Here is a 71,522-nt window from a genome sequence, read left to right as displayed (position 1 = left end):
GGGGGATGAAAGGGGGGCGGAGCTGGTTACGAGGCCGACTACAACGCCGACGACGACGCGAAAACCAGGAACGGACGCCAAAGAGCTGCGCTCAAAAATATAGAGGCCACGGGCGCTCAGTTAGGTGATCTTTTGCTCACCCGCAGACTGTAGCTATTGATGGTCAGAGAGGGTCAGGTTCCCATGCGTCAGGATGCGACGCAAAGCCACCGTGAATATTAATGTGAAATGAGTACACAAAGCTGTTATCCTTCTTTTTCGATCCCGGCCGCGTCGCTCGAATTTCGATGGAGGCGGAATTCTAGAGGCCCGTGTACTGTGCGATGTCACTGCACTTTAAAGAATCCCAGGAGGTCGAAATTTGCGGAACCCTTCACTGCGGCATGCCTCATAGCCTGAGTCGCTTGAGGACGTTAAACCCCTTGTAACCAAACCTATCGTTCTTTTCATCATCGTTAACAAAGAACTGGGATAAATATTTGTGTTGCACTTGTGTCCCCTTCCTGCATGTGTCTGTTTACGACCGGCTCAGGACTGCCTTGCCATTCCCAATGTTGTGTAAATAAGGCCGCATAGTAAGGAATGTTTACTGCAGCGTTGCTTCCAATCATTGGCACTAAACGTCCATCAGAGATGTCGGCAATAACCAACGCCTCCACTCGTTGTAAGGTCGGTTAAGCTGATGGTGATCTCAGCACCAGTCTCATTGCGGTCCAGGCACTGAATATCAACGAAACAGATGCCTTCTAACACACAAGCGGCAGTGGCAAAGGCAACCTGGAAAATATTTCCATTCGCAGCAGACGCGCACGAGCCTTGTTCACGAAATGTGAAGAAAATTTGGACGCCAAGAAGTTTTGCCAGCAGAAGATTCTGTGAGCTGCTGCGTCAGGACGACGTCTCCTGCTATAAAAACTTTAAAAAATTTATATATCATAAAGAAATGAGCTGACGGTAGTAAAATGAGTCCCATACGCAAAACTTTCATCAAGATGCCGCTTTTCAGGAAATGCCGCACTTCTTCTCTAGTCAAAGAAAAAACAAACAAGAAAGAAGAAAGCAGGAAGTGGACGTTGGGAGCGTGCTTTCGCTTGCAGCTATGGAAGCACAAGTGGTTTTGCTGGCGTTGGCAGAAAGCAATGGCAGCACGCAACCGGTCTGCAGCCTGCTTCGGGCAGAACGACTGTGGATAGCATAGTCATAAAAAAAAGACACCGTTTGCTTTCACTTTATGCTGCAGGCGAAAAAAGTCCGCTTTTGAACTCCTGGTTGCTTGGGGCACGGGGAGGGAGTTAAGTTTCGGGCAGCAAGTGGGATGCAGTGGAGCGAGGTATTTATTCTTCGAGTTCCTGGTAGCGGTTATTGCAACAAAATAACACTTCGGTTTTGCTGTCGTCGTCATAATAAGTGATGTTTTTCGCCACCATGACCAGGTCTGCTTCAGCCCTCGCATATAGAACTTGGTGCGCATTCAGAATTGCATATTCTGCGGTTGCTTTTCACCCTTCTCAGTACATCCGCCTGTACTCTCTCAGAAGTATTCCCTGCATAACAAGTCTAAGACGGAGGAAGATACAAGGACGATACGCTGTTTTCCGCGCACGTCGACTGTCGTTTGCTGTCGATGCGGTTTAAGACGTCGCTTGTAAGCCGCAGCCCATACAAAATTTTTGCCTGCTGGCTTTCTCTGCAGCATTTGGCGCATAAAAATAAACATGAATCTTATTGCAAGAGCATTCTCGGTTTTTTGCGCAAAAAGACACGACACAAAAGAAACGAGGTAGACAGGACAAGCGCTTACTAACAACTCAGGTGTTTATTGACGGAACATTTGCTTAAATACAGCAGCTGCTCTTATCAAACAAGAAGAGGGAAAGAAGAGACTTCGCATACATATATATCAGATCAGCACAGATCCCATCATCGCATGAGTGAATGCATGTTTCGACCTCTAATTCTGCGCAAGATAACTGATTTCTTTTTTTGAGAGCACAATTGAAGGATTGCTGACACACGAGTTACCCGATTTTTCTACCTCATTAGCCTCAATTATCTCTCTTCCAAGTTGTGTCTTGCACCGGCGCAGTGCTGACGTTTTTTCGAGCGCGGGAGTGCAGTTGCGGCAATTCCAAATATGGTCAATCATTTTGCTACCTGACGTGTTCTTGACATCTCTTGCGTGCTCCCTCAGCCTTTCATTAAGGCACCTGCCAGTTTGGCCAATGTACTGCTTACCACAGGCAAGTGGTATCGAGTACACAACGCTCTTTTTACAGGCCACGAATCGCAATATTGCAAGAATTCGCATTGAGAATGCGAAAAGAGCCGAATCAGTATACGACATAATGCATACGGAATGCATGACGTCCACAGTGCTGCACGCTCCTTCTCTTGTGTGCGCTCTGGTTTTACGTCAGAATCATTAGTAAAATATCCGACTCATGAAATATGATAGCCACGTATAATTAACCGCCATACCAATAGGTACGGGTACTTCTGTGGCGACTCCAAAAATCCATCTTTCGAAGCTGATGTTTCGATGTGGTCTTGGTTCATAGAACGCAGCCGGCAATCACACAGATTCGGACAAAAATATTCCTCTTTTGATTACGTGTCACAAAGGGATTAATTATCAAGGCAACGCTCAATTTTCTAACCCGGAAAAAATTACTCACAGGCATCCATCGAAGCGCAGCCATACCGCTACAATGTAAAGCTATACAGCTTCCACAAAAATTCCGTCGTTAAGGGTAAATTGTTCCTGGTCTGGGGTTCAAAAGAGGGACCACCACTTCGCCGAGTCTACCAACTGAGCTAACCTGGACGGGTAGGATATGATAGGGCAAAAGTGAATTCAGCAATAACCCGAAGTGGGACGTTGCTGGTGAAATGTTTAGAGGAATCCCCCAAGGTGGAGTAGAATTTGTAATAAGGGACTAATTGCTCGTTGAATAACACTAAAAATTTGGCGAACATTGTTCGTACTTCGAGTTATTGATCAGTTCACTCTCGCACTACCATATGCCAGCGGTCCCGGTTAGCTCAGTTGGTTGAGCATCTGCTCCTGTGGAGTGGTGGTCCCGGGATTATCTGCCGCCGAGTTTAGATGCCACCAGGTTTAACTCGAATGAACGCATCTACACGCAACTGCGTCTTCGAAACTCGATATTGTGCTAACAGACAACTAGCGAGAGCAGTCATGATCTGGTCCTTCGTAGAAGGCCGGGCCCTTTGTCGCTGCCACCACCGTGTTGTTCAGTTATTTGCTGGCGCAGTCCTCCGAATGAAGTGTTCTTTTCTGTGGCACCTCGGGTTACTCGTCTACTGTGCCATCGTCCATCGTCACTACCACTTGACAATGCATATTATTCGGGTAAGGGTAACTTCTACGCTCATCTCCAAGCTATCGACCCAATAGATATCAAGGGGTCCATATCCACACATCATGGACAAGCCATTATACGTCTACCACAGGCATGAAATTTGTGAATATTTGCCAGCCGCACGCGTGCGGCGGCTCAGTAAAGTACACAAAATGCTTGCGAGCTGGGTCGGCAGAAGCCTGGCACGTGAAGAGTGTAGAAGTGCCCGCCGTACCCAGATGCGTACACTTGCGATGCAAGACTCCGAACACAACCTGAGTGCTCCAGTCGTAAATCCAACGGGGACTTGCCATGGACACCCAACTTCACACCCTTTCGTTGGGCCACCACATCCAAGACACCAAACACGACACCCTGAAATCCATCCCTAGGAAAAAAACACGCTGGCAATAGTGTCCAGTAGTAGGCGTGTCCTGAAATTCACTCCTTATTATAGGCCTGGAAGCGATGAGCGGGATTCCTGTGTGTTATAGAGCAAGTATTATGGACACTTGTGCGCTCGCCGTCAAAAGTAAATGGAAAGCAACTTTGTCAAAAAATTTTAATTTCTTTAAGTGTAAAGCCTAATAGTCCAAGTTTGTTGGTGCACAGTGCAATCCGCACAATCGCATTTATACTGCACATATGTGTTCAAGGATGCATGAATTCAGGGTGCAATGAGTAAATTTTGTCGTTAATATTGGCTTACATTTACTTCTGACGGCACCTGAACATAGGGCTTTACTTCAGAAACATTCTGGGCCTGAAGCTGCCTCCTACGGGAGCTCTCCGTGGGTGCATCTCCGCGCACGTGCACAGTCTTATCAACTTGAGCGACCCCAAGGACTGGTGTAGGCATCGTGTAACGGCGCTGGCTGTAAAATTTAATTGCGATTACGAAATTCGTGATACGCAAAGTCAACGCGACGTTGTGTGCAATAATGCCCACGGGAAGATGGTTTATGGTTTACGGATGTTTAACGGAGGAAAGAGGGTAGAATTGCGCTTCATGTTTGAATGCAAGTGTGTAATACATGCAACGATTATTTAGTCCCCGTTGTTTTTTCCGAGTTGACTTCTCATTAACAGATTCGCGTTAATAGGAATAGAATGATGCGCAGTGTTTACGTCGAGCGTAGAATTACCCGAGAAGAAAAAGACAGGAAATTATATCTTGCCGATTGATCAGCGATGAAAAAGCAGAAGACGGGTGAAAGCACGGGTGAGTTTCGGCCACAGTTTCGGGGCTTCCAAGACGCTAAGCTTCGGTCCTTGCGACACCTTTGAGAGCGCTGCTCCTGTCTAAGACTCTTTATCCCCAAGCGGTTTGGTAAGCGCAGACTTCTGTTACGCGCGGCCTGTTCAAATGTGCGCCATGGAAGTTCCTGAAAATGACTTCATCGTCAATAACAAAACCGCGAGGACTTCCTTTGTATGGTTAGTCCAAAATTTTTCCTACTGCTGGGGGCGACTCGGGCAAGAAATACCGTAAAAACCCGCGTATAATACGAGGTTTTTTCCCATAATTAGCGTCCTAAATTTCCGCCTCGTACTATTTGCGGATCCGAACAAAAATTTTCGAAGTTGCTCGATGTTTTGGTTTCGTTTTTGCGGCGTGGCTATGGCTTCGCTTCGCTATTGGCGCGTGGCTACGGCTTGGCTTCGTTACTCTCGACAAACGACGTCACGACGTCGTTTCTTTGTTGATCCGTTGGGTGCGCCGGGGGGTCACGGTGTGCCGTGCGCCTGTTGACAACACACGTGCTAGCATGTAAGGCACGCTTCGTGAAGTGGATATTGTTTTAGAGAGCACGATGTCACGGTCTCGAAAACAGTACTCGGCTACTTTCAAGCGATTTTGGCTGCGGAGAACATCGGCAACGGTGCGGCCGGGAGGCAGTTTGGTGTCGTCGAAGGAAGCATTCGTGGATGGCCACAACAGAAAGAAGCCCTTTTCGCGTGCAGCGGAATGCGACAAAGCTTTCGCGGCCGTTTGATGGTTGTGTAAACAAACCGTTCAAGGACGCAGTCAGGCGGTGCTACGCAGAGTGGATGCGCTCAGGTGAGCCTGCAGTGACGCCAACCGGGCGGCTGAAGCGGGCTTAAGAAGTGCGGCATCTCGAACGCCCTCGATGGCACGGAAGATGAGTACATTTGGGATGATTTGTCGGACAAAGAAATGTTCGAAGAAAGCGCTACTGAAGAACAAAGTAATTGAAGTGAAGTGCGGGATGCGATTTGAATAAATGTCTTCTATGAGCTTGTGTTACTCGTATTATACGCGGGTGAAACTTTTTTTCCCATTTCGCGTCTCTAAATCTTAGCCCCGTATTATATTCGGGTTCGTATTATACGCGGGTTTTTACGGTAGTCAGCTCCAAATTTCACTCGCATGGTTCGTGGTACCTTGCCTTCCGCACAGAAGATGATAACAACAACGTTGATGATAACACCAACGAGGGCAAATTCTTGTCGTTTTTCCTCCACTACGAGAGCAGGAAAAAATTGACTGCCGAAGCAGAGCTGTGCGTCGTCGATGTGAAGAACACTGATGCCGTCAAGATCACCACCGCTGTCATAACGTTTACCGAAGGGTCAGCTAGCTGCGGGTTCTTGGGTACCATAAGCAGAAGCGCTTTGGAAAGTCAAGCGGAGCAGCTTATGCCTGGAGATTCGCTTACAGTACGCTGTGATCTGACGCTCGTCGACTACACCAACGAGCGCACAGATCGGCTCAGGACCAGCGTGAGTGTGACTGACTGCCGTCTCTCGGAAGACCTGGGCTGGCTTCTGGACAGTGGCAGCAGTGCCGACGTCACTGTGATTGTGGGCGACGGCAGATATCGGGTGCACAAGGCGATACTGGCGTCCCGGTCCCCTGTTTTCCGAGCCATGTTCGAGCATGACATGCTCGAGAACCTGCAAGGTCAAGTCTTCGTGTCAGACATCGAGAACGAAGTGTTTGGGGAAATGCTCCGCTTCATCTACACCGGACGCTCACCGAAACTCGAAGATATGGCTGACGCCCTCATGGTAGCGGCCGACAAGTACGGCTTGCAGACTCTTCGGGACATGTGTGAAGACGTTCTCACCCGCAACCTCAGCGTCGAAAATGCGGTGTTCAGTCTAATCGTCGGCGACAAGATCAGCGCTACCATTCTGCGCCAGAGCTCCTTGAATTTTATTTGTGCCAACCTGTCGGAAGTGATGAAAACGGCCGGATGGTGCACACTGGTGGATGACCATATAGATCTGGCGTTGGATGTCGTGATCGCTGCACTTCCAGAATCTTGCCAAGACACCATTGAGCCGCCCCTCAAACGGAGGAGGGTGTAGTAGAGAGGCTCAGATAAATCTGTCGGAGGCTCAGAGCGCTCCGCATTGTCTGAGACACAGGATCCCTGCGGACAAGCAAACGTGTGGTTCTGGGCATTTCAAAACTTTTCTCGTCATGTGATCTGCACTGCCATGGAATGCCTAAACTTGAACCCTGCAGTGTGGTTTTGTGTCCTAGCCGGCGCCAAGGACTGCAAAGTGCAGTTTTCTTTGGAACGCATATAGCTCTAAGCCTGTCACAGTATTAAGTAATGTGGTCCTTTCCTTGTGAACAAAATTCATAGAGCATTTCAAAAAGTGTGGTGGAAGAAAATAAAAGTTGAAAAACGAACAGGTCTCTCCCACCAGCGGCTGTTGCAAATTTGTGTCGGCGACGAACGACTCACGGCTGTGGCAAAAAAAATATATTTACATTAAGTTGCTTCATGTCAGGTCTCACTTCCGCTTTCATGCAACTGAATCAAAGCAGCTGGTAACGGCGCATTTGTTTTTTTTATTCGAGCTTTTCCTTAACTAAAGTAGTTTGTGTACATTAGGAATGATGCAATGAAGGAACTAAATTATTAGCACAGAAACGACTGGTAACTTCAGGTGCGCCATGCTAGGTTGGCGATTCTATATGAGCGCTGAATAAACTACGTAAGCCTCATCTTAACCAGATAGGAACAAATAGTAACATTGTAAAGGTGTGTATGCTCCTACAAACACATTTTCATTCTTCTCATTTACGCAAGACCGTGCGTTGAGATTCTGTATCGTGCTGTTAGTTTTACAGGTAGATTTTTCCCGTGAAGTCCTGAATCTACTCATTGTAAACCTCGTCACAGAGAGATGTTCATAATATAACCAACCCCTTCCCCAGTTTTCAAACACAAAAATATCGTTTCCTACCTGGTCTGTCCAGCATATGTAAGAATGAAATGCCGTGCAGGTAAGGCATAGCGCATCAAGGTTGGCTTAAAAGTGCACGATTGAAACCGCACAGTGTAATGTCTATGTCGTTATGGGGCTGAACATGCCCCTCCATCGCCTGCTTCTGTTTTTCACGCTAAGCAACCGTGTGCTCCCCCTGGCTGTTTTCACGCCTTCATCATCCTCCGCGTTTCCAGTGACTATTCTGAGCTAAGTGGAAAGTTCGTTTCCTTCGTTGCTTTTGGTGCTTTGCGTAACGCTCCGCTGTTGCGTTTTTTTTTTCGTGCAGTACCATTAAATGCAATGAATGCAAAAACTGTCCGGCGACGTCGGTACTATCTGTGTGAAGCGCCTACATGAGAGGAGGTGTTTAGTGCAATTTGCCTCTCTCTATCTGCCACTTAGCAACCTTCCCCCTCCCCCTGGTCCTCTTTTCTTCTCTCATATACACTCGTAGGGGATGGGAGGGAGACGATTGATGAACAATGACTCTGCACAACTCAAAATGACATATGGCTCAGGCAACAAAAGGCCTACGTAAAAAATATACTGCCTCCCGGAGATTTATCTGTGCAAAAAGAAAGTTTGCGGCCGATATTCTCTCTCGCTTTGCTCAGGAAGAGTAACATCGGTTTCACAAGCAGCACCAGCGGCTTTGAGACAGCCGCCTGCCAGTGGAGTGTTCGATTCCTTAGCCGCTGAGCCACTGCGTCCGTAGTGGTATGGGAACTCATCGAGATCTAACAACGGTACACATTTTGGGCAATTCCGTTTTCGGAATTCGGCTAAATCGAAATTGAGGTATATATGGGACTGAAATCCATTGGAGTCAGAGTTGAACAGAGTCAGAATTCGAACAGAATGAGAACCAGAATAGATTTTCGGAATTCGGCTAAATCGAAATTGAGATATATTTGGGACAGAAATGCATTGGAGCCAGAGTTGACTAGAGTCAGAATTCGAACAGAATGAGAACCATAATAGATTGGCGAGTGAATGAAGCGTGGCAGTTCCTCCGCATCAGTCCAATTGACCGTCCCCATTTTTTTAGCATATGGTAGTACGCTTGATACCTCTGGAATCCTATACTAATTTTCTTTCACTGCTATTTAGCGCCCATTGCAAACGTATGCGGCGCAGAACGAAGGGATGAAAGAGAAGCATATGACAGAGGCAACCAGTTAGAAATGCAGCGCTAGCGAGAAAGTGAGAACAAATGTGGATATGGCTTGCCTTCTAAGGAACCGCGGAACTAATCATTTCTTTCAACTACCACTGTTTCTAACCCTGCTCCTCTATACAGTAGAATGTTTTTTGTTTTTTTTTCCTGGCGGATTGCATTTCGGAACAAAGTATCGGAATGTTTCCTTTGACTTATGCTTCATCTTCGGCTCTACTTTCGTTCTCATGTTCGGCCTCACTTTTGCAGCGCGTTCCGGGCGATGTAACGCCGAGTTTGTCGTGAATAACAGAGAAAAGCACTTGAGTCCGTAGGTACTATAGCAGTCACGCAGGTCTTACGTACCCAGGCTGTGGAAAAGGCATACGTAACAGCGCTACAAAATATCTATACGGATGGTACAGAGCGAACACTGCCCTCTAGTGAACGAATTATAAAGTACAGATCAGGAACGTTGTCCAGAAGCGTGGCTATACTGCCCTGTTAGCGTGCTTAAGAGGGCTCAGAAATTCGAGGTAATGATGACAACGTTAGCAGCTCTGATATGGTGTCATTATCCTGTTAAAGACATTAATGGAACAATTAATGATCGGTGTGGTATCAAAGGTAAAGATAAATTGCGACACAAAACCCGCTCCTTCCTGCCTTTTAATGGCAGCAAGTCATGTTGGTCCCGAGCGATACATTTATTCTAGAAACCCGTGTGCTACATTACAACCAGATGCCGTGAAAGCCTTCTGTGAGCTTCTTCCAGGTTCGACAATGGCTATTTCTTCACGAGCCAGCGTGGCCAATAGGTTTTCTAAGCCCTTCACCTCTTCCGTCAAGGAAAGGCCGTATTCGTGGTTTAAAAATTTCCACTCCGTTCCTCATTTCATTGCGAAAGCAATACTACTCGCACTTTCAAGCCTTCGCGTGACCCGGCCGCAGTTACGTTTGACCTTCAGCGGAGTGAATATGGGCGACCAACTCGCTCCTTCAGAGAGCCCGGCTGCAGTTACGCCGCGCCGCGCACCTGTGGTGCTACTGCCGCTGTGACGTCATACCAGCTGTAGATTATGGAAATGGGGGTGCATAATACTTGGATTAAACTCGCCGAGGCGGTGCGAATCGCCCAGCTCGAAAGACTGAGTACAACGAATACGGGCCGGACCATCTTAGAGTGGGTCGGCCGAAAAGTAGATAGGGGCATATGCGACAAGGTCGCCCTACCGCCACAATGTCGCGAGAATATCATCGTTCCCCCCCTCCCCCGCAACATGCACCCAGAACATCACCGGGAAAGACGGGAGAAGGGGGCGGAGGCGCTGGTTAAAAGGGCCGGAAATTTCAGGGCAAATGAGGTTGCCTACGTGGACGCAGCGAGTGGCAGGTCGGGGGCGGCGGTCGCCTCAGTAGTCGACGGCCGAGGTGCACCAGTCGCTGCCGCCTCCATTAGGAGTAGAAACATAGATACGGCCGAAGAGGTCGCAATGGCGCTTGCTTGCGCCGGAACCAAGGCTAGTTTGATTCTTAGTGACAGCAAAACAGCAATCTGCAACATCGGAAAGGGCAGGGTCTCGCCAGAAACGGCTCGAATTCTGTCCGCAGCCAAAATTGATCGCAAGATCACCTTAATTTGGCTCCCAGCACACACATCCGTCCCCGGTAACGAGGTGGCCCACATGTTAGCCCGAGATCTCTACTTCCGGGTAACTGTAGAGCAGCCCGACCCCCAGGGGATGGACGAACGTTTGCAAACGTACGCGGAAATCGCCGTGCACTACAGGTTAGGCAGGCGTCTAATGCCACCACCAGATCCACACTTAACCAATACAGAGGCCATCGCCTGGCGACGATTACAGGCCGGAAATTTCGTTAACCCTGTCTGGTTATTTCAAACCACGTTAGACGATAAAAAAGGTGACAAATGTAAGACCTGCGGAGCGAAGGGGACCCTCGCTCATATAATTTGGCAATGCACTGGATCCCCGGGTGCTGAGGACAATATTAAGAGTAGAGAAGCCTGGGAGGCCCTTCTGCGAAGCGAGGTCTCCGCCGACCAGAAACTAGCTGTCCGCCTGGCGGCTGAAGCCGCGAAGAGACAATGCATCTTCGCCAGTCTTTAGTCGCGGAGGTCCCGTCCCCCGTCCCCTAGGCCTGCGTGCCAGGGACGGGGAGTAGGGGTGTTGTGAAGGTAAAGGATGCGCAATCAAATGACGAACCACGAAGAAAGACACAGGGACACACACAAGCGCACTAACAACTGTTTATTTCTTCCTTGAAACGCTTACTTATACATCTGGCCACGCATGCTCAAAAGCAATCTCTAACCACAATAGTCATGCCAACGGCTGTTAACGCAGACGCGAACGCAAAAAGTTGATTTCGGCAACGTACAGAGCCACGGACGTGTCACTGATACAATCTACCGCGTTTTCCTTTATGTGGAAAGCTTCCAAAGCCAGCCGCGCTTGTTCATTTTTACTTTTTCCCAGTATGATTGCGCATCCTTTACCTTCACAACATCGTGTACCAACTAGGCCCTACCCAAGTTTTGTCGGGGAGTAGGGGGCCTCCTATATCGGTGGAAATAAAAGTTGTTATCAATCAATCGATTATGGGCGACCGACTCGCTCCTTCAGCTTCCTCCCTTCCCATACGGTGTGGTTCGGGTGTCCACCGAGATAACAAAGACTTACTGCGCCATTTCCTCTCCTAAAAAAGCGTTGGGTTCCAAGGGCAAGGGATCGCGCCAAACGTGTGGTGGCGTTCCTGCGTTCCTTTACGGTGCGTTTATGCTTCGTGTTATGCCCGTAAACATTTCATGCTTTGCTCTCAGTTACCGGAGAGGCAGAGATTTTTTTATCGCGAAAGCAATACTGCGCTAGGTTTTGAGCCTTCAGCGTCGTCCCGGCGGATCCACGCTTGACCTTAAGCTTGACTTCTGTTGTGGCGTTCATTGATGGGCTCTGACATAAACAGCGTTGTAGACTGCGTTGACATGGAAGAAATTAAAGGCGCCTTACCAACTCTGTCGTGGGTCCCTGGGCATGCCTCGATCCCCGGTAATGAGCGCGTTCATGCGCTGGCCCGAGAACTCTCCTCCCGGACCCCGGAGGATCAGGCACCCAACCCTGCGCAAGAAGCCCCTTCGGTCCTCTCTACATATCACCAAATTACCACATTTTACAAATTCAGCCGCATGACACTGCCACCACCCCACAGTACCTTGTCGCCCTTATCCAGCGCCACATGGCGGCAATTACAGACAGGCTGCTTTATTTCACCCCACCGCCTCTCATGCTTTCATCCCACCTTTCCTCCTGATTGTAACACCTGTGGCGTGCCCAAATCCACACTTTTCCATTACCTTTGGGAATGTCCTTCCTCAAAGGCAGTATCCCCCATCCCCAATCCCACTCATTCTTCCTGGGAGGCTGCTTTACGGACCGCTCAGCCTGCCGGCCAGAAATGGCTAGTGGATCGGGCTTTACGTGAAGCACTAGCCCGTGGACTCCTGGACCAGTAGGGGACCACCCTGGAAGATTTTTTTTTTGTGTAATAAAGTTGTTTCCATCCATCCATCCAACTCTGTGGCTTGTGGACACCTCAATAACACTTTAAGCTAATTGCGGCCTTCATTGATGCGCTCTGACATAGGCAGCGTTGTAGACTGCGTTGATTTGGAGGAAAGGAAAGGCGCCGTACCAACACCGTGGTTTAGTGAACACCTCAATAACACTTTAAGCTAATTCCGGCGTTCCGTGCAGCTCTTAGGCTTTCGATTTTCACTACTGTAATCGCTAAACATGCTCGTAATTTGCTTTCGCAACCTTCCGGGCTTAACCAAGCTACGCCTCTGCCGATTTTTTCAGCCAGCGTCCGCTTCTGCGGACGAGGTTGTTGCGACGCGCGTCTCTTCTTTCTCTCTTTCCTGTTTTAACTGTCCTCTATCTGCACGTGGCAGCGGTGGTGGCTCGATCCAGTCAGCAGGCCCATGCACTTTCCTTTTCATTTATCTGCACGTGGCAGCGGTGGTGGCTCGGCCCGAGCCACTCGGCAGGCCCGTGCACTTTCCTTTTCATCCTTCTCAGTCGCGACGTCAACTTTCACTCACAAGGCACAAGTGAACGCGAAGGGGACCACGAGACCGTTAAAAGGAGAAGATTCACGTGATCACGATCATCATCATCATCATTTGCTCTGATGTCGTGACGCTGCGTCGAATCAGACGGGTCTGCGACATCATTGCGAGAAGACCCTGATGTCTTGGGACCGTGACACAGCCGAGTGGCCCAGGTCAGCGTTCCTCGTAACGCACAGAGTGGGACTCCTTGAAGGCGCCGGCAACTGTCAGAACGAGCTTTGAGAGCTACGAGCAGCCACGTCGACCGGCAGCAGCTTTCCACAACAACCGCACCGGCGTTGGATGTAAGTACACGTCGTCGTACACGATGAGGACTACAGTGCCCGTTCAGAGCTCGTAGAACCGCGAGGGCAGGAAGGTAGATACATAGCTCTATAAGATACCTCAATTGAACTCTGGTAGAATATTTTGCCTGGTAACTGGTATTTTGGGTACCATCGAAAACGCTACCACAGTTATTTGTTTCGCTCAGCAGTTATACCGTTCTCTATGCAATGCATGCCGCTGCAGCAGCACTCGACGCACGTCGCAGTTTGCTTCCTCGACGCATGCTGTAGGTTCAAAGGGTTTGTAACTACATGACGGGAGCGGTAGCCGGTCGTTACGTTTGCGGCTTACTCTTGGCCACAAGGATTGTCTCTGAGCTATTATTACATAAGAGCGTCCGCGGATACTGAGTAGCGCAACGGGTTCCTCCGTTGTGTGTGCTCAAGGCGGTGGCGACTCAAGTTCTCACTATCCTGTCCGCCTACTGTCGCAACCTAATGCCCTAGCATCCGCAACTAGGCCTAGTACTGAGAACCATTTAATTTGCTAGTCTCACTTGAAAAAAGTTTAACTTGGCGTTTTCACACCGAAGAGGAGAGGAATTCAGTCATTAGGACGCTCGGTTACTGAGCCCAAGTACCCGGGTTCGACCCCGGCCGCGGCCACCGCGTTTCGATGGATGCGAAAGGCAACAGGCGTTCCTGTACTGTGCGATGTCAGTCCGAGATCCTCAGGTGGTCGAAATTATTCCGGAGCGTTCGACTTCGGCAACTCTCTTTTAAGGCGAAAGCCTTTAATGCCTTATGCTGTCGTTAGCAATCCGTGTCGGCAGCCGTGTCTGCACCCGTGTCGGCAGCCGTGTCGACAGATGTGTCCGCGTTTTGACGGGTGTCCACCGAGATGACTGAGAATTACAGCGCCATTTCTTTTCCTCAAAAAGCGTTGCGTTCAAAGGGCAAGACATCGCGCCGAACGGATGGTGGCGTTCCGTGGACTTCCTGGCAGCGCTACAACACGCTGTCGCCTTCCACTGCTAAAGGCGAAGCTCAAGCACCATTAATTAGCAGTCAATTAGTGCAGAGTGATTAATCAGTAATTAGGCAGTCATTAGTAATTTGTCATTACTTCGTCATCAATTACGTGTGACGTCGTCTAGTGGTGACGTCACCAGCGTCACATAGGCAAAGTGGTGCGGAAAATCCTTTCGCCTCTACGCACTACAAACAGTCAAAGTGCCCCCTAATTTTTTTTCACCCTCTTGCCGCCGCGATAGCTCAGTGGTTATGGTGCTCGGCTGCTCACCCGAAAGACGCCGGTTCGATCGCGACCGCGCTGGTTGAAATTATTTGGAGGCGAAATTCTAGAGGCCCGTGTACTGTGCGATGTCAGTGCACGTTAAACAACTCCAGGTGGTCGAAATTTCCGGAGCGCTCCACTACGGCGCGTCTCATAGCCTTAGTCGCTTTGGGACGTTAAACCCCATAAACCAAACCAAATCTTTTTTCACCCGCTCCTTTATCTCTTTCCTTACGCCGCGATGTGAGACACATACCGCGCCATTTCCTTTCCTCAAGAACCAATTTTCGATTGAAAACTTGTTTTGAGGAAAGGAGATGGCGCAGTAACTGTCTCACTTATCTCAGTGGCACCCGAACCGCTCCGTAAGAATAGGATAAAGAAGAAAGTAAAAATATTAGAATTCGTTTTTGGTTTTCGCGGAAAGCAAATGGCGCAGTAATTTTCGCAACCTCGGTGGATGCCGGAACTGCGCCGTAAGGAAATGGAGGAAGGTGGCAGTGAAAGAAAACAGAGATAGGCGCCGTAGTGGAGGGCTTTGGAATGATTTGGACCCCCTGGGGATCTTTAACGTGCACTGACATCGCACAGCACACGGGCGAGACGCGTCCGCCGCGGCAGGGTTCGAACTTTAGAACGTCGGCTCGGCAGCAGAGCACCCTGAGCACTGAGCCACATCGGTGGGGAAAGTAAAGCTACGTCATGGCACTCATCGCTACGAGACGCGTCTTGACGACGCAAGGCGAGTAGGCCTTGCGCTGACGTGATTGGTTGCCATTGTTCGAGTTCCTTATTAGCTCTTCAGGCAGAGACCCTTCTCGGAAGACGTAGGTTGAGCAGGCCTTGTGGTGGCGTGATTGGTTGCCGCCGTTCGAGTTCGCTAAGAAATACATGAAGCTTTTCCTTTACACTTTTTCGAAGAAGAAATTCGCATCCACGTGAAAGATGGAATGAAGCGCCCCCAGCGCCGCGCCCGGAAATAACTATTCCACGGACTTAGTGATAACTATTCGATGGAGGCAAAATCCCAGAGCCTAGTCTACTGTGCGATGTCAGTGCACGTTAAAAAACCTCAGGTGGTAGCAATTTCCGGAGCCCTTCACTTCGGCGTCCCTCGTAGCCTGAAGTCGCTTTGGGACGTTAAACCCCCATAAATCATAACTATTACTTCGGGTGGTTCGCGTTTTGAGGGTATTTTACAGCAACGCTATTGTGATTTTTTTTTTCCGAAGAGACTTCTAGCCGTGCCCCACATGTTTCATGGGCATGTGTGTGTGTGGGTGTGTGTGTGTGTGTGTGTGCGTGTGTGTGTGCGCGTGTGCGTGTGTGTGTGCGCGTGTGCGTGTGCGTGCGTGCGTGTGTGTGTGTGTGTGTGTGTGTGTGTGCGTGCGTGCGTGCGTGCGTGCGTGCGTGCGTGCGTGCGTGCGTGCGTGCGTGCGTGCGTGCGTGCGCGCGCGCGCGCGCGCGGGGGAAGGGGGGTGGCCTTTCGTTAGTCCAACAGGCACACTGGTCAGTGGAGAAAAAAGGCTCTGCCCCTACCGTAACCGAGAGTATAGTAAGGATGAAATGTTTACGGGCATAACACGAAGCCTGCGCGGACACGACGAGACGCAGGCCTGACAAGAATGTATATGCAGCGCGTTCGAAACTGTCTAAAGTGCGTAGAGGCGAAAGCGTTTTCCGCACGACTTTGCCTATGTGACACTGGTGACATCACCACTGGATTACGTCACACATAATTGATGACGAAGTAATGGCAAATTACTGATTAGTGAATAATAACTGATTAAGGACTAAACACCAATTAACTGCTAATTAATGACGATTAAGCTTCGCCTTTGGGAGTGGAACGCGCCAGCGTGTTGTAGCGCTGCCAGGCAGTCCACGGAACGCCACCACCCGTTCGGCGCGATGCCTTGTCCTTTGAACGCGGCGCTTTTTGAGGAAAGGAAATTACGCAGTGATTCTCTGTCATCTCGGTGGGCACCCGAATGGCACCTAACAAGAAGGGACGAACGCCACCACCCGTTCGGCGCGGAGCTACCGGCGCTTGTATACCGGTCCTATAGGCAACGGGCAGTCGTCAGGAGCCGCCACGATCGCTGAACAACCAGCGCCATCTAGCGGGCAGGCGGGGAACATATCGCAGGATTGCTCCGCCGTAGCAGACGGCATGGCAGCCTTGCGCGAGGCTGGTAGAATGGCGGTGGAAAGCGTGCCGATAGTTATATCGGCGGCATTTCGCGATTTGGACGATTTGAATTCCTTCTTCCGAGGAGCGAACTTGAAAAAGGACAAGCTTTTGCTTGAAGCCGGTTACGTGCACAACGTGAAAGAGCTCGTGCTTTCAAGCGGCTCCGAAATAAGGGGGAAATGCATGGCGCAGACCCCTGCTACACGGGCGTTTCGAATGCCTTCCAACCGAATGTCATTCGACTCGACTGCCGAACTAACGCTGCTACACGAAGTTTTTCAACAGCATTCGGTTCAGATGACATTCGAGTCGACGGAGCTCCGCGGAGACATTCCAGATTTCTACCTTCGAAACGCGAACACAGCCCGAAGCGACCAATAGCCGTCGCTGCCGCCGTCGCTTCGCCCCGCCCACAGCCGCGCGACTGCTTTCGGCTCTGTGGCTGTTCATTTCGATACCGGCTACTCGCTTTTTTCTGCTGTTTGTTTAGCAAATAGTTCATGTTCCGTCTAAGTGAGTGCTTGCAGATAATAGTACACCAACGAACATTTACCGCGTGTGCATGAAATTTCCCCAGGAGTGCGCCGATGAGGACGACTGTACTCATGCTGCTGTTTACATTGCTGCGTATGAACAGCTTGTACTGGTTTGCAAGACATAAAACGAAATATGCGCTTTAGTTCTATTAAATAATCTCCTCTCTTCTGTACCGGTTGTACCCGTGCCTGTTTACGCAGTGCGACAATCTGTGGGAAGCGCCGACACGATCGCTCGCCTGAGAAACACTTGACAGCCGGGTTGTTGACATCGCGTAGGACCGGCGCTTCTCGCTAATTTTCCCGGCTTCCTCCGACATGCCCCGTACTTTATTTTAAACTACTTTATCCAGAAGCATGTTTGGTGACCGTTCGAGTTAACTGAATTGGCTTAACTTGATACCCACAAGCTAGCGACGGCGACGACTGCTGCTGGCCGTAAAGCACTGCTCGGCAGCCCGAGTCACACCGCCGCTTCCCGTTCATCGTATGCGCGTCCTGCGATGTAAGCAATAGTTGTCAAAACTACACTCGTTGACCATTTGCATTCGCTAAAACTTGTGAATTCGTTCTTCACAATCACCGATCTAACCCTGCAGGCTCGCCAGTCGTCGCTGAAGGGAACGGAGTCGTCGTCGACTGAAATTAATTTGGCAAGTGGTTGTCGCTAGTGAGTGTCCATGTGTGCACATGTGAAATATAGGCGCTCGTTTCGCTTATTTCCAATCCGCATAATGTATAAGCGCGCATGTATTCGCACCGTCACCTCATCAGCGCGTTTTCGCTCAGCCGCCGAACACCCGAGCGCATGAAAGCTGACCGTCCGCTGATCGGACTCGTCGGTGTCGTTTAGGCAAAAAACTTGTGCCACTACAATAATATTATAATAAACTAGATAGTTCACTATAATCACATGCTGCTGTTCACCGTGATAGTGCCGTTGTCGGACTAGCGTGACCGTAGTCGTCGTTGTACACTGAAAACGAGCTGAGAATTTCGAATGCGTTTGGAAAGTGCCGTGTAGCACCGCGGGAGTCCATCGAGTTCGAATTTCATTCTAAGTCTCGACTGCCATTCGACTCAGATGTCATTCGAAAGTACCCGTGTAGAACAGGTATAATCAACGCGCCGCCGAAGAGCGTGGAGATCGAGGTAAGCTACTTCTGTTCATCGCTTGTATTTTTCTGGCTCGCATCTCTCATTGTTATTTCAGATTGACAACAGCAGGAGAATCATTCGTATTTGACCCCGGCATTCTTCGCAAAAAGAGTACGCAGCCCAGCCGCGGCGATCAGGTAGCATGCGGAGCTGACTGCCAATGCGTGCGACGGCGAGCGTATCCTGTCTCCGCTGCGCTGCTCGCCGCGAGAGGCGCCTCCGTCGGCGCCGGAGTTACGTTCGCCCGTTGCCTATAGGAGGGCTTAGAGAGTCTCGTTAAATCTCGTACGGTGCCCGGATGTTCTCGTTAAAGTGCCCGGATGAGTGGAATTCAGTGCCCGCATGTTGGCTCTCGGTCTCGGCGTGACGTCACCACACTGCCGACAACGGGAGCTAAGAGCATTTCATGCTTCAAAAATGAGAAAGTTGTTTTTGAAAATTGGAGTCAATATTAAACATGCAAACGCCTTCCAAACGCCGGAATCTCGCCTTCGGTGACGGCGGTAGCCGCGATGCTGCTGCGATGCCGAAGAAACGCTGCCATGTGGTTCAGCCTTTAGTACGAACCAGAGGCGTCACCTGGCGTTCATCCTTGAAGGGAATTGTGTCCTGAGTGTGATTGATTTACTACCGCCCGCGGTGGAGAGGCATGTATTCACAAAATGAATGGTGGGACAGTTCAAAGCCTGCTAAACAACCTGGAGGCTAAGTTATTTCGAGAATAGACGTGCAAGTTAGACAGTACTTTGTTACTGGCGTCGCTGGACTAATACAGTCAGCTCTCACGTCGGCACAGAGCCCGAAGCTCTTCGCCGCTGCACGGGCCTCCTGGACAGCCGGAGCTGGTCCTGTAGTGAAGCATATTTTAGCACTTTGTCCCAATCTTCCTTGTCCTTGGCGTAGGCTAGCCGAGTGTCCTTCAGGACCCCTACTCTGGGAAGTAAAGTTTTACCACCACTAATATAGTCAAACGCCTTCCAAGCACAATTTCGCCTCGGGTGACGGCAATAGTCGAGAGGCCAACACGACGCCGAAGAAACGATGCCTTTAGTTCAGCCTTAAAAAAAAATATCGCGCGTTTATTCGGAAATTCGCAGATCTTTTGGAAATAGGGACTTGTGGACTTCGCGTCCTCTTCCAAATGACGTTACCTGCCCCTGTCACTCTCATCAGCCGACTTGAGGTCGTTTTCAGTGAATTTCCTATGTAAGAACTCTAAGACAACATGTGCTCAGTCCAGTGAATTAATTTCTTTTCTAAATAACGAAGTATGTTTCTGATTTGCTGTTTAAAACCTCTCACTTACTCCTGCTCGTTGTTTCTTTGTGAGTTTGCTGTTCAATATTTTGCAAATAATTTTTGCTGCTAGTAAGATTTCACACTTCTATTTCTGCTGTAGTGATCTGTTTGTGCGGCAGTAACGGACCATATTTTCTTGTCGCTGTATCCCAACTCGTATTAAAACCGATATTTGGGTTCTCGAGCTCATTGTTCGCTTATTTTTATACGCGAGTCTTAAAAAACCCACTCGTCCAACTCCCTACATACCGCTGTGGATTTGTTTGCTTAAGCCCAAGCTCAACTAATCGAATACTTTCCATGGCGGATGCGTTTCTATTAAGGCAAACTCGGGCCTAAATAACGCTCGAAATGATTCCGGAGCCATCCAGTACGATGTGCCTCGATGCCCGAAGTGCAGTTTTGGGACGTCATTCCGAACATATATCACCTCTTTCCTGACCCTCCTCCTGCCCTTTCCTCTTCAGTAATTATTTTGGCTATTCCACTTAGCCTGGTCAAGTAGGTAGCCACCGGCCTCAGCTGCTTCTTGGAGGCCCTAATAAGCGCCTCGCGGTACCAAAGCCCTGGTTACATAACATGATGTTCATGCCGGACCACGCCATCTCGTAGATAACCGATGAGCACCGCATCTGCGCTTCTCTGATTAGAAAGCTGATTATCTAGATGGCAGCCGCAGCACTGAGCCGCGTGAAATCTGAATTGGAAGCGCCGTGCGGTTACGCAATCTAAGTGCTGTACTGCCCGCGCACGCCGGACAACGCCACGTCCAGTGAACAAGGCGACTGGTCTGGAGACTTCCGTTGAAAAGTGTATAGCTTGCCGAGCATTGATAATAATCGAGGCAATGTGTAGGTTGACGTGCATTTCTGACTGGGCCATGATGGGCCGCGCGTTCTGAAGCTGTGCGTAACGATGCAGACATCGACACCACTCGGCTGCTCCTGATGTCGATGGCTATGGGATCGTGTGGAATGCCTGCATCGCGTGCTGGCGTCCCGGCGGCAGCGAGTCCTGTAATATTTGTCACACTACGTTGACCAGGGGATTTATTTTTGACGTCCAACTCTCTCTTTATTCCACTGCTACACACTATTCATTAGTGATTTGTTTAGCTTGCATGCTGCGATTGTCTACTATTGTGTGTATGTGGTTCCAACGCTCACTAAGGCGGGGCGCTTTTTTTGTGCACTCTGTCCGCGTTATTGTATTCTTGTGCTATAGAAGACACATATCTTGCAGAATATGTGCGAAGACCGAGAGTGTGCTTTTTGGCGCTGCTGCATTTAAGAACAAGAATTTAAGAAGAATGAAAAGTTTTCCTCGTAAAAATTTTACAGAAGAAAGCACGAGCCTAATCGTAATTTGGCTGACCTATTTCGCAACCCATCCTGAGAAGGCGGAGGCCTTCTTCAGTGTTACGTGCAGGCTTACTCGAGCCTAGAAGTTCCACTCGCTTCTAGCTTTTAAGCAGCGGGTGGTTTTGAATTGCGAGAAAAGTGGCTGAAATGACCGCGACGCTCCGTTGACCGACCCCATCTCTTATGTTACTGAATTAATTCAACGGAAGCTTTTGCTCATTAGCACAAAAATTTTGTCCGATAATCTACATGACTCCGGTCTAATACAAAACGAGACATTTGAACAACCGCGATAAGAAATGTCTGAACGAAGAATTCAGTAAAATATAAGCAGGGAAGTGAGACAGCGAAATCCTCCGGTATCGGGTCGAATAGAAAGCAAACCATTTGGGTAACCGCTGAACGAAGTCCCTGGTCCCACCATGTAACTTCCCGCAGATACTACATTTTGTTATCTGAGAACATTCGTTTTAACTTTTTTGATGAAACGGAGAGTTGCATTGATTTCCAGCCACTCGCTTTCTTTTTAGTGGTTCCAGGTAAAAAATTGACCTTTCTTCGATCTTGAAATTAAGTTTCAGTCGCTGGCGCCTTGTTTCAGTACATTTGCTGTTTTTCAGAGCTTTCTTCTTTTCACAAAATTTATTCTTGGAGTATGTCATATGATAACCTATAGACGCGCTCATGGCAGTTCAGTTTTTGGGCCTCGGTGAACTCGCGTTCCTTATCAGTTACTAGCGCTACACTACTAACTCGGACACGCGTAAAATTTCGCGCTTTGAAACTACCACCCAGATAGTTTCATAGGTTCCTGCGTTAATCTTACCATTCATTACCATAAGTTGTCCTTACTAGGCGAAAAAGTCTGGGGGGACTTTGACTTTTTAAAGTGCGTAGAGGCGAAAGTGTTTTCCGCACCTTTTTGACTGCCTCTGGGGCACTGGTGAAGTCACCACGGGATGACGTCACACAATACTAATTATTAAGTAATGACCCATTATTAATCAATGGCAGCTTAATGATTAATGACTACATGCTAATTAACTGCTAATTAATGACACTTAAGCTTCGCGTTTAGGAGTGGAACGTGACAGCGTGTTGTAGCGCTACTAGGGAGTCCACGGACGCCACCATCCGTTCGGCACGATGCCTTCCTTGCCCTTTGAACGCAACGCTTCTTGAGGAAAGCAAATAGCGCAGCAATTCTGTCATTTCGGCAGACACCTCAGCCGCACCGTACAGGAAGGGAGAAAGTGGGAGTGAAAGAAGAGACCGAAAGAGTGGCCGCAATGAAGGAAATGAGAATTGTATTCGACGAAAGGAAATTGCGCAGTAACTGTCTCACATATCTCGGTGGACACCCGTCATTTGTTTGTAGAGGAAGGGGGGAAGTGGGAGTGAAAGAAGAAAGAGAAAGAGGGGCCGTAATGAAGAAAAGGAATACGGTATTTGAGGAAAGGCTATTGTGCAGTAACACACATATTTCGGTGGGCACCCATCAAAAGCCTGACACCTCTGCTGACAAGCTTCTGCTGACAGCCTTCTATCGACAATAATGAGGCATTAAAGGCTTTCACCTTAAACATTGTTAACACCGTACGCAATAGTATATTGTGGTGGCGGAAACCCGGTTTTCTTCCCTGCAGATGGGCAGCACATGACAGCAGCAGCTCTGGATGCATACTGGGTCGTCTGCAACGCAAGCGTCGCGTGCATTGAGTGCCGGTCAAAAGGCACCCCAAGTGTAAGTCTTTCCTGGGGGAGACCTGGAGTATCTTAGTTAAAAATGTGCATTTAAAAAATTCTGGAGAAGACAAGAATTCATATGCTTCAACACTCACAACCACTTTAACGGAGCTAAATTTCTATAACCTTTCAATGGTACTCTTTTTACTTATAAGCACTTAGCCTCGTGAAAATGTGTGGATGGGGGCTACCATTACACAAACGTCCTGCGGCCTAGCTCTTTCTTTTGGTGCGGTTTCAGAGCTCTTGGTTCTTACATGGCGGAAAATGCTTTCGTACAGAGGGTTTGTAGCGAAGGCTGACGATGTTTCCTACAATTGCGGTTTGATGTATTCGTTGTTATCTTAAGCACAGTTTTACATAAGAAGATATTTGGTGAAGTATATTAACAGGATGGTGTGGCGTTGTGGCGCCATCCAAACCTGCCCCACCAGATTGTGAGCAAAATGCCCACAGTGGCAGGCGGCACTTATCTAAAGATTGCCCGCTCGGGATGAGCAACGTGGGCAGCACACGGCCCACCGCTGGGAGCACCTGCCATCGGAGGGTAGTGGCGCATCGCTTAACACTCCACCACTGCACTAGGAGGGGTGTGCGGACTGTAAGGAGTCGATCAAAGTATGGAATGGCCGTCTACATGCGCGAGAATTAACCCAGTACGCTATTCGCTATTGAGTCATGCCCATAAGGCGGAGCATAAGTGTACCCTTCTAATTTTTTTCTGCCGTTTTGGCGCTGCACTTTGCAGGAGCCGGTCTCGAGCCAGGTCCCCGGATGATGAGCAGCCGTGGCCAGCTACACCGACCGTAGTAAGTCCGCCTCAGGGGTGCCGGAAGTCAGGCCAAAAACTTCAGGCAGGCAGTTTGTTGATCTAAAGTGCGGTGAGGCGGAAGCATTACGCGCAGTGTGGCAGCTTGTGTCACTGATGTGTGGTTAAGGAGGTGATTAAGTACACAATTGTTTGTGAATCTCAAATGCTGGCGACACTGGAGGGCTTTTGGGATGCATCTGTCTGATTCGGCGCCTTTCTGCAAGCACTCTCCAGCGTCCTGTACAACGCCGCGGTGGCTCAGTGGCTATGGTGCTCGGCTGCTGGCCCGAAAGACGTGGGTTCGATCCCGGCCGCGGCGGCTGAATTTCTTTGGAGGAGAAATTCGAGGCCCGTGTACTGTGCGATGTCAGTGCACGTTAAAGAACCCCAGGTGGTCGAAATTTCCGGAGCCCTCCACTACGGCGTCTCTCATAGCCTTAGTCGCTTTGGGACGTTAAACCCCATAAACCAACCAACCAACCAAGGAAAACTACATATGCGTTGGCAGGCAGTAGCGTAGACATTAGCACGCTCTGACCGTTCCCATTCACTGATAAACTTTAGAACCACATCAATTTTATCGGTTGTGACTTCAGGAATTAGAATGAATCAAAAGAATTATCATTTCTTCCTCGTCTATAAATTTGACTACCCCTGCTGCAAAAACATCGGCACCGGAATAAAGAGTAAGAAAGAAGAGTAGGAAAAAACTTCTTACCGCTTACCTTACAGAGCGCCTGTGCTCAAAACTGATATCGTGCTCAGGTTTCTCTCTCCGAGCAACCCAGTGAGCTTGGCCGCGTGACCTTGCGAAGTCGTAATAACCTCCCACTTAAATATGAGGAAACGGACGCCCGTTGAGCTGTAAGTTAAAATAATGATTCATCAAAAAAGGCTGCTGCAGAAGAGCAACCCGGGTCTCGTAAGGCTCAATGGTGGCCGGACGACTGCGCCAGGAGAGGTGTGCGGACTCCCTGAGTTCGATGAAAGTAGAGAATTAATTACCTTGTGCATACATGAGAATTAACCCATTAAGCTATTGCGTCATGCCCTTAAGACGGAGCATAAGTGTTTCCTCTAATTTTTATATGCCGTTTGCGCGCTGCACTTTGCAGGAGCTGGTCTCGGGCCAGGTCCCCAGATGACGGGCAGTCGTGGCCAGCTACACAGGCCGAAGTATGTGGCCGAAAAGCAACATCTGACCAGCAGAAGTGAGAAACACTTTTATCAGAAAATATGTTTGAACATCATTGCAAGGCTTATTGGGGCCTAGTTGTGATGCCGCCACCGTCGGCTGTTCCTTAAAAGTTTCGGAGCGGATAGACAATATCTCGAGTCGATCTGTGAAACAAATCTTCGTGGCCATTCCCATTGACTGATAAACTAGGATCACGTGATCCTTTCGGTTGTGACTTCACGAATTAGAATCAAAAGCTTTAAAATTATTTACCTCTGATAAAATTTGCTTTTTCTGAGAAAGTAAAATTGCGTACAGCTTACCCTACAGCGCCTGTCCTCACAGCTGATTCCATGTGAGCAGCAATTATGGATATTTTCATTGCCTGAATAGAGGTTGCCTAATAAACAGTACTCGTATGGAGGCGTGTTCAGTGTGGCGCGTCGCGAAGGCTATGCGTCCTGCCTTAACCGGAGATGATACGGAGTGTATGACGACCGGCGATCCGCCTAGCCTACCGCTATCATTGTGAGGTTAGCGAATGTGAATCTAGAACGTTACATGAAACCGCTTGAGCACGACGGACCGACCGACTCATGGGACACGTATATCGCGTAGCAGAAATCCGGTCAACGGGCGGCAGCCCCTGGAACAAACATGGTGTATTGTTTGCTCCCCACCAGGACGATTTCACAGAGCACTTCGATGGACTGCCATGTCGAACGGAGTGACCACGCATGTAGGGACAGAGCACAATAACTGAATTTCCTGTGCGGCTTACGATTAGCCGCACAGGAAATTCAGAAAGGCCCCAGAAAGGCCCCATAAAAGAAAACGAGGTTTTTTTAATAGCTGTGAATGGGAACAAAATGATGGTCAATTTAGTGTGGTTAGACGAAATGCTAATCAGGTGCACTAGCACTTCGGTTTAAACTTCGATTTTGTTTTCAGTTAGAGGCTTGGGTTTGAAGGTCATTCAGCCTTGAAATAAAGTGCGCAGGTTCCACTCAACCCTGTGGGCACGTTGCCAGCTGCCACTGTGAAGCAGACTTTAAACAAACTTGACTGAGAGCCTCTAAAAGGCATGCAGGTTTCGCTGCAACTTTCTGCTTTCACGAGTGAAATGCATGATATTGGTTATTTTTGGTGACCATGGGTTGGTATCATGGCATGGTAGGCATGGTTTGGAAATTTTAACTTATTACGCAGTTTCCTTATCGTCGACGGCATGAATTTAGATCTAGCAGCGGGGCCAATATTTATCGTTCCTAAATTCCCGTTTCTAGCGAGTGCAGTCGTGTGTCCTTAATATGGACGCTCTGGCTCAAGACCCAAACTGTACTAGGAGCGAATGGTGCTGTACCGTGACCGAGGCGACTAGGCTGGAGACTCCCTTCGAAAAGTGGATAGCTTGACAAGCATTGATAATAATCGAGGCAGTGTGTAGGTTGACGTGCATTCGTGACTGGGTCATGATGGGCCGCGCGTTCTGAAACTGTGCGTAACGATGCAGACATCAGCAGCTCACGGCTGCTCCTGATGTCGATGGCCATGGGATCATGTGGAATACCTGCATCGCATGCTGGCGTCCCGGCGGCAGCGAGTCCTGTAATATTTGTCACACTACGTTGACCAGGTGAGTTATTTTTGACGTCAAACTCTCTCTTTATACCACTGCTACGCACTATTCATTAGTGATTTGCTTAGCTTCAATGCCGCGATTGTCTACTATTGTGTCTATGTGGTTCCAACGTCCACTAAAGCAATATGGCGGGGCACTTTTTGCGTCCACCCTCTGTCAACTTTATTTTTATACTTGTGCTATCAAAAACACATCGTGGAGAGAAGGAGCGGAAACACAGGATGCGCTTTTTGGCGGTGGTGTATTGAAGAACAGAATTTAAGAATAATGAAGTGTTTACTCGCATAAAATTGAGAGAACAAAGCACGAGACTAAGCGTAATGGGGCCGAGCTATTTGGCGACCCATCCTAAGAAGACGGAGGAGTTCTTCAGGTTAGGGCAAACTCAGTCCAGCATACAAGGGCAACTCGCTTCTAGCTTTGAAGCAGCGGATGGAACTGAAATGTAAGAAAAGTGGCTGAAATAACAGCACGGCTCCATTGATTTACACTATATCTTGCATTACTGGGTCAGACAGCAATATCTTTAGCTGTTTATTCAAGGAGAATTTGTACAGAATATTTGGACAGATAACACAAGGTTAGTGTCCGGTCCAATACAAAACGAGACATTTGGGCAGCCGCATTACCAAATGTCGAAACTAATATTTCAACAAAATCTCAGCAGGTAAGTAAGACAGCGAAATCATCCGGTGACTGGTCGGTTACAAAACAAGGCATTTGGGCAACCACTTAATGGAGGTGTGAATCATCGTTTGAACAAAATGTACATATAATTAATTCAAAATGCAAATAGCTGAACCGCATTCTTAGTTGATTTTACCGGAAAAAGAACTTCAAAGAGAGCTTGAAATCTCTTAGAATTTCTATTTCCCATGTTTTTGTGACCTTCGTCGGGATGAATTCCATTAACTAATCTCTCGCATTATGTATTGTTATGGAACAGAAGGTTAAAATCGTTGCCAACAGCATGCCTTGTGTTGTGAAAAGGCAAAATGATTATGATCGGCAGGACAGGAGAGTTAGTTGTTAATAGGCTATTTACTCGCAGATTCACTATATAAACGCGCTGACCAGAAAATGTTGCTGCTCGAAGTTGCTCAAACAAACATGTTTTTCCACGGACGATTCAGTGAAGAAGTTATGATCCATAAAGGTCGTTTTCGTCGACGTTGCAGAAGTGTTTGGTATTTGCCCGTGGCCCCATAACTAACGGAATAACTTATGCGGCAATGAATAAATGAACAATGCAAGCTGTGTGATTTTTTTTAGGAAAGTCGTTTCTTGTGTAGGCGGCAACGGCATAGTTTCGTGTCCTTCATTTGACCCTAAAATTCGTCATGAATGAATGTTTATATTGAAAAAACCACTAAAACTTTCTGACAAGGGGTGTAGAACAAATTGCATGTCTCCTTTTGCGGTGGAGAGAGCCTTAAAATGCTTTAGACATCACTGCGCTTAGCTTGAAAGGGGTTGCAGGACTCTGGGCAGGCTGGCAGGCACTCAGCAACGCAGGAGATACAGTGGCTAACATGGAAGTGGCACTGGAATGCACCTCTCGCAAAACTAGTCCCTGGTCCCACCTTGTCACTTCCCGCAGATACTGTATTTTATTTGCTGAGAACATTCGTTTTATCTTTTTTTGATGTAACTGAGAGTTGCATTGATTTCCAGCCGTTCGCTTTTTTTTGGGTGGTTCAATGTAAAGAATTGGTTTTTCTTCGATCTTGAAATGAAGTTTCAATTACTCGCGCCTTGTTTCGGTACATTTGCTGTTTTTCAGCGCTTAGTTCTCCTCACAGAATTTATTCTTGGAGTATGCCATATGATACCGTATAGACGCGCTCATAGCAGTTCCGTTAATGGGCCTCGGCGAACTCACGTTCCTCTGGTATCAGTTACTGGCGCTACACTACGAACTCGGACAAGCCTAAAATTTCGCGTTTGAAACTACCACCCAGATAGTTTCATAGTTTGCTGCGTTAATTGTAACCCTTCATTACCAAAAGTTGTCCTTACTAGGCAAAAATTCAGGGGGCACTTTGACTGTCTAAAGTGCGTAGAGGCGAAAGCGTTTTCCGCACCACTTTGACTGCCCCCTGTGGCACCGGTGACGTCACCACTGGATGAGGTCACACATAATTAGGTACTTATTAGTAAGTAATGAATAACTACTAATTAGTGACTGATCACGTCTTAATGACTAAATACTAATTAACTGCTAATTAATTACGCTTAAGCATCGCCTTTAGGAGTGGAACGCGACAGCGTGTTGTAGCGCTGCCAGGGAGTCCATGGAACGCCACCACCCGTTCCGCGCAGTGCCTTGCGCTTTTTGAGTAAAGGAAAGTGCGCAGTAATTCTCTGCCATCTCGGTGGACACCTCAACCGGTGGGAGTGACCTGAACGATGGACACCTGAACCTGAGTGGGAGTGAAAGGAGAGAAAGAGTGGCCCACAATGAAGGTATTGAAAATAGTATTTGAGGAAAGGAAATCACGCGGTAACTGTCTCACATATATAGGTTGACACCAGGTTAGTGGCATGGTAGTGGCGCATCGCTTAATCACTGCATCACTGCTCTAGGAGGCGTGTGCAGGCTGCCAGGGGTGTATTAAAGTAGACAATACCCGTGGGCAAGCATGAGAATTAACCCACGAGTATTAACCCATTACGCTATTCGCTATTGAGTCATGACCTTAACGCGGAGCTTAAGTGTCCTCTTCCAATTTTTTTTTTTTTGCCGTTTGCGCGCTGCACTTTGCAGGAGCCGGTCTCGGGCCAGCTACTTGGATGATGGGCAGTCCTGCCCAAATACACCGGCCGAAGTACGTCTGCCTCACGGGTACCGGAAGTCAGGCCAAAAAATTTAGAGGAGCACTTTGTCAACCTAAAGTGCGGTGAGGCGAAAGCCTTTTGAGAGGTGTTGCAGCTTGTGTCACTGATGTGTGGTTAAGATGTTAAGTACACAATTCTTTGTGAATCTTAAACGCTGCCGACATTGGAGGGCGTTTGGGAGGCATCCGTCTGATTCGATGTCTTTCTGCAAACACTCTCCAGCATCCTAGACAAGGACTAGATATGCGTTGGCAGGAAGTAGCGTAGCCATTAGCACGCTCTCGGCTGCGGAACGGAATGATGGTGGTTCGAATCCCATCGTGGACAACGATTTTGTTTAGGCCTAGCTGACTAGAAAAAGCGTGACACCTCTGCTGACAACCTTATGTCCACAACGATGCGGCATTAAAGGCTTTCGACTTAAAAGCCACACCTGACCAGCAGGGGTGTGAACCACTTTTATCCTAAAATATTGTTACGTGGCGGCCAGCCGAAGAATGAGGCGGGGTGAACCATGAGCAAGATATGATTTTATGACCGCTGGCCTAGCGCGAGCGCTCCGTCCCGCGCCACTGTCAGCTTCGTCTTTGTCACAATACCCGGGGCCTCCGAGCGATCGTCCCGATCGGTGACGAACAGACGGCGGAATGGCGATGGTCTTGAGTGGGGGGTTGAACAGTATGTGGAATTTGGTGCAGTGCTGGCCGCCACGATGAGAAAGATGAGAGAATGAGTCCCGGTCCACGAAGCATCCGGGCCGTAGGGTGCCAGGAGCTGACGGCCGAGGCCCTTGGACGCACCGAACGGCAGGGACAGGGGGGCGGTGTCCTCATGTGTGGGCAGGGTCTTGCGTCGTTCGGGTCTTGGGTCGGTCGGGTCTTGGGTCGGATGGGTCTTGAGTCGTCGCGTCTTGTGGTCCGGGCGGGGGACCGGGGCTGGGGTGTGCGGTGAGGTCGGTTCAGGTCGGGCGGGCTGGGGCACGGCCGTGCGGGGGGGAACAGGTACCCACGGCCGACGTCCACGGCAGGGGCAGGACGCCGAAGCTCGGTGACCAGGATGGCGGTGAAGGAACCCCAGCACCTCACACCGAATGTTACGTGCCGGCCAGCCGAAGAATGAGACGTGGTGAACCATGAGCAAGAGATGATTTTATGACCGCTGGCCTAGCGCGAGCGCTCCGTCCCGCGCCACTGCCAGCTTCGTCTTTGTTACAATGTGTTGTAGCATCGTCACAAGGCACATTTGGGCATAGTTTTGATGCCGCCGCCGTCGGTTGTTCCTCGAAAGGCTTCGGAGGGGGTAGACAATTTTTTCTAGTAGTTCCGTGAAGCAAATCTTCGTGACAATTCCCATTCACTGATAATCTATAGGACCACATGAACATTTTCGGTCGTGATTTCAGGAATTAGAATGAATCAAAAGTTTCATCAGTATTTCCTCGTCAGTAAATTTGACTATCCCTGTTGCAAAAATTTCTTCCCAGGAATAAAGAGTAAGAAAGAAGAATAGGAGAATAGGAGAAAATTTCTTATAGCTTACACTACACAGCGCCTGTCATCACAACTGATTTCGTGCTCAGGTTGCTCTCTGGTAGCAACCCAGTCACCTTGGCCGCGTGACCTTGCGACGTCTTGACAACCTCCCCACTGAAATGTCAGCAAACGGACCCCCGTTGAGATGTCAGTCAAAATAATTAATAATCAAAAAAGGCTGCTGCGGAAGAGCAACCTGGGTTTCGCAAAGCTCAACGCTGGCTGTGTTTCAGGGAGTAACCTGCCGGGCCAGTGACGGATCGCTTAATCGCTGTTCCACTGAGCCATATCGATATGAGGACATTGAGCGGCCTATGAATGTAAGCACGAGAATACTAATTCCGCGTATGGGTATCAACCCATTTACGCAATCGAGAGATAAATGCAGGTCAAAGTGTCGCCTCCCATTTTTATGCATATAGCTCTCACTTGAGTGGCGCTGCAGTGTCCCGAACTATGACTGGGCTAGCTGTGTTAGGTTGACATAACTTGTTTTTAGAATACTGGTCCTTATGATGGGTTTAATTACTATTCATAATCCTCCAAGCTGTTCTGTAGAGAAGGCGTTCACGTAAACATGTCCTACGTAATGGTGAAGGGATTCTTTCAGCGATAGTTCTACGTACCACACTCAGCGCAAGCACTTGATTGTCGACAGGGATCACCGCCTGATTCGTTACCTCCGCCTGCCGCGTCCCCTTACAGCACCCATTCTGCCTGTGGCGGATGTCCTGCGGCCTAGCTCTTTATTCGGCATGGTTTCAGAGCTCTCGCTTCTTACGTAACGGAAAATGCTTTCGCACAGATGGTTTGTGATGCAGGCTGATGATTTTCGCTGCATTTGAGGGTGGACGTATTCGTCGTTACTCTAATCATCGTTTTAATATAACTAAGAAGGTATTTGGTGAAGTATATTAAAGCGATGGCGTAGTCGTCGTTGACCGTAGGAGAAAAATCCCAAAAAATCTCCAGGAAAGCAACCTTAGGAGGGAGGTGGGCCAGTTAGGTCATGTGACGTTGTGGCGTCACCACAACCTGCCCACCAGATTGTGAGCGAACTGCCCACAGTGGCAGGCGGCAGTTAATCATTGGTCGATCGGGAAGAGCAACCTGGGGCGCACAAGGTCCACCTCTGGGAACACCTGCCATCGCAGGGTAGTGGCGCATCGCTTAACCACTGCACCACTGCACCAGGAGAAGTCTGCGGATTGCCAGGGTTCGATGAAAGTAGAGAATTAATTATCTCCTGCATACATGATAATTAACCTATTAAGCTATTGCGTCATGCCCTTTAGACGGAGCGTAAGTGTTTCCTCTAATTTTTTATGCTGTTTGCGCGCTGCACTTTGCAGGACCTAGTCTCGGGCCAGGTCCCCGGTGGCGAGCTACACAGGCCGAAGTATGTGGCCGAAAAGCCACATCTGACCAGCAGGGGTGAGAAACGCTTTCATCAGAAAATATGTTTGAACATCATTGCAAGGCTTTTTGGGGCCTAGTTGTGATGCCGTTGCGACACGTATATCGCGTAGTAAAATCCGGTCAATGGGCGGCAGCCCCTGACACAAACATGGTGGATTGTTTGCTCCCAACCGCGACGATTTCACAGAACACGTCACTTGACGGCCATGATGAACGGAGTGACCACGCACGTAGGGACCGAGGATAATAACCGAATTTCCTGTGCGTCTAACGATTAGCGTGTTCTCATCAGACAGGCCCCATAAAAGAAAACGTTTTTAATAGCTGTGAAGGGAAACAAAATGACCGAAGATTTAGTGTGGTCACACGAAATGCTAATCAGGTGCACTAACACTTCAGTTTTAACTTCGATCTTGTTTTCAACTAGAGGCTCCATTTTTTTGGTCTATCAGTCTTGACATAAAGTGGGCAGATTGCCCACAACCCTGTGGCCACGTTGCTACCTGCCACAGTGAAGCAGACTTCAAACAAACTTGAGTGATAGCCTTTAAAAGACATGCAGGTTTGCTGAAACTGGCTGCTTTCACGAGTAAACTGCATGATATCGGTTATTTTTGGCGACCATGGGTTGGCATCTTGGCATGGTAAGCATGGTTTGGAATTTTTAGCTCATTAGGGAGTTTTCTTATCGTCGACGGCGTGAATTTCGATCTAGCAGCGGGGCCAATATTTCTCGTTCTTGAATTCTCGTTTCTAGCGACTACAGTCGTGTGTCCCTATTATGGACGCTCTGACTCAAGACCCAAACTGCACTAGGAGCGAATCGTGCTGAACCGTCACCGAGGCGACTAGGCTGGAGACTCCCTTGGAAAAGTGCATAGCTTGGCAAGCATTGATAATAATCGAGACACTGTATAGGTTGGCGCACATTTGTGACTGGGGCCATGATGGGCCGCGCGTTCTGAAACTTTGCGGAACGATGCAGACATCCGCGCCCCACGGCTGCTCCTGATGTCGATGGCCATGGGATCGTGTGCGTGCTGGCTTCCCGGCGGCAGCGAGTCCTGTAGTATTTTTCACACTACGTTGACCAGGTGAGTTATTTTTGACGTCCAACTCTTTCTTCATTCCACTGCTACACACTATTCATTAGTGATTTTCTTAACTTGCACGCCGCTATTGTCTATTATTGTGTGTGTGTGTGGCTCCAACGCTCACTAAAGCATTTTGGCCTGGAACTTTTTGCATGCACTCTCTGTCAACTTTATTTTATACTTGTGCTATGAAAGACACATATCGTGGAGAGAGTGAGCAGGGACCCAGGGTGCGCTTTTTGGCGGTGCTGCATTTAAGAACAATGAAAAGTGTTTACTCGTATAAAATTTAGAGAACAGAGCACGAGCCTAAGCGTAATTTGGCCGAGCTATTTGGCGACCCATCATGAGAAGGCATCAGGCATCAGTACCCGTGAATGTCAATAGAGAATGTCAATCCCGCATTTGGGTATTAACCCATTTACGCAGTCGAGAGGCAAATGCTCAACAAAGTTTCGCCTCCCATTTTTACGCGTATAGCTCTCACTTCATTGCCGCCGCAGTGTCCCGGATTATGACCGGATTAGCTGTGTTTGGCCGACAAAACTTGTTTTTCAAATCCTATGCCTTCTTAAGGAATTAAATTCTATCCATAATCCTCCAAGCTATTCTGCAGAGAAGTTCAGGCAAACATGTCTACGTAATAATGAAGGGGTTTCCGTAAATATAGTTGTACGTACTACACTACGCGAAAGCGCTTGATTGTCAACAGTGATCACCACCTCACCTGTTACGTCTCCCTACCGCGTCCCCTTCATAGCACCCGTTCTGCCTGTGGTGGACGTCCTGTGTCCTAGCTCTTTCTTTTGGTGCGGTTTCAGAGCTCTCGGTTGTTACATGGCGGAAAATGCTTTCATACAGAGGGTTTGTAGTGAAAGCTGATTATTTTCTCTGCAATTGAGGCTTAACGTGTTCGTCGTTATTTTAGGAACAGTTTTATTTAACTACGAAGATATTTGGTGAAGTCTATTAACATGATAGTGTTAGGTAGCTTGTGCCCGAGAAATTGCGGCGGCGGCGGCATTGACCGTGAGTGAAAAATGCCCGAAAAATCTAGAGAAAAGCACCCTTAAGAGGTAGGTGGGCCAGCTAGGTCATTCGTCGTTGTGGCGTCGTCCCAACCTTTCCACCAGATTGTCAGCAAACTGCCCACAGTGGCAAGTGGCAGTTAATTAATGATTCGTCGATCGGGAAGAGCAACCTAGGGCGCACAAGCAAGGCCCACCGCTGGGAGTACCTGTCATACATAGCAGGGTAGCTGCGCATCGCTTAACCACTGCACCACGGAACTAGGAGGGGTGTGCATACTGTCAGGGGTGTATTAAAGTAGACAACAACCGTTTACAAGCGTGAGAATTAACCCATTACGCTATTCGCTATTGAGTCTTGCCCTTAAGGCGGAGCATAAGTGTCCCCTTCTAATTATATACTTGTTTCCGCGCTCCACTTCGCAGGAGGCGGTCTCGAGTCAGCTACCTGGATAACGGACAGTCGTAGCCAGATACACCGGCTGAAGTGCGTCCGCCTCACGGGTAACGGAATTCAGGCCAGAAAATTTAGGGGGGCACTTTGTTCACCTAAAGTGCGGTGAGGCGAAAGCCTTTTGCGCGGTGTTGCTGTTTGTGTCACGGATATGTGGTTAAGATGTTTATTTTAGCACACCACTTATTGTGAATCTTAGATGCTGGAGACACGGGAGGGCATTTGGGAGCCATCCGTCTGATTAGACGCCTCTCTGCAAACAGTCTGCTGCATCCTAGACAAGGATACCTACATATGCGTTGTCAGGAAGTAGCGTAGCCATTAGCACGCTCTCGACTGCGGAACGGAAGGATGGGGGTTCAATTCCACTGTGGACAAAGGTTTTCCACTGTGGACAAAGAACCTTCTGCCGACAACGATGAGGCAGTAAAGGCGTTCGCCTTAAAAGCCACATCACATCAGCAGGCTTGAGAATCTCTTTTATCCGAAAATATGTTGAAAAAATGGCTGAGGCTTAACTTGGTTAAGCCTGGAGAATGCGAAGCATCATCGTGTCGGGTAATTTGGAGGCTCACAACCACAGCGACGGCGCAAGGTGGGCCCCCGTTTCTCCACTGGCGTGACGTCATCCTGTTACGTGGTGTGACGTCATGTATCACGTGATTTGGAGGCGCACAACCACAGCGACGGCGCGAGGTGGGACCCCGTTTCTCCACTGTCGTGACGTCATCGTGTCACGTGGTGTGACGTCATGTATCACGTGATTTGGAGGCGCACAACCACAGCGACGGCGCGAGGTGTCCCCCGTTTCTCTACTGTCATGACGTCATCGTGTCACGTGGTGTGACGTCATGTATCACGTGATTTGGAGGCGCATAACCACGGTGAAGGGCTGAAGTGGTAGCTAAAGTACTATGCTTCGCATAAAACCGTCACAAGGCATATTCGGGCCTAGTTTTGATGCCGTCGCCGTCGGCGGTTACTCGAAAGCTTCACGAGTCGATCCCTGAAACAAACCTTCGTGACCATTCCCAATCACTGGTAAACTAGGACCACAGGATCCTTTTCGATCGTGACTTGACGAATTGGAATGAAATGTTTCAACTTTTTTTTATCGCCAGTAAATTTAACTTTCCCTGCCGCAAAACATCGGCACAGAAATAAACAATGTGAAAGAAGAATAGGAGAAAACTTCTGACAGGTTGCCCTACAGAGCGCCTCTACTCACAGCTGATTTGCTGCTCAGGTTGCTCTCTCAGAACAACCCAGTCACCATGGCCGCGTGAGCTTGCGACGTCGTAACAACCTCCCCACTGAAATGTAAGCAAACGGACCACTGTTGAGATGTCAGTAAAAGTAATGATTAGTCAAAAAAGGCTGCTGCAGAAGAAAAACCTGGGTCTCGCAAGGCTCAACGGTGGCTATGTTTGAGGCAGTGACCTGCCGGGCCAGAGACGCATCGCTTAACCGCTGTTCCACTGAGCCATATCGGTATGATGACTTTGAGCGGCCTATAAATGTAAGCACGAGAGTACCAATTCCGCATACCGGTATTAACATATTTACCCAATCGAGAGATAAATGCAGGTAAAAGTGTCGCCTCCAATTTTTATGCATATAGCTCTCACTTCAGCGGTGCCCCAGTGTCCCGGATTATGATTGGGCTGTGTTTGGTTGACACAACTTGTTTTTCGAATACTGGTCCTTCTGATGAGTTTAAATTCTATTCGTAATCCTCCAAGCTGTTATGTCGAAAACAGGTTCATGTAAACATATCAGACGTAATGGTGAAGGGATTTCTGTAGCGACAGTTGTACCTACCCCACTCAGCGAAAGCACTTGACTGTCGACAGTGATCGCCGCCTCATTCGTTACCTCTGCCTCCCGCACCCCCTTGACAGCGCCCTTTCTGCTTGTGGTGGACGTCCGGTGGCCTAGCTCTTTCTTTTGGTGCGGTTTCAGGGCTATCGCTTCTTACATGGCGGAAAATCCTTCCGTACAGAGGACTTGCAGTGAAGGCTGACGATTTTCGCTGCAATTGAGATTGGATGCATTCGTCGTTATCTTAAGCAGAGCTATACTATAACTAAGGAAGGTATTTGATGAAGTATATTAACACGGTAGCGTTAGACAGTGTCTGCCCCAGGAAAACCGGCGACATCGTAGTCGTCGTTGATCGTAGGCGAAAAATCCCCATAAATCTCCAGGAAAGCAACCTTAGGAGGCAGGTGGGCCAGCTAGGTCACGTGACCTTGTGGCGTCATCACAACCTACCCACTAGATTGTGAGCAAACTACCCACAGTGGCAGGTGGCAGTTAATTAATGACTGATCGACCTTGAAGAGCAACCTGGGGTGCACAAGGCGCACCTCTGGGAGCACCTGTCATCGCAGGGTAGGGGCGCATCGCTTAACCACTGCACCACTGCACCAGGAGAGGTGTGCGGACTGCCAGGGGTCGATGAAAGTAGAGAATTACCTTCTGCATACATGAGAATTAACCCATTAAGCTATTGCGTCATGCCCTTAATGCGGATCATAAGTGTCCCCTCAATTTTTTTTCTGCTGCTTGCGCGCTGCACTTTGCAGGAGCCAGTCTCGGGCCAGGTCCCCGGATGACGGGCAGTCGTGGCCAGCTACACTGGCCGAAGTACGTCCGCCTCACGGCAGCTGGAAAGGAGGCCAAAAGCCAAACCTTACCAGCAGGGTGAGAACCTCTTTTATCCGAAAATATGTAGAAGCATCGTCACAAGGCATATTTGGGCCTAGTTTTGATGCCGCCGCCGTCGGCTGTTTCTCGAAAGCTATGGAGGTGGTGGACAATTTTCTCGACTTGATCCGTGAAACAAATCTTCGTGCCCATTGCCATTCAAAGATAAACTGGGACCACATGATCATTTAGGTCGTTGTAAGGGATCGGCAGTGTACGTGGGGTCATTGGAACGCGGCTAGCGGCGCTCAAAGCGGAGCGTCTCCTTTCTTGGAACGCGACCGCTCGCGAACGCGCCGGGAACTACGGGTGTCCACCGTCCCGCGGTACCGATTCGCGCACGTGCTGGCACGAATGTATATTTGTGTTCGTTTTTATTTTATTTTGTGGTAGAGAGGGTCGTCTACCTTGTTGAAGCCGGAGAGCTGGCCGTGCCCTTGAAGAACCAATCATGTTAGAAGCACAACATGATTGGAAGCTACGGAATGTGGGCCGGGCCTTTAAGGCTTTAAAACTGGGCCCCAGAGCCGGAAGCGGGGTTCTGCGCTAAGATTAGATGCTACGCATCTTCGGCAACGCCGAGTAGGGGCCTCCCCTAGTGTTAGCCAGTTCCACCCTTTTTGTTGTTTGTCTTTTTCCCGTTGTATCTAACTTGTATATTCTGTAAATATTTGTATATAAATCTTCAGTTATTGCCTTTTTTATCCCTGTGTCTCAACTGAGCACAAGAGCGTCTCTGACGGGGCACCCCTGGTGCGAAGAAATAAGCTTCAGTCTTCCAGTTAAACCAACCGTCTCTGGCGGGGCACCTCTGGTGCAAAGAAGAAGAAGAACCTGATCTTTGCTGTCGTGATTTCACGAAAATGAAAAGTCTTAAAATTTTTTATCTCCAAAAAATTTTTCTTTTCCAGACAAAGGTAAGGTAGTAAGAAGAAAAAAATCGCGAGGCCACTCTGGCAACTAAAGTGTTGAGAAGAAAAAGACAAGGACGCTTTCGGGTGGATGTGACGTCACACCGTTCTCGTGGCTTTTTCGATACCGCAATTAAACACTTTTCAGGCATCTTAAGTGTTAATTACGCTTACTTACATATTTTTCTATATAATTTCACACATATTATACATTCTCCTACCATTTTGTAAGAATTTTTACTATGCACTGACGACTTGCGGTGGATGTGACATCTCACCAGTCCCGTAGCTATATCCACGACCGTGCTATTTCGCCGCAATTTTGATATTTTGATTATAATTAACTAATTATTACACAGCCTTCAAACCTAGCTCCTAGGTTTATTTTTTCCTTCTCTATCCCGGCCGCGTCGGCTGAATTTCGATGGAGGGGAAATTCCAGATGCCCGTGTACTGTGCGAAGTCAGTGCACGTTATAGAGCCCCAGGTGGTCGAAATTTCCGGAGCCCTTCACTACGGCCTCCCTCATAGCCTGAGTTCCTTCGGCCAAACCAAACCTCCTCTATCTTAAGCAACCTTTGGGTTTCTTCTATCTTCTTTAGTTCCCGAGTTAAGTTTCTTCTATCTGCTTTACTTCCCGAGTTAAACGTGTGTTACACGCTTTGTTAACAGGTGACAGTATGAGCCATTAAAGGTTTTCGCCTTAAAATTTAGTGTAGCTTACCCTACAGCGCCTGTCCTCACTGCTGATTCCATGTGAGCAGAAATTATGGATATTTTCCTTGTGTGATTATGGTATTGAATGGCGGTTGCCTAATAAACAGTAGTTGTCTAAAGGCGTGTTCAGAGTGGCCCGTCGCGAAGGCTATGCGTCCTGCTTTAACCGGGGCTGATATGGGAGTATATGAGGACCGGCGAGCCGCCTAACGGACCGCTATCACTTTGAGGTTAGCGAACGCGAACCTAGAACGTTACAAGAACAGGACGGGCTGAACGACTCTTGCGACACGTATTTAGCGTAGTAAAAGTCGGATGAACGGGCAGCAGCTCCTACCACAAACATGACGGCTTGTTTGGTGCTCTTTACCTTGACCATTTTACAGAACTCATCACTGTACGGCCATGATTAACGGTGTGACCACGCATGTAGGGACAGAGCAGAATAACTGAATTTCCTGCGCCTCGAATGATTAGCGCGTTCTTATCAGAAAGGCCCCATGAAAGAAAACGATGTTTTTTAATAGCTATGAATGGAAACAAAATGACGGACGATTTAGAGTGCTCAGACGAAATGCTAATCAGGTGCACTAGCACTTCGGTTTTAACTTCCATTTTGTTTTCAGTTAGAGGCTCGATTTGTATGATCAGTCTTGAAATAAAGTGGGCAGGTTGCACACAACGCTGTGGGCACGTTGCCACTTGCCATAGTGAAGCAGAGTTCAAAAAAATTTGAGTGATAGCCTCTAAAAGACATGCAGGTTTCGCTGCAACTTTCTGCTTTCACGAGTGAACTGCATGATATCGGTTATTTTTGGTGACCATGGGTTGGTATCATGGTATGGTAGGCATGGTTTGGAAATTTTAACTTATTACGCAGTTTCCTTATCGTCGACGGCATGAATTTAGATCTAGCAGCGGGGCCAATATTGATCGTTCCTAAATTCCCGTTTCTAGCGAGTGCAGTCGTGTGTCCTTAATATGGACGCTCTGGCTCAAGACTCAAACTGTACTAGGAGCGAATCGTGCTGTACCGTGACCGAGGCGGCTAGGCTGGAGACTCCCTTCGAAAAGTGGATAGCTTGACAAGCATTGATAATAATTGAGGCAATGTGTAGGTTGACGTGCATTCGTGACTGGGCCATGATGGGCCGCGCGTTCTGAAACTCTGCGTAACGATGCAGACATCAGCAGCTCACGGCTGCTCCTGATGTCGATGGCCATGGGATCGTGTGGAATACTTGCATCGTGTACTGGCGTCCCTGCGGCAGCGAGTCTTGTCGCACTACTTTGACCAGGTGAGTTATTTTTGACGTCCAACTCTTTTTTTATTCCACTGCTACTCACTATTCATTAGTGATTTGCTTAGCTTGCATGCCCCAATTGTCTATTATTGTGGGTTTGTGGTTCCAACGCCCACTAAAGCGTTATGGCGGGGCACTTTTTGCGTCCACCCTCTGTCAACTTTATTTTATACTTGTCCTATCAGGGACACACATCGTGGAGCGAGGGAGCGGAGAAAGAGGGTGCGCTTTTTGGCTGTGGTGCATTTAAGAACCAGAATTTAAGAGCAATGAAAAGTTTTTACTCGTATAAAATTTAGAGAACAAATCGCCAGCCTAAGCGTAATATGTTCCGAGCTATTTGGCGACCCATCCTGAGAAGTGGGAGGCCTTTTTCAGGTTGAGTGCAAGCTTAATCGAGCCTAGAAGTGCAACTCGCTACTAGCTTTCAAGCAGCGGACGGTATTGAAATGCTATAAAAGTGGAGGACATAACTGCGCGGCTCCGTTGAATGACCCCATCTCTTGCATTACTGAATCAGTCAACGGAAGCTTTATTTGCTCATTCGAGGAAAATTTGTACAATATATTTGGACCGATGACCTACCATGTTAGTATCCGGTCAAATACAAAACGAGACATTTGGGCAGCCGCATTAACAAATGTCGAAACTAAGATTTCAGCAAAATATCAACAGCGATGTAAGACAGCGAAATCATCCGGTGTCCGGTCGGTTACAAAACAAGGCATTTAGGCAACCACTTAAGGGAAGTGCAAATGAACGTTTGAACAAAATGTACATTTACCAAAAAATGTAAATGTACCAGAAAAATAACTTCTAAGAGAGCTTTAAATCTCTCGAAAGCAGAATTTCTATTAGCCATGTTTTCCTGACTTTCGTCGGGATGAATTGAAATAATCTCTCACCTTACGTATTGATATGAAACGGAAGGTTGAAATTGCTTCCAACAGCATATCTTGTGTTGTTAAAAGACAAAATTAGTATGATCTACAGGACAGGAGAGTTTGTTCCTAATATGCTATTTACTAGAAGATTCACCCCATGAACGCGCAGAGCAGAAAATTTTGCTACTCGAAGATAATCAAACATGATTTTCCATGGACGATCCAGTGAAGTTATTATTCTTTAAGGCACACACATTAAGGCACACACTTTAAGGCACACACGGCACACACATTCGAGTTGTGTTGTCAGCGTCGCATGAATGGTCGGCGCAAATACGTTAGACGTGCAGGCCTGCGTAGCGAGCAGTCAGCAAACTGAGAAAATGAAGTGGGCGTCACTTCACCAACCCGGCGCAAAATGCGGACACGCGGTCCAGCTATTTCCTTTGCTACGAAGGCGAAATCACGCATGTGTGACAGTCCCGCCTCCGTGTCTAACGCAGGCTCGTGAACACGCTTCGAAAGCTGTTAATTCCACTTGTGTAGCCCATGGTGATGGGTTCACTTTAACGGAGCGCCTGCCTTATATGGAGAAGAAATTATGTGGCCTTTCTCGGCGGACACTTTGGCAGCGCCTCAGAAAGCATTCGTGCACAAAATGGTTTCAGCGGCAGCTGCTATGCAGAGCTATTAAACGCGAAGTGTCCCCAATAGTTCTCACTCGAAATTGAAAGAGCATAGGGCTATCACGCAGGGGACAGTGAAGCTGATCTTTTCGCGCCACCACGGGTTCGAATGCCAGTCGCGGATATTCGTTTCATTTATTTATTTCACTTGAAAAAACCCAGAAACACCACAAACCGACGAAAATCGCAAGATCTGGCTCGAGGTTTCCCATAGAAATATTTCTTTCGCAATAATAGAAGCTTAAATTTTTTGTTTATTGAGTGTCTACCTCACTTATTATATGATGGTGATGTTTCTCTTTATGGAGACTGTTATAAACGCTGCCAGTTACTTTACCTTACCTTCTCCTTTTTCCTAAAGCCTTTTCTGTTGCTCGCTCGCTACTTTATGATCTTTTTTCCTCTCATCCGCACCTCTCGAACTCTAACTTCTCCCGTGCAGTGCGTGATGAAGACAGAAGAATGCTTTATGGTTTTGTGCCGTTTAATGTCCCTCGGCCACTCAGGCCATGAGGGACGCCATAGTGAAGGGCTCCGAAAATTTCAACCGCCTAGGGTTCTATCATGTGCACTGGCATCGCACAGCACACGGGCCTCTAGAATTTCGCCTGAATCGAAATTTGACCACCGGGGCTGGGATGGAACCCGCGCTTTCGGATCAGCAGCCGAGCACCATAGCCACTGAGCTGTCGCGGCGGCGAAGAGAGAAGAGGGCCTGGGTAGAGCTTTCAGAGCTTGTAGGCAACATTTCTCTTTCTGTTCTTGCTTAGTTGATTTGGCCGCCAGATCACAATGACCAGTGCGTATTGCATAGGGTGAAGTGAGGTACTCTGAAAATACTCATAATTTGGAGTGGGGTAATTCCTCAGCCTGTTGGTACGGTTCTATGTCGCTCTAGGTGTAGCTTTAATCATGAAACTCCGGCCGGGTAGGTGCGTAACCTATTGCCCAGTGGTTGGGGTCATAACTACGGGCGCAGAATCTTTGCCGACTCGGTTCCAACGAAACCGTATATTGACAGGTAAAGAAGCAATCAGAGGTGCGCACTTTGTTTGCCTGAACGTGAATGTGCGCGAACTTACGTTTCAGTGTGATTGAATTACTGCTGTTGAGTTGCCGGTACTACTCCAACTCTGCCTGTCTTTTCGAATGCAGCGCCTGTCAGCTGGGTCTCGTCGCAAACGCTCTGATGGCTTTACGCGGATGCCTACACCCGCGTACCCAGACGAAAGTTCAGTTCCATGTGATAGACTGCGGGTGAGTAGTGCTAAGCAGTCAGCCCTCTGTTCGTTGCAGGCAAGACCTAGAATGAATTTTCTGCATTTCCGATTAAGTGGCTGGTGTAAATACCACTGATATGTAAGTGCTGCCAGTATGTGTCTGGTCGCACTTCAGAAAGCGTTCGTCGACGAGATAGTTTTAGTGCCAGCTGCTAATGCAGCGCTATTAAACACAAAGTGTCTCATATACATGTCACTGGAAATCTAGAGCAAACTTTTTAGCTTACAAAACGCTAGAAATGCTGTAGGGGATGAACGAGTGGAGTAGTTCACCTTCAGTTTTCCATCGCCTTTATTTCTGAGCATCATCTTTATTTCCGAACGCCTTCGCAGCATGCCTCTGGCGTCTTGGATGTGGCAGCCCGCTGCAGGCAGCTTTGTGCGTCCTGAGCTGTGGTTCATCGCGGGTCCGGCATAGGGTGAGTGAGAGGGGAGACATCTTCGACTGAAGTTCGTTTTTTCATTCAGGCTTACACATGGCAGACAGTTGAGGATGATGCGCTTTTGTTCTCGAGAGAAGTGACTACTACATTCAGAGAGAAAGCGTCCCTCGGATTCTACTCGGTGCTTTAATACCTTGCTGAAGCAAGCGACGCTGACTGCCTTTTTTGCAGAAAAGTAAGCATTGGAGTAATGTATTTTGAGAATTGAGGGCGCGGAAGGCTATCCAGCCTTCTCTCAAGTGCCACATGATTCCTACAAGGTCACAAAAAATACTGGCGCCATGTGCTGTCAAAAGTAGGCCCTAACGAGGTAAAAAAATTGGCCGCGGCTTCGCTTTGGTTAAGCCTGGCAGGTTGCGAAAGCGCGCAGCGCCTTCAACTGAAGGAACGCAGTGCGCCGCATCTACAGGTCACGCGTGGCTACCGGCCGGCGCTGAACGACGACTGAAAGCGTCTTAGAACGCAGTGCGCCGCGTGTACAGGTCACGCGTGGCTACCGGCTTTTTGAAGAAAGGAAATGGTGCAGTAATTCTCTGTCATCTCGGTGGACACCCTAACCACACCGTAAAGGAAGGGAGGAACACCACCACCCGTTCGGCGCGATGCCTTGTTGTTGCGACTGAAAGAGAACTTGTAGAACGCCGCCGGGCTCGCCATTCTGCGGCATAGGCGTGTTGCTTAGCCAACCGCTTTTGCCTTTCTCTTTCTTCATCTGTCTCCTCGGCACGGCGCCGGCGTTTGCGCGCAGCACGTCGCTCCAGGGACGCCTTGCACAACTCCTCAGACATGACTAAGCGGAACGCGCCTGCGGCGCCCCGCTTATCCTCTCCTAGCGAGCGCCCTCACGCGGCGGGCCGAGGAGGCCGTCACGTGGTAGCCGCCGGGCCGAGCGAAGGAACGACTACGGCCGAACGGACGAGTTGGGGCCCCTGCTCTTCTCTGGTCGTGACGTCACGCTGTCACGTGGTCGTGCGCCGAGCGAAGGAACGACTACGGCGGAACAGACGAGTTAGGACCCCTGCTCTCCTGTGGTCGTGACGTCACGCTATGACGTGGTCGTGCCACGTGACAGCGAAGGAACGACCTCCGCCGACGGCACAAAAGTGCTAGCAATATTGCTTTCGCAATAAAAAAGCAAGCGTGCAGCTCAACCACCTAGAAAACACTGACTAGGCAAAATAGTGACAAAAGCTGTTTTTATTTTATGTGTCCATCGTCTTTCGTGCTAAATCGGGAACTGATCAGTTACTTCATTGAGGCTGGCGTCAGCTCCAAAAATATTATTTTCGCGAAGAAGCACAGTCTGAAAGGCAGGAGAAATTGAAATTTGTACCCATATCTCCAGAGGACGTTCCGCTAGTTGGACCTTTCAGCTTAAAAATAAAAAAAAAATAGTTCACTCGCGCTAGCAAAGAAGTTCATATCTTTTGCCCTGTTGGCTTTATCACTTGGCTGTAATGGCGGATTTTTATTCGTACAGCAACTGGACTGTCTGCTCATTACCTGAAACTGGTACCCAGGAGGTAATTTTCCTTTGCTGCTGCATGGTGACAGTATCTACGCACATTTTTAGTATTTCAGTGATTCCTTCGAGTCAGTTTGCCCCGTTCTGTTCTGCTCAGCAGAAAGTTATATGTGTGTGCCTTTCTCTTCACTATGATATATACAAATATATGCAGCCACTACTGTATGCATATAGGTTACAAGTAATTACTTTCCACGTACATTTATTCGAAAACCTCAATGCATCAAATTTTAGTATGTGTATTGGGGAAAAATAGCGCGAAAGACGCAGACAAGGAAGTCGACAAGATGAGCGATAACTATCCGGCTCGGACTAGCGTTTCGACTAATTGCTTGTCAAAGTGTTTTATACTCTTTTATACTAATATGATGATCCAACTAGCGCAGCTTTCCTGAAATTTTAGTGCGTGTTCTGGTAAAGAACGTGAGATGATTAAAATTTTCTTTTTCGTTTCGTTTTAGAAGCAGTAAATAAATGGGGCTCAAAAATTTAAATCCTCATCATATAATTCGCTTGCTTACCTTCAGGTCTGCATTAACAGTTCTGAATCAATTTTCCATTCCAGGCAATACCATGAGCAGTTCAGTAAAAATCTTCTTGGTGCCGGCTTTAAACGTCGCTGTAGTGCTTTTAGGCGTGCAAAGGACAATGGGAGATTCCCCGCATTGTTTGGTTAAACACCCCCTAATTTTTCTGAGTGCACAATTTCCGCCGTGGTTACGCAGCTTTCACACTAATTCTTGCTTCTCGTGGATCATACTGCAGCATGAAAGGCAGCACTCTATTGCGCAGTGCCTTAGTGCATCTTTCCTTAAGCTCCTTACTGGTCATCCAGGTGAATTTTTGCCTACATTTTTAACCAAGGAAAGTGCAATCACGCAGAGGGTCGTGCTCTCTATCAAGAGCATGTTTTTTTTCTGTTTTTTAACCATCTTGTTCCTCTTCTAAACTTATGTTGCTAAATTAAATAACCAAATCTCGTGATGCAAAACCAGATTCGTGATGCAAAAAATGGTGGTCGATTTGTGTAGTCCGGCCAAATGTCAATTAGCTCCGCTAGCAGTTCGGTTCTCACTTCGGTACCGATGTTAAGATCCTTGGATGGCAGCTATTCGAATATCGATAACGCGTCAGTGTACATATATGCAGAATTAGTAATTCTCTATATTCATAGATCCCTAGTGGTCTTCCTGCCACTCCTAGCGCAGTGGTGCAGCGGTCAAGCATGCGCCACTGTCCTTCTACCGCAGAACAACAAAAATTTCTCTTCTATTTTTGGACCGGCTCTTTCTTATTTTTCTACTGCGCAATGCGTTTTTATTGTGAACAACAAGCGGAAGCTACTTGCGGCACCGACGAGTGCCTTCTGACAGCTGTCCTATGATAATTCAGGAGTTCCAGGTGACCAGGCCAGGAACTGTCTGGAGTATGCGACCTCCTGACATCTCCCTCCCGACTGCCCATTTACATAGGGGCGTCTGAAAGAACAACAGGGACAGAAGAATTTCATGTTGATTGCAGAGCTGCTGACATTGATTCTTGCGAGGGGAATAATCCAAGCTTTACATTATTAAATGATTAGCACTGACAATGAGCGGTTGAACAATACAAGCATCCATGCTATAGAACGCACCTTTGTGCTGAGGCCTGCAGACCCCCATGCACCCGTCTCATAAATGCGGTTCAAATGGTGCTTATCCGGTGTCTTAAGGCTCCTCGAAGGAGATGTGTTGAAAAACTAACAGTGTGAAGCTCAGTTCGCTCATGACGATCTTTGTTCCTGAGGTGCCATAGATCCCAAAACAACACAGCAATGCACGTAACGAAGAATCGATTAAGTTGCGGATCATCCAACACAGTGTGCCGTCTCAAATGTTCCTATTGCAGGCGGCTAGGCCCCGTTGACCTAGCTACAGGAGCACGCCGGCCCAGCGGGAAACAGCAGTTGGACAACTGATAGCCTCGAAGATGTGCTTAGTTCGGCAATTATCGCAGCCCACCTAACGGAGCAGGCGAGTGCGGGGTCAACGTTCTGTGGCGGCGTTTGGCTTCGACCGCGGTGCTGATGACGAAGAGGAAGCTTGGTGCGCGACCTCGGTTGCGCAGGATAGAACAGTCTCTGCAACAGGCCTGGCCAGGAGTGTCAACAGCCCGCTCCGCCGGCATCAGTCGCGGCTACCGGGCTTCCTTCAATAAATGTGGATCACCTTCCACAGTTACACAAAAAGTGAGTAAGCCACAGAAGGAAGCATTAGTGGGCCCGTTGTTTCACGAACAAAGCAAGAAAAGAGAGGAGGGCGCGAAAGAAAGGCGAAGAAAGAAAATCTCGATATTCAAACATTAAATGCTAGCCTTAATCGTATCCATGACGTTGACTAAAAGCTTCTCACAAACCGAAACTACTAACTTGTGTTATGTTTTTATTATTTGGACATGGTAGCCGCGGTTAAACGACACTGTTTTCCTGGATAGAGTCTTTGTTCTGGGTGCTCCTGTAAAAAGGCATTATTCCGGTCGGACGTAGAGGTTGCGGCAACGACGGTTCGTAAGTTACGCACAACCCTAATTTACGACGTCCTCAATATCTACGGCTGACATTATTTGAAATCCTTCGCATGGTGGACCTCACGATAGCTCGTTTCACACAGGGACGTGGAGATGGCGCCTGCACAAGAGTGAAAAAAACGGCAGGCACTCGTTCGAAGTATGTCAGCGCTCTACTTGCGCCGACCTATGGTGTCTTCTTGCTTGAAAGCGCCGTTGGAGGGGCCAGGTTAATCAGATGCCATTTCATTGTCATGCAGATGCTGCAGCCAGTTCTACACGGGGCAGCGAGAGGGGCTTCATTGTGGCGTCATGTCATCCTGAAGCAGCCATACAGAAGGGATCGTGCTTCTAGTCGGACGTCTGTGACCGTTCAGCCGCATGCTATGGTGTGCTGCGGCAGTTGGACGTGCAAATCGAGCGTCGCCTTGGATGCGCGCACGGTTCCGGTGACCCATCACTGCTTGAACAATGAAGAATAAAAAACATGGTTTTGGGTGTATTAGTGTCTCGGGCATGCTTTCTTCCCCCGAGGCCAAAAATGCTTATACCAGCCAAGGCGTAATCCCTACTAGGGTATAATAGTCAGAAAGCCTTATTCCCATTGGTAGACCCCGAGCAAGTTAGGTTAATTAGGCAAATTGGTTAATTAAGTTTAACTAACTCAGTCCTACTTGGAACACCACTATACGATCCCTTGAATTAATGGCATGGTTACTAGCCAAAGCACAATTGGCCCAGATAGAAATTCGCGAGCTGTGCATTCCATTTCGACCAACTGAAAAGCGTGATATTTCTGTCGACAACTCCTGCATACAACGATGAGGCATTAAAGGCTTCCGCCTTAAAACCAAATTTCTCCAATGCCTCCCTCAATAGAGAGTTTTAGCTGAGCGTGTTTGTGCGCTCGCTCCGCTCAGCGAGCTAGCGGGAGCGCTACTGCGCATGCGCCAAGCGCTCAGGCGGGAGCGCGCGAGCGGTACGGCTCCTCCGCCCCGCTCCCGCGCGAGCCAAGCGGAGTCCGGAGCGGGTCGACGAGCGGGCCTCGCGCAAAGCCTTCTGGGCTCGCGCTAGCCGAACCAAACGTAAACATTCAACATGGCGGCCGCCAGCGCTGGTCTTGCCGGATACTTTTTGGCATGGCGAACAGATTGCAGACGGTGTCGGATAACTTGCGAACGTAACTCGATCACGATCGACGCTCGCACGCGTAGAAGATGAATGCACACGCTAGACAACGCTACAAATGCGTACACGCGCACGTTGCGACGGGTGACTTGCGTGGTCTTGGCTTGGCTCTCGCAATGGCAGACATTTAATTTTTTTTTGTAATACGAAAGCTTCACTGCTAAAACCAAATCACTGTTGTGATCAGAAAGCATACAGCAAACGTAAACAGCTATCATTTATTTATTCACGCATATATCAGAGAGGCTTACTTATAACCATTTTCTGGCAAGTCCAGTTACCACCACTAGGAGGCGCAACGAGTCGCCTCGCTTGAGCGGACGGGGAAGACGCTGCGCTAAAACTCTACTCTTGCGCGACGCTCCGCTGTGGCTCCGCTGGGAACTGCGAGCGGAGCGGACAGTAAACCCGCTCAGCTAAAACTCTCTAATAAGTTAGAAGAGAACATCCTTAGGAGACTACAAACCAACACATACCCAACACCAGCTAAATTACACCTGTGGTACCCTAAACTATACTCTCCGCAGTGCCCACACTGTGGAGAGGTAGCTAACCTCTACCATATGGTGTGGGCATGCCAATTTAATCCCTTACTTGACCCCATTCCCAACCCCTCGGAGGAGCAGTGGGAGGCTATTCTGCTCAGCGATGATCCTGACCGTTAGGCCGTCAGCACTGGCTGGTGGGGAGGGCCACCGCAGCAGCAGCAGCCAATGGACTACCGGACTAGGCGGTCCACCCACATGTTCTGAAAATACTGAATAAATAAAGATGTTTTCAATCAATCAATCAATCAATCAATCCAATGCCTTTCACCCCCCGTGGTAGCTCAGTGGTTAGGGAACTCGGCTACTAGGCCGCTGTTGCCGACACGAACCCGACCACGGCGGCCGTGTTTAGATGAAATAGACAGTTTAGATGGCACCGAAACGCAACTGGTGCCTCGCGCTGTGCGATGTCAGTGCACGTTTAAGATCCCCAGGCGCACGAAATTATTACTGCGAAAGCAATACTGCTTGCACTTTCAGCCCGTCGCGTAGCGAGGCCGGTAGCTACCAAGCGCGGCCTAATTCGTGCTCCTGCGACGCGCGGCGCGCTTACCGGTCGGTTCGGGTGTCCACCGAGATGGCAGAGAACATAGTTTCTTACTATTACCTAGAGGGAAAGCTGACAGCCTGTCTATGGGAGTTTTCATGGAGACCCCTCGAGACCGCTTCAGCCACCATGGGCGCTCAAAGCATCATGGGGCGGTGAGCTACTTGTTGCGGAACTTCAACTTTTGGCCAAAAAATAATGCAAGAATAAGCGCTATTCGATAATCAAGAATGTCCTAACATTCAATAATCTGTCTGTAAATTGCAACAAACGAGCAGAAACGCATTTAAGTGCAAAGTTCGCCCAAAATAAAGGCATGGCTAGCTCTCCTATTGGCCCAGTGATGAACACTACAAAAACTAATATTTCGTAATTAACAAGCGCACTTTTAAAAGTAAATATATTTTCAAAAAAAAATGTTGTTGCTTAAACACTATAAGAGGTTTTTAATGGCATTTCCTAAAAGTAAAACCTTTTATTGGCGTCGTGTGTTGTCGCGTTTTCACTACTATGGGTTTTGCACACTACGTTCGCGCGAAAGTCGTTTGCGCACACACGAACAACGTTTTCGGAATGAAACGTTTTAGTGGTGCCACTCCGTGCACCCCAAAAACTACGGCTGTCCCGCAACAAGTAGCTCACCGCCCCATGATGCTTTGAGCGTCCATGGTGGCTGAAGTGCAGCGCCGCCAGCTTTCCCTCTATGTAATAGTAAGAAACTCTATGGTAGAGAATTACTGCGCCATTTTCTTTCCTCAAAAAGCGGCGCGTTCAAAGGACAAGGCATGGCGCAGTAATTCTCTGTCATCTCGGTGGACACCCGAGCCACAGGAAGAGAGGAACGCCACCACGCGTTGGACGCGATGCCTTGCCCTTTGAACGCAACGCTTTTTGAGGAAAGGAAATTCTCTGTCACCTCGGTGGATCCCCCGAACCGCACCGTACAGGAAGGGAGGAAGTGGGAGTGACAGAAGAGGGAAGCTTCTAGACAATCATCCGCTAGCGTCAGCCGCTCGTTTTGGCGACCGAGGCACGCATAAATCTCCCAGCACGTGTGGGCCCTCGTGTGGTGAGTATAATGCCATGTAAAACAAATGGGCAAAACTTTCATAAATAAGCTTTACTAAGAGCACAACCAAGACACACCACCAGGCAAACCAGGCGCAGCCAGGGCTATTGCTTTCGCAACTTAGCGGGCTTAACCAAGCTAAGCCTCTGCCAAATTTTTTTTGTTGTTGTTCTCAAAATTATGGCGCGCGCCTACAGCGGGGGATTGGCCAAGACACAGGCGGCGACTGACAGGTGCTCAAAGTGTTAAACAATGGAATAAATAACGAAATACATGATGAAGTTTAGCGCCAAAAACGAGGACAAAGAAGGAGTGAAGACACAACACGAGCGCTCGTGTTGTGTCTTCACTCCTTCTTTGTCCTCGTTTTTGGCGCTAAACTTCATCATGAATAAGATTCAACTCGCCCAACTTTCCACCTTACAACGAAATACACATATATATATTGTAACGAAGACAGGACCGGCACAGATCACAGTTTCAGCGAAGTTCAGCGCACAGCAGAGAACTCACAAGATGGCTGTCCGAACCACACACACACTTCGTCTTTGTCCACACGCACACGCACACTTCGTCTTCATCGTCGGCGCGCTCCCATGAGCACGCGCCATTACCCCCTCCATCAAGGCGGCGGCCCGACGCCGGAAACGAACACGAACACGGACAGCAAAGGTAATGTTCGGTATGGACGGCGGACGGCAGGGAATACAGAGAGCTGTTAAGCTGGTAAAGCGGCGGGTTGCAGCCTGTCATGGTAGGGCTTCATGCGCACCACGTGGACAGTCTCGGTCGGATGGCGCCGACGTGGTAAGGAGGTCGTGTCCCGCGGAACAACTTCGTATGTGACATCACTTATGCGACGAACCACCTCGTACGGACCGAAGTAGCGTCGGAGGAGCTTTTCGGAGAGTCCGCGGCGGCGCACAGGTGTTCATACCCATACAGAGTCACCGGGCTCGTACCGAACGCATCGGTGTCGGAGGTTGTAGCGTCCAGCGTCGAGTTGTTGGTGATGTCGACTCCGGCACCTTGCGAGTTGGCGGGCTTCTTCAGCCCGCTGGACGAATGTGTCAACGTCAGCGTAGGGGCCGATGTCTCCGTCGTTGTGAGCAGCGGGTAGCATAGCATCCAGCATGGTAGTGACACACCGTCCGTAGACCAGCTGGAAAGGTGTAAGACGGGTAGTCTCCTGTTCTGCCGTATTGTAGGCGAAGGTTGCATAAGGAAGAACTTCGTCCCACGTACGATGCTCAACGTCGACATACATAGCAAGCACTGCAAGCGTCCGGTTGAGGCGTTCAGTCAAGCCGTTTGTTTGGGGATGATAGGCTGTTGTCTTCCGGTGACTGGTGTGGGTGAGTTCGAAGAGAGATTGCATTAATGCCGCCGTAAAGGCGGTTCCATGGTCCGTGATGACGAGTGATGGCGCACCGTGACGCAAGACGATTGATGTCATAAAAAACTGCGCCACTTCTGCAGCACTAGCGTGGGGGAGCGCCTGTGTCTCGGCGTACCGCGTTAAGTAGCCCGTCACCACAACAATCCATTTGCTCCCAGAGGAAGACAATGGGAATGGGCCCAGCAAGCCCATGCCCACTTGTTGGAAAGGTGTTGTAGGCGGTGGGATGGGCTGGAGAAGCCCTGCGGGTTTAACTGGTGGTGTCTTTCGTCGCTGGCAGTCACGGCAGGTCCTCACATATTGCTGGACTGATGAGAGCAACTTTGGCCAGTAATACTTCGCACGAATGCGGGAATACTTCCGCGTAACACCCGAATGGCCAGCCGATGGCTCGTCGTGGCAGGCGTGCAAGATGTCTGGACGGAGTTCGGATGGCACAACCAGAAGAAAGGTTTCCGTGTTATGGGCGAAGTTTCTCTTGTAAAGGACGCCATCTCGGAGACTGTAGGAACCCAGACCTCGAACGAAAAGTCGCGGAACAGCGACGTTAAGGCCCTCCAGATGCTCGATGAGCGGACGCAACTCTGAGTCAGCCCGTTGACGCCGGGCCATATCGGACGACGTGACGAGAGCAAAAAACGGGAAGTCGTCCTCCGCTTCGGCCGGAGCAACGTCGACAGGTGCACGTGACAAACAATCGGCGTCATTGTGCTTACGGCCGGACTTGTACACTACCGTGATGTCGTATTCCTGGAGGCGAAGGCTGCATCTCGCAAGCCGTCCCGAAGGGTCTTTGAGGTTGGCTAGCCAGCATAACGAATGATGGTCACTGACAGCTCGAAACGGGCGACCATAGAGATATGGTCGGAACTTGCTAATCGCCCACACTACCGCAATGCATTCCTTCTCTGTGGTAGAGTAGTTTGCCTCTGCTTTCGAGAGGGAGCGGCTGGCGTACGCTGACTTTCTCGTTGCCATCCTGCCACTGAACGAGAATAGCGCCGAGACCAACATTGCTGGCGTCAGTATGAATTTCAGTGGCAGCTCGTTCATCAAAATGGGCGAGTATTGGGACAGTTTGTAGGCGGCTGCGTAGCTCGTTGAAGGCAGATTCCTGATTATCATGCCACACAAAAGATACATTGTCTCTAGTAAGCATTGTAAGGGGCTCGGCAATTGTGGAAAAGTTTTCAACTAAACGTCTGTAATAGGCACAGAGGCCCAGATACCTACGAACGGACTTTTTGTCGGTTGGGCGCGGGAACTGTGCCACAGCGGCAGTCTTCTCCGGGTCAGGACGTACTCCGTCAGCGCTTATCACGTGACCAAGAAAACTGAGCTCTTCGAAACCAAAGTGACACTTTTGTGGCTTTATCGTCAATTGTGCCGAACGGAGCGCCTGTAACACCATTCGCAGCCGGTTGAGGTGTTCCTCGAAGTTAGGAGCAAAAATGACAACATCATCAAGGTACACTAGGCATGTCTGCCATTTCAGCCCAGAAAGAACGGTGTCCATCATGCGTTGGAAGGTTGCTGGCGCAGAACAGAGTCCAAAGGGTAGCACTTTGAATTCATAAAGGCCGTCAGGTGTCACGAACGCTGTCTTCTCTCTGTCTCTTTCGTCCACTTCGATCTGCCAGTAGCCATTCTTAAGGTCGAGTGAAGAAAAATATTTAGCGTCACGCAGTCGATCCAAGGCGTCGTCGATACGTGGAAGGGGGTAAACGTCACGTTTCGTGACACGATTCAACTTCCGATAATCGACGCAGAATCGCAAAGTGTTATCTTTTTTCTTCACCAATACCACAGGCGAAGCCCAGGGGCTCGTGGACGGCTCGATTACGTCGTCTGCAAGCATTTCTTGCACTTGGGATTGTATAGCCTCCCGTTCCATCGGCGACACTCTGTACGGGTGTTGGGATATGGGGCTAGTCTCCTCGTTGACGATGATGCGGTGTTTGGCTACCGGGGTGCGCCCTACCTTTGATGTCATGGCGAAGCACTCTGCGAAATCGTGAAGGAGCTCTAACAAGCGCTGCTTCTGACCCACCGACAAGCCGGGATTAATGTCCACGGTAGACAGAACGGCTGCTGCATCGCGTCCGTCCGGCGACGGTAGCTCCAGAGCACATATTTCTGCGGGCTCAACGAAGTCGGTAACGTATGCGACGGCAGTTCCTTTCGCTATAGGCTGGAACTCTGTTCCGAAGTTGGTGATCAAGAGTGTCGCGGAGCGATCCCGTAAGCGAACAAGCCCTCTTGCAGCGCAAATTCCTTTCTCGAGTAGAAGGCTGACGTTTCTCTCTGCCGTAACGTCTCGATCACCGGGCGAGTCACTGTGCACGGGGACCATCATGCTGCACCGCGGAGGCACCGTCACGTCATCAGCAGCAATACGCAGGGCGGGTATCCTGGAGTCGTCTGGGTCGGCTATTTCAATTGCTTGCGTCGGCGAAAACGTCACGCGCGGCTCCTGTAAATTGATAACGGCGCCGTTAGCTTGTAAAAAGTCCAGGCCGAGAATGACATCGCGCGAACAGTGAGGTAGGACAACAAAGTCACAAACGTAAACAAATCCGTCGATTGTAACTCTCCCCGTACACCGGCCAACAGGGGTAATTAGGTGCCCACCAGCTGTGCGAATCTGAGGCCCAGTCCACGCGGTTAAAACTTTCCTCAGTTCTTTTGCTAGCTCGTTGCTCATAACCGAGTAGTCCGCTCCCGTATCAACCAATGCCGTAACTGCTAAATCGTCGATATCGACCGGTAAGTCCGAAGCTGCACATCCTTTGTGATCGTCACGTGTCCTCGCTTGATAGCCGTCGTCTGGTCGGGAACGATATGGAGGATGTTCGGCTGTTCGCTCGTCAGCGGCCTTACCTCCGCAGGCCGCTGGGTCTAGTTTCCCCGGCGAGGACTCTGTGAGCGGCTGAAACGGCTTGTCGAAGGACGGGGACTCGGCGAACGATAGCGGGTAGAGGTTGGTGGGCGGTAGTCAGGGCGAGGGAAATCAGTGTGATCCCGGCGCGTTGACAGGTGCTCCTCAATTTCGCGGGGACGTTCGCCATTGGGCGGACAGGGGACTCGCGGATGAAATCCGCGAATTCCAGCTCGACGATAAGGGCACCACCGCAAGATATGGCCAGCCTCACCGCAGTGGTAGCAAAGGGGCCGCTGGTCAGGTGCCCGCCACACGTCCGTCTTCCGCAGCCTGGCTTCGGGCAACACAGGGACAGGCGGGGGCCGCGGCTGGAAAGCAGATGCAGATGGGCTTGTGCTCCAAGGGGCGAGGTCGCAGTTCTGTCGGAGTACCGACGCGTACGTCTGGCGCGGGGGCGTCGATGTGAGGGCAGCAGGGGCAACAGGTTCAGGGACCACCTGCTGCACTTCCTCTCGGATAATTTCTGCTAACGACGGACACTGCGGCTGCGACTGGGCAGAGAGGCGCATTTTGTGCAGCTCTTCTTTGACGATAGATCGAACCAGCTCCCGAAGGGTGTCAGCGGAGTCGCTGGAGGCTGGCGCAAAGTCGGCAGTTGGTACGGTGTTCACGGCGCGATTGTAATAGCGGGCGCGTCGTTGGAGGGTCTTTTCGACGGTAGTGGCCTCCGATAGAAACTCCGAAGTGGTGTTAGGCGGGTTTCGCACAAGCCCAGCAAACAGTTCTTCTTTTATCCCGCGCATCAGGTGGCGCACTTTCTTGTCCTCGGCCATGTTTGGATCCGCCCTTCGGAACAGTCGTGTCATGTCCTCATAATACATTGCGACGCTCTCGTTGGGTCGCTGGTTCCTTGACTGCAGCGCCGACTCAGCTCGTTCCCGACGGTCGGTGTTGACGTAGGTCGCCAGCAACTGGCTACGGAACCGTTCCCAAGAAGGAAACGTTGTCTCGTGGTTCTCGTACCACGTTCGCGCCAAGTCGTCAAGAGCGAAGTAAACATTGTGCAGCTTCCGCTCCGCATCCCAGCCGTTGTACCTGGCAACGCGCTCGAACTGGTCAAGCCAGTCCTCCGCGTCCTCAAACACTTCGCAATGGAAGGTCGGCGGCGTTCGCGGCAGGAGGACCAGGAAATGAGCAGCTGAGTTCCCGTTGTCAGCCATAGCTGCCGCGTCTCCGTTGCTAGCCATAGGTGCCACGTCAGTCTTGCGCGTCGCGGCTGGAGCCCTGGTCCTAGGGGATAACGGACCGTACTCTGGTGACTGACCTTCGATGCGGCGGCTCGTACTGCGATGAATCGGAGTCAAATCCGTGTTCATAGAGAGCCTTCGGGGCACGTAGATGTTGGAAAGTACCCCGCACCTCCACCAAAAATGTAACGAAGACAGGACCGGCACAGATCACAGTTTCAGCGAAGTTCAGCGCACAGCAGAGAACTCACAAGATGGCTGTCCGAACCACACACACACTTCGTCTTTGTCCACCGGCACACGCACACTTCGTCTTCATCGTCGGCGCGCTCCCATGAGCACGCGCCAATATATATATATATGATGGTAATAATGATAATGATAATTAGGAAATAAATTAAAGGAATTCAGATTTGTAAAATGCTGTAAACTAAACAAATACTGTGAGATCGATGACTGATAGCGGGAACGAGGCTGAACGTGTTTATGTTTAGGATAGCTTTCGTTGCAGAGAAATTACTCCGCACCCTTCCACTACGGTTCTTCCTTCTCTCTTTCATCTTTCTCTCCTGCCTTCCTTCCTTCTCTTACGGAGCGGTTCGGGCGTCCACTGTGATGTGAGATAGAGAGAGAAATCTTTATTGTCGGAAAAGAAGGGTTCCTGGATGCTTAGCAGAAGGGCCAGGTGGCCGTTAGCTGATAGCTGGCGGCGACCTCTTCGGCGCGCTCGATGGCTCCTGCCTGGACGGCGGGGTCCGAGCTGCGCAGCACTTCTTCCCAGGCGTCTGGTGAGGGAGCTTCTGTAAGAGCTTCCGGAGGAGGATCCTCCGGGCAATCCCATAGCATATGATCGACGGTAGCAGTGCTACCGCAGTGTTTGCAGATGGGGTCTCCGAGATCGGGGTAGATGTGGGCGTAAATGTACGGGTTGAGGTGAGAATGGATTTGAAGTCTTCTCCAAGCCACCTCTTGGTGTTTGGAGAGTGACTTGTGTGAGGGAGGATAGATTCTTCAAGAGAGTTTGTAGAATTAGGTAATGTCGTGGTACGAAATCACTGCCTCCATCTCGCATCCCCCTGGACGAGAGCCCACCGCTGGGCCAACAAAACCTCGAGCGTGTCGGTGGGCTGCTTCGTTCCCTGAGTTCCCTGAATGGGCAGGAGTCCATACCAGTTCTATTTCTCGTTGCAGTGTAATATTTGTAAGTGATGGAGAGAGATGCTGCGTCATTCCCTTTCCTCAAAAACCAATTTTAAATTTTCACTGTTCTGCATAAATGGGAGTCGCTGTGCTTTCGCTCTGTAGCTCACGGAGAGGGTACGCCCGCTTATCTGTTTTTTCAGCCAGCGTCCGCTGCGGCGGACGCGGTTATTGCGACGCGCGTCTCTTCTTTCACTCTTTCCTGTTTTAACTCTCCTCTATCTGCACGTGGCAGCGGTGCTGGCTCGGCTTGAGCCAGTTGGCAGGCGCGTACACTTTCCTTTTCATCCTTCTCTCAGTCGCAACAACAACTTTCGCTCACAATGCATAAGTGAACGCGAAGGGGACCACGAGACAGTTAAAAGGAGAAGATGCACGTGATCACAATTATCATCATCATCATTTGCTCTGGTGTTGTGGCACTGCGCCGAATCAGACGCGCCTGCGACATCAGTCCGAGAAGACCCTGATGTTTAGGGAGCGTGACGGAGCCGAGTGCCTCAGGCCAGCGTTCTTCGGAACGCACGAAGAGACTCCTTGAAGACGCCGGCAAATGTCAAGACAAGCTTTGATAGTTACGTGCAGCAACATCGACCGGCAGCAGCTTTCCACGCCAACCGCCCCGGCGCTGGATGGAAGTACACGTCATCGTACACGGTGAGGACTACAGTGCCCATTCAGAGCTCGTAGAACAGAACGGCAGGAAGGTATATACATAGCTATATAAGATACCTCAAGTGAACTCTGGTAGAATATTTTGCCTGGTAACTGGTATTATGGGTATCATCGAAAAGGCTGCCGCATTTATTATTTATTTTATTTATTATTGTTTTTCGTGGGGTCGTGAGCGACCCCACGAAATAGAGGAGTACCTTGCTGCCCATGACACCACCTCTAACCGCCGACCCCGATCTCCGTCTCCCGCACGCATCACGTCGCCCAGCCGCCAGGCTTTCTCAGATGGACTGCGGGGCCGGTCTCCAAGCCCGCGCCGGGGAAACTGAAAGCAGCGACCTCAGGGGAGAAGGTTGCTGACAGCGGATATAACGAAGACCCCCGAACGCCGCCGGAGCGCGATGCCGAGATCCCGATGCCGCCGCAGCCCGATTCTGTGAACCCGAGTTTCCCTTACACCGATGCAGTTAGCGCCGACCTCCGCATTCACGTTGACGGGCACCCAGTGACTGCTTTAGTCGATACAGGTGCGGACTTTTCGATCATAAGCAAGCACCTCGCGGATCGCCTCAGCCATGTAAAGACAGCCTGGGATGGACCTTAAATTCGTACTGCTGGCGGTCACCTCATGACGCCTGTCGGAAGATGCACTGCTCGAGTCACCATTGCCAATTCTGCTTTTGTTGGCACTTTTGTTGTTCTGCCGCACTGCTGCAAAGACCTGATCCTCGGAATGGACTTCTTGCGTGAGCATGGTGCCATCATAAACCTTCCTGATCGTCTGGTAACATTTTCGACCCCTGGAACGATTTCAGCCGACACCGAACCACGCAGAGCGGCCCTGCGCATAATCGACGCCGATGTGACCGTACCTCCGCGATCCTGTGCCCTCGTTACCGTCCTTTGTGACGACCGGTGCAGTGCTGACGGCGTAGCAGAACAGAACACTGCGCTTGTGCTCTCTCATGGGGTCTGCATCGCCAGAGGTATCGTCACGCTACGGAACGGCCTGGCAGATGTCCTTCTAACGAATTTCGGGACCGAACAGCAACACATCGCCAAGGGCACTGCGGTCGCATACTTCGAGGGCATCGCCGAAATTAACGACTGCCTTCCGAAAATTCTCGCACACCTCAGCTGATCCTCGACGTGAACCCAGGCTTACCCCCAGCCGATAGGGAGAGCCTAGTCGGCCTACTGCATCAGTTCCAAGACTGTTTCTCGTCTACATCGGCAGTCAAACAGAGGCCTCTCGCTAAGCACCGCATCATTACGGACTGCAGTACCCGACCAATTCGGCAAAACCCATACCGTGTCTCACTGCGGGAGCGTGAAGCCATAGCTGAACAAGTCAGAGATGCTGCAGGATGGTGTTATTCAGCCGTCGAGGAGGCCGTGGGCTTCGCCTGTGGTTTTGGTTAAGAAGAAGGATGGTAGTCTGCGATTTTGCGTTAACTACCGGAAGCTGAACCAGGTTACCAAGAATGACGTCTACCCGTTACCATGCATTGACGACTCTCTTGACCGGTTGCGGCACGCGCGCTACTTTTCTTCGCTGGACTTAAAAAGTGGTTACTGGCAGATCGAAGTTGACGAGCGGGATCGCGAGAAGACAGCGTTCGTGACGCCGGATGGCCTTTATGAGTTCAAGGTCCTTCCTTTCGGTTTGTGTTCAGCTCCGGCAACATTTCAGAGAATGATGGACGCTGTTTGGTCGGGCCTGAAATGGCAGACGTGCTTGGTATACCTGGACGACGTTGTTGTATTTTCGCCAACGTTCGAAGAACACCTCCAGCGCCTCTTGACCGTGCTACAGGCTATACGATCTGCCCGCCTGACGTTGAAGCCCGAGAAATGCCACTTTGGTTATGAGGAGCTCCTTTTCCTGGGCCATGTCGTCAGCCATCGCGGAGTCCGGCCGGATCCTGCTAAAACAGCTGCCGTCGCCAACTTTCCCACTCCTTCGGACAAGAAAACAGTCCGGCGTTTTTTGGGCCTTTGCGCGTATTACCGGCGGTTCATTGCCAACTTTTCCCGACTTGCTGCACCGTTGACGCATCTTACAAGAGAGGACGTCCCATTCACGTGGACAGAACAGCGGCATCAGGCATTTGATAAATTACGGCGACGCTTGCAGACCACGCCTGTCCTTGGCCATTTCGATTCTCGTGCGGAGACTCTCGTCCACACAGATGCCAGCAACGTGGGTCTCGGTTCTGTACTCGTCCAGTGGCAGGACGGCGCTGAGCGCGTAATAGCATACGCCAGCCGCACTCTGTCTCGTGCCGAATCTAATTATTCCACGACCGAAAAAGAATGCCTTGCCGTGGTATGGGCTGTGACAAAATTTCGACCTTACCTGTACGGCCGACATTTTCAAGTTGTAACCGACCACCACTCTCTCTGCTGGTTGACGAACTTAAGGGATCCCTCTGGCCGCCTTGCGCGTTGGAGCTTACGCCTTCAGGAGTTTGACATGTCCATCGTCTATAAATCAGGGCGCCAGCACAACGATGCCGACTGCTTGTCCAGATATTCAATCGAGGCTGCGCGCGACGACGATGAACCGGAGTTTCCTCTCATCGCAGCCGTAGACGCAGCGACTATTTCCAGTCAGCAACGTGAGGGCCCGGCGCTGAAACCTCTCATCGACTTCCTGGAAGCACGTACCGAGGAGGTTCCCCAGCCCTTCGCAAGAACCCAGTCCTCCTTTTGTCTGCGCAACAACGTGCTGTACAAAGCCAACTTTTCTCCAACCGGAAGCGACTACCTCCTCGTCGTTCCAGCGAATCTCCGTGAAGAAATCTTGCAGGCGTGTCACGACGAGCCCACCGCAGGTCACCTCGGCTACGCCCGCACTCTGGCTCGGATCAAAAAGAGCTATTACTGGCCTAAGCTTGCGGCGACTGTACGACACTATGTGCGCACGTGCCGCAATTGTCAACGACGAAAAACACCCCCTGTCAAGCCAGCGGGACTTTTACATCCCGTTCAAGTGCCCAGACTCCCGTTTGAGCAAGTTGGCATGGACCTTCTCGGCCCTTTTCCAACTTCATCTTCGAGAAACCGGTGGATTATCGTCGCTACTGATTACCTTACGCGCTACGCTGAAACCAAGGCCCTCCAGCGCGGCACAGCAGCCGAGGCTGCGAAATTTTTCGAGGAACGCATCGTCCTCCGGCATGGCGCTCCAGCACTAATTATCACGGACAGAGGCACCGCTTTCACTGCCAAACTCTTGGAATCCCTCATGCGGCTGAGTGGCACTACTCACAGGAAAACAACCGCCTACCATCCCCAGACGAATGGCCTGACCGAGCGCCTCAACAAAACTCTCGTCGACATGCTGTCCATGTATGTTGACGTTGAGCATCGATCTTGGGACGATATCCTGCCATATATTACTTTCGCGTATAACACGGCTCAACAGGAAACCACGCGGAGGACGCCCTTCTGTCTGTTGTACGGCCGCGAAGTGTCGACAATGTTGGAAGCAATGCTGCCCCATGATGGCCGCGACCCCGACGTTGGCGCCGAGGAGTTCACGCTTCGCGCAGAAGAAGCTCGACAACTTGCAAGAGTGCGCATCCTGAACCAACAAGACCGTGACGCCCGACGCTACAACCGCCGCCACAGACTGATGACTTTCGCCCCGGCCGACAAAGTGTGGGTATGGACCCCCATTCGACGCCGTGGCCTTTCCGAAAAACTGCTCAAGCAGTATTTCGGCCCCTACCGAGTTCTCCGTCAGCTAAGCGACGTAACCTATGAAGTCCTCCCTGATGGGGCTTCCCGGACTACTCGCCGTCAGCAGAGACCAGAGATTGTTCATGTAGTGCGGATGAAGCCCTATTTTTCGCGAGACATTCAGTGACTAAGTGCTGTGCGTTACTCTGTTTTTTTTTTGTTTCTTTCTCCCTATTTTCTTGTTAAAGCATCGGGCCGATGCTCTTTCCGAGAGGGAGGGTAATGCCGTGTCTACAACAATAGCCGCTTGGCGGCTGTTCGGCACGCAGCTCGTGCGCCACGTGGTTCGCTGCTGAAGAAGACGAAGCTCGACGTTCCATCCTGGCCGTCTCGGTGTGCGCTGGCATCATCTCGGTGTTGGCGTTCCTCTGCCGTCTGGACGCGGCGCTACCTGTACCAACTGCTACGTGACAATATTAACCACAAATGCAAAGGATGTTCACCAAATCTTCTTGTCATAAAAATGGCAATGCACGCGCCATACAGCAAATTACTCGTGCCAAAGAGACTTGAACGTCGATACATGAGCGGCAAAGAAATGCCATTGGCACGAACGTTTTTTTCTTCATCTGTATTCTCTTGAAGCTTTTCAATCGCTATCAAAATGCGTTCATTAGCCCCAAATGAGCGTGATCCTAGTCGCAATTCACACAGCAGGAGCTGCTTCACTACTGAATGTTTTCATTTTTTCGGGTTTGAACATTTGCCAGTTTACTGGCCTCCTATTCCTGATGAACAGAGTTCCTTTAATATAAATTTTTTTTTCACTCTCGCACTGCATCCGCTGAAAGGTCACGAAGACTAATGAACGAGAAAGCAGAATAAAACACGCTAAACGAGGGCTGGATCCTCCGAAACTAGCTGTCCTGGCTTGCCCTAAAATTATAGAATCATTGGCTGTACAAAAAACTCTGCGCCGGGCCTATGCTCGAGAGTGAGTTTTCGGCGGAATGCGGTCGCTGAGCGAAACGAACTTCACATACAAAACACCAGCCACAGTTCGAGCGCCACGACAATGAAGAGTCGCTAGAAATGTGCACAAGCATGGTTCAAGTTTCATAAAAGGCAGAAAAAAATGCCCACAACACACATTGTGCTAAGTTATGCGGCAAAACGCTGGCCCCGGTGGCGTTTTCGATTAGCTCTCAACTTTCGGAGGCAGGTGAAATCCGCGAAAGTTCGGAAACCTGGAACATCCAATCAGCCTAGAAGTAGACGTTCCGCAACATCACCGGCTTCTAAATGTAATCAACTCCCCTGTGGCGTGCTCATTCAGGGGAGAGCCCTGGAGACCACCTTCAAATTTCACTTCCATAATGAATAGTAGAGCAGCGGCAGAGGCGAGATCTGTGGGAACTTGCGCGTACGCAAAAAGGAGGTAGGCTGTGTCGGTAGGAGCGTATGCTCGAACCATCAGCTTTGTGCTACTTTATGGAGCTCAATCCCATTGCGATTGTGAGGAAGAAAAGTGCGAGCAATTAACCCTCAGGACCTCTTTACATTGGCGTTAAATACTAAGCTTGATCCCCGCAGGGAGGCGTCTGCAGCATGCAGACGTTGGTGAGTGGCGACACCACGGGGTTAACCCGAGCATCCGCAGGGACATCCCCGCAGGGGGATGATGGTGAACAATGCGTCACCACGGACCCGAGCATCCGCGCTTAGCCGTGCGTGGCATCGCCGTGTCCGGGGAAAAGGGGATCCTGGTGGTTGAGCCGATGCCGAGCGTTTGAACCCTTAAGGCCCCTCGGCGGAGGCAACACACCACTTTGGCCCCAGCTTCCTGTAGACGGCACCTCCGGCCTGACCCAACCGGAGGAAATCGGCAGTCGCCTTTTCCTGTCCTCCCCTCTATCTTTCACTTTCCTATTTCCTTTCTTACAACTTTCCTGTATCCGCCTCTCTTCTTCGTTTTTCCTCTTTTTCCTGGCGGCGAGGGTTAACCGTGTGTGACCAACTACCCTGAGTTGAGTCATATTAGGTTATAGTTAAGGTGTACAGCTGGCGTGGGCAGGGCGTGTTTTCCAAGTTCCTGTCGCGTCCCCTTGTTGGACTCCATGGTGGGTGGCTGGCACCATGACCGAAAAACATCAATTTTTTATGGCTTCCCCCCTTTCAAAACCTGATCGCTCTCTTAAAAGAGTGCGGAACGAAGCAGAGAACTTTTGTTCCAAAAAGAAACCAACATTTGCGAAATTCCATGTCGTCCACAGTGAAGTTCAAGATAAACAGGCCAGAATTCTATCCCCCTTCATGGTATCGAAATGCTTAACAGAAGCTTTGGGCCCCGGCTACAAAGTATCCAAAATGACCAGTGGCGATTTATTGCTGGAACTCCGAGAAAATGTCCAAACCACCAAACTCTGTAACATAGTGTCTATTGGGGACACACCTGTCTCCATCACTGCACACCGAACACTCAATACTGTCCGTGGCGTCATCACAGAAAATGATTTTCTACACCTTACCGAGAAAGAAATGCTGGAAGGGCTTTCCGAGCAAAATGTCATTGATGTATATCGAATCAAGATCCGCATGGACAACAAAGAAGTAGATACCAAACATCTGGTTCTGACTTTCAACACATGCACATTGCCTGAAACAATCGACGTTGGATACCTTAAAGTAAATGTAAGGCACTACATCCCTAACCCCCGAAGGTGCTTTAACTGTCAGAGGTTTGGCCACGGCTCACAGAGTTGCCGCGGCCGCAAAACTTGCGCGAAATGCGCGTCAAAGGACCACCAATCTGAGGAATGCGACGCAGCTCTACGCAGCGCTAACTGCGAAGGCGACCACGCTGCGTACTCCAGGGCGTGTCCGTCCTGGAAAAAGGAGAAAAATCCTCACCATTAAGACCAAAGAAAACATTTCATTCAAAGAAGCCAGAAGGCGTTTTGCACTGACAAATACATTCTCTTTCACAGCCAAACCAAACTATGCTGACGTGGCGCGCAGGGGCGGTGTACCACGCAGCACTCCGGCATCTGCCCAGGCCACCTTCACGGAGCCTGTGGCAGTGCCATCAACGCCCCAGGCAGAGACAGCCAAGGCTGCTCTGCCAACTACAAGCCAGGGAGTGCCGACCCACGGGTCAGCATCCCGCAGTACTTCCCCCCGTCGGGGGAGGCCCGACACCAACACATCCGCGGCTTCACGGTCCTCCAGCACCTCTGGTGAGGTGATGGATACAACTACCACTCCGCCCGCTTTGCAGCGGCGGACCGGCTCTCACGAGCGAAGAAAAGATAGAACCCCGGTAACGGGCCCAGAACAGTAAATTCCTTCCGTTCCATTCCCACCCAAAAAAACAAACATGATATTTGCGATTCAATGGAACTGTAGAGGAATGTTGAGGAACTACAGTGATATAACACATATTCTAGGGTACGTGATGCCTCTAGCTCTATGTCTCCAGGAGACCAGTCTTGGTCCACAACATTCAAATATCTTAAAACATTATACAACTTTTAGGCGTGATCGCGAACATGCAAGTAAACTCTCGGGAGGCGTCGCAAATCATCATCCAAAGCGGCGTCCCGGCTCAAGAAATCAAACTGAAAGCAAAACTTGAGGCGGTTGCGGTTAGCGTCATCAGCTACAAAACCATAACAATATGTTCTGTATATCTTCCCCCACACATCACATTAACATGCCAAGATCTAGAAGGCCTGATCGATGAACTGCCGGAGCCATTTCTGGTAGTTGGCGATTTTAACGCTCACTCTCCGTTTTGGGGAAGCGAACGCTGTGACTCTAGAGGCCAAACAATCGAAGATTTTATACTTTCGAATAATGTCTGTCTTTTAAATACGGGAAAAGCCACATATTGCTGTCCAAGCTCAGCAAAAATGAGCTCTCTCGATTTAGCCTTCGCATCACCATTACTTTTTAACGATTTTAAATGGGATGTTTTAAATGACTCCATGGGCAGCGATCACTTACCTACCATCATCAGGCTCTCATCGTCCACTCCAATCATCCCCACAAGGCCACGGCGCTGGAAAATTCAGATTGCCGACTGGTCACTTTTTACAAAAAGTGCCACTCTGGAAAAGGAATTTTGTGACCACCTTAGCACAGATGAAATTAATGAGAAGTTTACTGAATTCATAATATCGGCCGCAACACTCGCTATACCACAAACAACAGGACTTGCACAAAAGAAACACAAAGTGTGGTGGACACAAGAATGCACATTAGCAAAAAAACAACAAAACAAAGCCTGGAGCCCTCTGCGTCGATATCCCACTGCAGAGAACTTACTTATCTTTAAGAAGACAAAAGCCAGAGCGCGGTATGTGCGAAGAAATGCAGAGAAAACCTCTTGGCAGAAATATGTCTCCTCAATAAATAGTTCAACAACATCAAAGAAAATGTGGGAAAAAGTTCGTAAATTTACTGGTGACCATACCCCTTTCACACTTCCTCTCTTGACAGCACCCGGGACACAAACATCTTTAGAAGAACAGGCCAGCATATTGGGCGAGCATTTTGCTGAGATCTCAACCTCATCCAATTACACAAGCACATTTCAGAAACACAAAGCAATAGCTGAAAAACGAAAATTCCCATCCGGATCGGGTATACATGAAGATTACAACCAGCCTCTCACACTGCAAGAACTAAATCAGGCATTATCTTCTGGAAAAAAGACAGCACCAGGACCAGACAACGTGCACTATGCTATGCTTGCCCACCTCTCCGAGGCTGCTGTAGAGGCACTGTTCAAATTCTTTAATAAAATCTGGATAACTGGAAAATACCTGACGAGTGGAAAAAAGCAGTCATAATACCTTTTCTCAAATCCGGAAAACCACCAACAAGTCCTAGCAGTTACAGACCAATAGCCCTCACCAGCTGCATTGCTAAATCTTTTGAAAGTGTAATAAACATGAGACTGACCTTCGTACTTGAATCTCGGCAACTATTAGATACACAACAATGTGGGTTTAAAAAAGCATGCTCGACCACAGATCACCTTGTCCGTCTAGAAAACACCATCCGGGAGGCGTTCATCCACAAGCAGCACTGTACTGGGGTCTTCTTCGACTTGGAGAAGGCCCACGGTACTACGTGGAAGTTCGGCATCCTCCGTGACCTAGCAGAGCTAGGTATCCGCGGCAGGATGTTGAACTGCTTGAACGACTTCCTGGCTAACCGCACATTCCGAGTCCGCCTAGGAGCAACTCTCTCCATGACTTTCACCCAAGAGAACGGCGTACCCCAGGGGTGCATTCTAAGCACGACACTCTTCATAGTAAAAATGAATTCCTTAGCTAAAGTAATACCCAAGTCCATAATGTATTCAGTTTATGTAGATGACCTACAAATAGCATGCACATCCTCCAGCATATCAACCTGTGAGAGACAAATACAAATCACACTAAATAAACTAGGTGCTTGGGCAGACATAAATGGGTTCAAATTTTCTCCTCAAAAATAGCAGCTGTTCTTTTTTCATTGCGACGAGGCCTACAGGTCGATCCCAATCTATACCTGAATCACACTGCACTACCAATTAAACAAGAACACAAATTTTTAGGCCTAACTTTTGACAAGAAACTCACATTTCTACCACACATTAACAACCTTAAAAAGAAAGCTTCTCAAGCCCTCAATATTTTAAAAGTTCTCTGACGGAAGCGGTGGGGGTCTGATAGAGCAAGCCTTTTACAAATATATCGCTCTCTGGTGCGCTCCAAGCTGGACTACGGGTGCATAGTATATGGTTCGGCAAGAGCATCCTACTAAAAAGATTAGACCCCATTCATAATCTTGGTCTGCGCCTATCATCTGGAGCTTACAGAACATCACCAGTAGTTAGCTTTTACGTTGAAACTAATGAAGCCGCTCTTGAGGATCGAAGAATTGCCCTTACATGCTCATATGTCTTAAAAATCCATTCTCTTCCGAAACATCTCTTCCATCCAGTTGTCACCAAGTTCCCATCTAAAAGATTATTCATCACCAAACAACATTCTATCAGACCATTACTACTGCGCTTTGAAGATAAATGCGAAGAGCTTTTTTTTTTTACATTCGAGCTGTTTGCCATCAGGCATAATGAAAAAGGAAAGAAAGTTATAAAAAGGAGTGCAAACAAGCCTCGCTTAAAAAGCGGCACAAGTTCGTGATATAGCGATTATCTAGAGTCCATTTGGTATAGTCGTCTGCAACGTCCCATCGCAGGCCAACCTTTCTTAGTAAACGTCGTCTCACGAAAGCTGTAGCCGGGCAAGTCCACAGCAAGTGTTTTTCATCACACTGGTCGGGCGCAGCACCACAATGGGGACACTTGTCTGTCACTTCGTAACGTTTGTCACGCCACCGATGACGCACACAAGGAGTCAGAGCTGCTCCTGCCCGAATCCGGCGCACAGATACCTCCTCCTCCCGAGTGAGACTCCGGGGGAGAGGGTACGAACACGGAGGAATTAGAGCGCGTGTTCGCTGACGCAAAGACTGTTTCTCGGAAACATGGGACAGGAACGGATCTGAGGGAAGAGGGGAAGGTGGCGGGATATCGGATGTGTCAAGGTGTGTCATTGCATCCACATGAATATTATGCGGATCCTGGGCATGCCCGCAAATCCAGTGTATACGCACAGGACAGGGGTATTTTGTGCAAAGTTGGTGAATGGATTGTGTAACTTGGAATGTGCGCCGGACAGCCTTAAGCTGCTTAAGGGCGGAGAGGGAGTCGGTGTAAATTGTACAATATCGAAAGTAGGTACGAGTGGAAGGGAAGCAATGGCATTGTGTATCGCCTGAAGCTCCAAGGCCAGGGGGGAGCAAGTATCCGTGCTATATGTAGCGCGGGAGTTGAGTTGAGGATGTGAGGGACTGTAAACTGCAGTAACTCCCTGCACTGCTGTGTGTGATGCATCGGTGTATATTATGCACCCTGAAGGAAGATGGGCGGCTGATATCGGAGTCGAAGCAGAGGGGCGATTGTCTGTGAGCTGACAGTATGACCATGGGGGAAGAGTCTGTAAACGATGAAGCTGAAGCGACATCTTGCGTGCTCTGTTTGCCTCACGCTGGTCGATAAGTTCACTCAATGTATTAAGTTGAGCGTACTCTTGCAGAATGGGTATGGGTGTGATACGCGGAAGATAAGTTATGGCGCGCATAGCCTCCCGATTGATTGATTCAAGGGAGTCCCACTGTCGTCGGGTGAGGCGATGAAATTGCGCTTGGTGCACTATCCGCGGCTGAAGGATGGAGCGCACGAGCTGACGGGCAGTATCAAAACGCGCTCCGCCAGAGCGCATAGCTATGCGTCGAATCAGACCGAGAGTAGCGTGAGCCGATTTACGGGTCGCGTTTAGCCACGGAGTCCCAGTCCCAGATGTATGAAGTAGAAGACCTAGAACACGCACACTTTCAACTTGAGGAATTGGAGAATTGTCTACCGTAAAGGTAAAAGGTGCTGCTTTCCGTAAGCCACTTCTGTTGACAATGCGAATGAAACAAGATTTATTACACGAGAGGGTCAGAACCAAACCGGGTAGTCGTGATGTTAAGGCATCCAGCGCTTGCTGAAGCGCCGACTGTTGCACAGACGCATCTGGATTACAGGACCACAAGGTTATGTCGTCGGCGTACGCAAGGACGCGCACAGAAGGAATTTTCTCTAGGGCTCGGACAAGAGGTATAAAAGTTACATTAAATAATGTGGGGGCGAGGACGGAGCCCTGGGGTACACCGCGGTTGGAGGTAAAGTGACCAAAAGGCTTCCCATGGATACGTACAGTGAAGGTTCTGTTTGTTAAAAATCAGTGAATTCAAAGGAGAAAGCGATGCGGGAGACCGAGATCTTGAAGGGTGCCAAGAATAGAAGAGTGTAGGACGTTGTCATATGCCTTTGTGATGTCAGTCGCGATCACCGTACGAACAAGATGACTATGGGGAGAATGGTTTAGTACGTCCGCAGCCAAAACAGCCAGACCGTCTTCTGTTCCAATGTGAGGGCGGAACCCAATTTGAGATTCTGGATAACAATCATTCGATTCCAGCCACCGCGACAAGCGAGCTGCTAGAATGTGTTCATAAAGCTTGCAGATAGTAGGCGTAAGTGAAATAGGGCGGAGGGCAGAAAGAGAAACCGGCGGCTGACCTGATTTGGGGATTGGGACAACGAATGAATGTTTCCACTCTGCAGGAATAACTCCAGAATGCCACACCTCATTGAATGTATCAAGGAGGGAATGTAGAGCAGGTCCTTCCAAGTTGCGAAACAACGAGTTAGGTACACCGTCATGCCCGGGAGCAGTGCTTGTTTTGAGGCGAACTATGGAGGCCAGCAATTGTGCTATGGTAAAATCTGAAGTAACCTCATCAGGGGGAAGGAGGGATGATAATGGGCTAGGGTAAGGGGTGAAGGGAGTGTGTGTGTCTGTAGTCTGCGGCCTCGTTTCCGGGATCGCAGACTACAGACGCACACACTCCGTGCCCAGAACCCGTCGCCTCTTCCCTCCACATCATTTCCCTCTGCCCGGCGGACTCTCCCCCGCGGGACCTAGAGAACCTCAAGACCTGGGAGGACTGGGAGACCCTGCTGCGCTCGGAGGACCCGGCCGTGCAGACCATCGCCACCGGCCGTGCTGCCAGTGTTATGGACCTTCGGAACATAAACACTTGAGTGCAGTGGGGTCGTGCGGGGACCCTGGGGCGTGCCCCGAATTCCTCTGTAAATAAAGTTTTCTCTCTCTCTCATCAGGGGGCTCAGAAATCGATAATATGGGAGAAGGGGTAGGGAGGCAGTCATGATGTGGGAAAAACTGACGGGCTGCTTGTTGTGCAAATGAAGTTTCATCCACATTCAGAGCCAAGCGAATGCTCTCGGTATAATCAGCTACTTGATAAGTGCGTTCCATGGCGTGAAATACCCGCCAAAGATGTCTATTACCCTGTGCAGAGGAGAGGCGGGCACACCATGCAGCCCAGCGTTGTCTGCTAAGTCGCTTTGAGTAGCGCCGCGCACGTGCAGTAGCCCGATGAAGAGCTGGAAGAGCTGAAGGGTCGTCGGGATTACGAGAAGCATAATGATCCGCCCTGCGACGAAGAGCCCAGAGATTAAGGAGATGCATGTCCGGGTTCGGATCATCCTCATTTACAGTAGTGGCGAATGTATGAGTCGACAAAACAGCTGAGAGGGTAGACAGAACAGTAGATGGGTTCAGCGTAGACAACCTATTATCTGCGCGTACGGAATCCCATGATGTAAAGCGCACGCTGCGGC

At 49.5% G+C, this 71,522-nt stretch overlaps 2 protein-coding genes across 19 annotated transcripts; both read left to right on the top strand.

The window, feature by feature from the left end:
* The first annotated feature begins 4,553 nt into the window (after window positions 1-4,553).
* On the top strand, window positions 4,554-6,698 carry LOC149346593 (speckle-type POZ protein-like). Its single transcript, XM_089541389.1, has 2 exons — window positions 4,554-4,584; window positions 5,785-6,698. Exons 1-2 carry the CDS (start codon window positions 4,554-4,556, stop codon window positions 6,696-6,698), a joined length of 945 nt encoding a protein of 314 aa, XP_089397515.1.
* A 6,010-nt stretch (window positions 6,699-12,708) lies between these two features.
* LOC149346592 (uncharacterized) lies at window positions 12,709-48,276 on the top strand. 18 transcript variants are annotated; one of them, XR_016292412.1, is made up of 12 exons: window positions 12,713-13,203; window positions 22,677-22,774; window positions 23,525-23,630; window positions 24,703-24,763; window positions 26,278-26,400; window positions 29,174-29,234; window positions 32,129-32,210; window positions 33,181-33,289; window positions 43,138-43,239; window positions 43,566-43,681; window positions 47,118-47,457; window positions 48,035-48,276. XR_016292412.1 is itself a non-coding variant. In XM_089586505.1 (9 exons), coding segments are annotated over exons 1-8 (690 nt in total). In that variant the 5' UTR covers window positions 12,709-13,201; the 3' UTR covers window position 43,681; window positions 48,035-48,276. The 18 variants fall into 18 exon arrangements, 2 of the variants coding, with proteins under 2 accessions (XP_089442631.1, XP_089442634.1); XR_016292419.1 differs by having other exon boundaries at window positions 12,714-13,203; window positions 24,703-24,798; XR_016292410.1 differs by having other exon boundaries at window positions 12,715-13,203; window positions 23,525-23,585.
* The last annotated feature ends 23,246 nt before the right edge of the window (window positions 48,277-71,522 follow it).

Source organism: Amblyomma mixtum, chromosome 4, assembly GCF_055824585.1.
Source record: "Amblyomma mixtum isolate Tamu chromosome 4, ASM5582458v1, whole genome shotgun sequence".
NCBI lineage: Eukaryota > Metazoa > Arthropoda > Arachnida > Ixodida > Ixodidae > Amblyomma > Amblyomma mixtum.
The sequence above is the reverse complement of the archived record's forward strand: the minus strand, read 5'-3'. Positions and strand labels throughout refer to the sequence as shown.

What these genes read in the sequence shown, in the direction of transcription:
- LOC149346592 (XM_089586505.1), top strand. An exon ending in GCCCAAATACACCGGCCGAA is followed by an intron (nt 29,235 to 32,128) that starts GTACGTCTGCCT and finishes TGCACTTTGCAG; the next exon opens with GACCTAGTCTCGGGCCAGGT. An exon ending in TTCCATGTGATAGACTGCGG is followed by an intron (nt 43,240 to 43,565) that starts GTGAGTAGTGCT and finishes TTTATTTCTGAG; the next exon opens with CATCATCTTTATTTCCGAAC.
- LOC149346593 (XM_089541389.1), top strand. Translation starts at nt 4,554, where the DNA reads ATGAAAAAGCAGAAGACGGGTGAAAGCACGG. An exon ending in GAAGACGGGTGAAAGCACGG is followed by an intron (nt 4,585 to 5,784) that starts GTGAGTTTCGGC and finishes CCTTCCGCACAG; the next exon opens with AAGATGATAACAACAACGTT.